General features: G+C 39.8%; 2 protein-coding genes and 1 pseudogene across 3 annotated transcripts in view; all 3 read right to left on the bottom strand.

The window, feature by feature from the left end:
• Nucleotides 1-3,863: 3,863 nt before the first annotated feature.
• LOC132541447 (peptidyl-prolyl cis-trans isomerase A-like) lies at nucleotides 3,864-4,813 on the bottom strand (annotated as a pseudogene).
• A 19,094-nt stretch (nucleotides 4,814-23,907) lies between these two features.
• On the bottom strand, nucleotides 23,908-49,769 carry GGH (gamma-glutamyl hydrolase). Its single transcript, XM_007526851.3, has 9 exons — nucleotides 49,583-49,769; nucleotides 46,452-46,566; nucleotides 40,910-40,960; nucleotides 40,414-40,498; nucleotides 34,252-34,390; nucleotides 31,129-31,235; nucleotides 30,956-31,046; nucleotides 27,625-27,762; nucleotides 23,908-24,336 (listed from the first exon to the last, which is right to left on the bottom strand). Exons 1-9 carry the CDS (start codon nucleotides 49,689-49,691, stop codon nucleotides 24,215-24,217), a joined length of 957 nt encoding a protein of 318 aa, XP_007526913.1. The 5' UTR covers nucleotides 49,692-49,769; the 3' UTR covers nucleotides 23,908-24,214.
• Nucleotides 49,770-66,255: 16,486 nt separating this feature from the next.
• The window catches only part of TTPA (alpha tocopherol transfer protein), a 38,630-nt gene continuing 32,796 nt past the window's right edge, over nucleotides 66,256-72,089 (bottom strand). The window contains exons 3-5 of one of the 2 annotated variants that reach the window (XM_007526860.3): nucleotides 71,171-71,364; nucleotides 68,235-68,345; nucleotides 66,256-66,523 (exon numbers count right to left, since the gene is read on the bottom strand). In XM_007526860.3, the coding sequence (XP_007526922.1) occupies nucleotides 66,350-66,523; nucleotides 68,235-68,345; nucleotides 71,171-71,364 (479 nt within the window). In that variant the 3' untranslated portion in view covers nucleotides 66,256-66,349. The remainder of the gene's footprint in view (nucleotides 66,524-68,234; nucleotides 68,346-71,170; nucleotides 71,365-72,089) is intronic. The other variant, XM_060200954.1, reaches the window with a different exon arrangement.

The following is a 72,089-nucleotide window of genomic DNA, read 5'->3' as shown; positions in this document are numbered from 1 at the left end:
CTTGCTTCATTTACTTGTTCACTGCAAATTATTTTGCACCTTTGCTTTAAGGTATATATTTTCTCCTAACTTCTGGATACATGTTCATATGCCCTATCTCATGGGCCCTGTTCTATATCTAGGTTTTGAGGTTTTGTTAACAAGTGTGCTGCCCATAATGGAATTAAGGAGTCCTATGAGGTAGGAAAGTTCTCACCAGAGTAATGAAGCTGAAGGATTAACATTCCACACCTGACATCTCTGGACACAGTCCAAAGTGTAACATGCTGAGGTGGTACTGGTTGCATTGTTTAGGTTGGGATCAGAAGAAGCAGGATCAATTGGTATGAACTGAGAGAAGCATGCAGGAAAGTGAGCCTCATCTCTAGAGGTTCCAGGCCTGGGAGAAACATGGGCCTTATGGAAAAAGGGGAAGTTTCCTACTGTCTAAGGTTTTAAGAAGGTAATTGATAGTTGTTCTGTAACCAAATTATTTGGCAGTTGGGTTTTCTTTGAAAATCCCTTTGTTAGTTGGGCTTGGGTGGTAGTGCACCTGGCTGAGTGTACATGTTACAGTGTGCAAAGACCCAGGTTCAAGCCACCAAGCTTCACAAGTGGTAAAGCAGGGCTGCAGGTGTGTCTCTGTCTCTATCCCTTTGTCCTCCTTCCCTCTTGATTTCTAGCTGTCTCAATTCAATAAATAAATGAAGATAATAAAAAATTAAAAAGAAAATCCCTTTGTTAGCATTTGCTGTAACATACAAGACCTCACCTTTTATGCTATTTACATATAACTCTATCTTATAAAGTAACACCACCAGTTGTTTTTGTTCTACCTGGTCTAAGCTTTTATATTTAATATTTCAAATGACAAGTCATTATTAGAAATGTATTAACAGGGAGTCGGGAGGTAGTGCATCAGGCTAAGCACATGTGGCACAAAGTGCAAAGACTGGTGTAAGGATCCTGGTTCGAGCCCCTGGATCCTCACCTGCAGGGGAGTCACTTCACAAGCAGTGAATCAGGTCTGTAAGTGTCTCTCTTTCTCTCCCCCTCTCTCCATTTCTATCTGTCCTGTTCAACAATGACAACGACAACAAGAATAACTACAACAATAAAACAAGGGCAACAAAAGGGAATAAATATTTTTAAAAATTAAAAAAAATGTATTAACAAATTGAGCCCACTGTTAAAATTAAATCTGACTACCAATTTGAAGTAAGTGCTTAGATTGAATGAACATATAGTCAGCCTATGATCTGTGCATCAAAAGTTTGAGACATTGAAGCCATTTTCTCCTCTCATATTTAATAGTTATTTGTGAGACTATCATTTAATAGGAGTGTATATTAACACAATTCCCACCACCAAAGGTCTGTAGAACTCCCCTCTCCTACCTCCCACCCCCACACCAGTCAAGCTGAATATCTACCCTCACCCTCCACCCAGAGATTTTTACTTTGGTGCCATACTCCAAACTCAGTCAGATTCTACTTTGAGTTTTTCCTTCTGTTCTTCTTTCTCAACTTCTGTTTATGAGTGGGATCATTCCATACTCATCTTTGTCTTTCTGACTTAATCTCACTTAACATAATTTCTTCTAGTTCCATCCAAGATGGGTCTGAGAAGGTGGGTTCATTGTTCTTAATAGCTGCATAGTACTGTGTAAATATACCACAGCTTTCTCAGGATTCTGGCTATTTTTATTGCCACAAGTGTTCTTCCTGGGGCCTAGTGTCGGCACTATGAATCTACCACTCATGACAGCCATTTGTCTCCCCTCCCTTTTTCTTTCTTTTTTAAATTTTATTTGAGGGGAAAGAAAGAAATTGAGAAGAAAGGGAAAGATAGGGAGACAGAAAGACACATGCAGACCAGCTTCATGGCTCACTGCAGGTGAGGAGAGGGGGCTGAAACCTGGACCCTTGTGCATGGTGACATGTATACTCAACTGCTATGCTACTGGTTATGGATTTGTTGTTGTTATTAAGGGGAAACTCCAATAAGTTTTAGAGTATAGTATATTGGAAAAATTAAATGTCTATGGGAAAAATTCAAAACTAAGTCAGTGCTAATTTGAAGTACTTCTGCCTATATCTTGTTTACAGGAAGTGTTCAAAGAACACACCTTAATTAATTTGGTGATTTTTCTATAGGCTTCTCCAGACCTTCACCCAATTAAGAAAAACTCCTCTGGCCTATAATTTATCTAGTTAAGCTAAAAAGAAAAATCATTTAGTCCACAAGGTGATGTACTTATAAGTATCATGCCCTTAGTAGATACTTAAAATTCTTTACTTCTCTCGAGTTCTTCAGAGCCATTTCATAAAGCTGAGGGAAGAAAAAGTATATTCTAGTAGTATTAGTTTTAAATATATGTTTATACAAATATTAGTGTTTAGATGGAACAAATGTAATACTCTTGTACTGGGAGTTGGAGGTTTCTGGCAGCCTCCAACTATCTACTATTCTACAAGGCTGGATATAAACACCAGTTAAGCACTAAATGAGCTAGTTGTCTTCTGACATCTAGTGTTCCTGAATCATTACTGCAAAATTCCTGTTAAACTCCTCAAGTGGAAGTATTATATTAAATATAAACTTTATTTCTATTTTTTATTTAAAATTTTTTATTATCTTCATTTATTGGATAGAGAAAGCCAGAAATCAATGCTAGGAAATTGTGCAGTCACATCTGCCATGTTGTCCCCTCGGGCTATTGCTAGTTCCCGCAAGAGTTGGGACATTCTCTGAGCGCTTGTTCCACCATGTTGTGCCCTCAGGGCATTGTCTATTTCCCTGCGATATTTGGAGTGCTTTGGTCACTCCTACCCCTTCCCATTCTCACGAGAGTTATTATCCTATCCTGGAGTGCTATGGTTACTCCTCCCCCTTCCCATTACTGTGAAAGCTGCTCCTATAAAAGCCCTTCTTCTTCCGCACCTCACTCTCTTGTTGGTGCTTCCCTTCGGTGTTTAGATGCAGGAAAGGTTACTGTGTGAGGCTGCCATTTTCGCTACCTCCACGTGGCCCAACCTGTTTCTCTAGCACCCAACTCTGAGGTGCCAGTGCAAATAAAGATTTGTGTTCCCTCTTCGCTCTGGACCTCCTCTCTCTCTTCTCTGCAGCGCAAAATGACAAATCAAGAGGGAGGGGGGTGATAGAGAGGGAGAGAGATAGAGAGACAGCTGCAGCCCTGCTTCACCACTCGTAAAGCTTTCCCCTGCAGGTGGGGAGCGGGGGTTCGAACTCACGTCCTTGTGCATTGTAATACATGCGCTCAACCAGGTGCACACCACCCGACCCCATAAACTTTATTTCTTTTGGATGGAAATGCTGAGTGAAATGAAATTACAAGTTAAATAATGGCAAAGTTTGTATTTCTACAATCAAAAGCCTACTATCTCCTTATGAGAGGAGGTGGATGCCTCCTTGCTGTTCTGATAAAACAGAAAAAGAAAAAAAAAACCCTAACAAGAATGTAGGACTCTTCCACCACTGTATAGAAAGGAAAGGTCTCGCTGATGACTTAGTAAGTCCAGATACTGGGTTTACAACATTTGTGTGAGCTACCATTGTTCTTATAGAAGGTACAGGCCCTGCCAAGCATGGACACCCATCCTGACAAGGGACCTAAGATTTTCCTATTTTGTAGCATCAACATGGAAGCACAATCAACATCCCTTCATAAACTGTTTTTTTTTTTACTTTTTAGTTCTTTATTTCATAATCATAAACTTAACTCTGCAATCCAGCTAGACTTGCAAGAGGCCAATGAAGAAATCATGAAAACCGAAGGACTGTAGGAAGAGTGTGGTTATAGAGTGTTTGGAGCAAGGGGTGAAGAAGTACTTTGCTGAGCTATGGAAGGAATGGTTGGGTGGTTAACAGAAAATGCAAATCAAATTTATTAGATTTATCCAGTCAGCAGTGGTGATCTTCTTGCTGGTCTTGTTGTTTGAAGGGCCAAAGGCCTGCATGGCCTGCACAACATTCACGCCCTCGTTCACTTTGCCCATGCCCACATGTGCCGGTCCCTGTGCCAGATGCCGAGCTAGCTTTGCGGGCGGGAGACAGATGACCAGAGACTCATGGCTGAGCTGGGAACGCAGTTCAATCTTTACTGATGAGTAAGAATGCAGTGCAATCAATCTAATCTCTATTCATTAGAAAATCCTGTCCTTTATATCTCCTGAGGTGGAAGTGTCAGGTTGGAAGAGAATTTAAGTAGGATAGGGGGTGGGGAGAAGGAAAAAGCACGCGAACCAGTGGGGATTAAATGGTGGAGAACAGGATGTGACTAGGAGAGGGGGCGGAGTGGAAAAAGAGCGCGAACCAGTGGGGATTAAAACAGTGTGGGTCTCAAACAAAACAATGATTATGTAAATAGACCACTGCATTAAGCGATGCAAACAAACCTAATGTGATGATCAAAACAGAAGGGGTCCTAGAAGCATAATTAGAAGCAGACCAACACACATACTTGCCATCCAACCCCTCGGTCTTAGCAGTGCAGAGGAAGAACTTTTTGTGTTGGGTCCAGCATTGACAAGTTGCCTGGGCTTCGATACTTCAGGATAAAATTCTCATCCTCCAATTTCTCCCTGTAGGTAGACTCGACGCTGGTGCCTTTATGGTGTGTGATGTCATAATCCTGGTACCTAAACCCAGGGAGAACTCTGGGAAAGCTGGATCCTTTAGAAACACACCCTTTCTCTCTGGTGCTCAAAGCATGAAAATTTTCTGTGGTCTTCAGAACTCTGTCTTCAAACAGCTCAAAGGAGAACATTGCCCAGGGGCTCAAGATATTGAAGAACATGGTGGGGTCGACCATGGCTGCCCGATTCCAGCGGCAACTAGGTGGAGGCATCTACAAGGCCCATAAACTGTCTTCTGCCAGGCCATAAGTCAAGTAAACTTATGGGCATGTAGAAATATGCAGCCCAATAAAAATAAATAGAAATGTGTGTGACAAGAATTATCCTTTAAGACCAATATTCCAGTCTCATGGGAACTGTCCTACTTAAGCAAGAGAATAAGGAATTCTGGAGGTAGTAACTTTGACAAGTGTTCTCCAAAATTTTCTTACACTGAAATGAGCTGTAGACTGAAGGAGACATGTTAGAAGGCAATCTTTGTTCCTCTTTTAATTTTTTTTTCCTTCTCCTAATCCACACATATTCATCTTTCGGTCTCTGTTCCTCTCCTGATGACAAGTAAATCTACACACTCACGCAAGTATGGCTAGGGGGACTGGTAGCATCGGCACTCATGGAGCTGATGGAACATACAAGTCCTCAGGTCTAGGCCCAGAATCAGAATCTTTAGTTTAATAAGATCCCCAGGTGGTTACTATACATGTAAAATGTTGAAAAAGCAATGGTAAGTGGCAGAAAATAAATTTCAGCTGGCAAACCAATCCCAGTAATATGATCAAGTACCTGCTGTTGTGAACTGATGCAAAACAAGGGTATCTTTTATGAGCATGGCATAATGTGGCATCCAAACAGCTGATATCTGTTTACTTTATGCAGAAGTTGTCAGTGGTACAAGGCCCACAGACATATGAAGAAATGCTCCATTATTGGCACCCCTGGTTAAGGGCACATAGTAAGTAAGAAGCGCAAGAACCCATGCAAGGATCCTGGTTGGAGCCCCTGGTCCCCCACCTGCAAGTGGGTTGCTACACAAGTGGTGAAGCATGTCTGCAGTGTCTATCTTTCTCTCTCCTATCCTCCCTTCCCCTCTCAGTTTCTCTCGTCCTATCCAAATTATAAAAAAAGAAAAAGAAAAGAAAGGAAAAGAAAAAAATAGCCACAGGAGTAGTGTATTCCTAGGATAGGCACAGAAGCCCAGCAATAACCCTAGAGGAGAAAACAAAAGCTTCATTTCACTTATCATTAGAGAAATGCAAATTCAAACTACACTGAGATGCCATCTCATACCTGTGAGAATGACTGGCATCAACAAACCTGGAAATGACAGGTGTTGGAGAGATTGTAGAGAAGGAACTCTGCTACACTGCTGGTGGGAATGCAAACTGGTTCAGGCCCTTTGGAAGACTGTATGGACAGCCCTTAAACAAATAAAGACAGAATTATGATCCAGCAATAACACTCAGGATCCATTATTATCCAGAAGTAACACTCGGGATTTTATCCAAAGGACACTGAAACATTAATTTGAAGAGGCATATACAACATATAGATTCATAGCTGCATTCTTTATAAAAGCCAAAGAGTGGAGGCAACCTAAATACTCAACAGAGGACTAGTCAAAGAAGTTATGGGATATATATTCCATGGAATACTACTGTGGATGAAAAAAAAAAAGATGGTATTGTGCCCTGTGCAACAAAAATGGACGAAATAGGATGTGATTATGCTTAGTGAAAATAGATGAAAGATAACTAGTTTCACTCATACGTGGAATCTTGAGAACTAATATACATGCACCTACAAAACAAACAAAAAAAGCAAGAAAACTTGTTTCCAAGACTTGTGAAAACTATTGTGTTTCTCTTTGGGAGCTAGGAGGCTGTGGATCCAGAACTTTGTTGGTAGATGGAGTGTAGGACTATATACACTGTAATAGTACAATATTATATATAACCTACTAAAATCACAAATAACAAAAATTATATTTCAAAAAAGAGAGAAGTTGTCACTGGGTCCCTACTTAGGCAGATCACCCTTGGACATTAACCAGTAGATTCTCTTGACTATTTGTTCTACCACTTTAGGGTGTTGTCCTCTCCCAAAGATGTCAAAGCACATCTCCTAGACCCTAGAACTGATGTAAGTCAGAAGTAGCATCCAGGCTAGGTAGCCAACATCTGAACTTGATATGGGTTACAGGAAGTACCTACCTCCAGATTTCTTTTTTTTTTTTTAATTTCTTTGTTAGGGAATTAAAGTATTATATTTGACAGTAAATACAGTAGTTTGAACATGCATAACATTTCACAGTTTTCCATATAACAATAAAACCCCCCACTAGGTCCTCTCCCTTCTTGGATCTGTACTCCCCCACCCACCCACCCCAGAGTCTTTTACTTGGGTGCAGTATGCCAATTCCAGTTCAGGTTCTACTTGTGTTTTCTCTTCTGATCTTGTCTTTCAACTTCTGCCTGAGAGTGAGGTCATCTCATATTAATCCTTCTGTTTCTGACTTATTTCACTTAACATGAATTTTTCAAGGTTCATCCAAGATTGGCTGAAAATGGTGAAGTCACCATTTTTTATAGCTGAGTAGTATTCCATTGTGTATATATACCACAACTTGCTCAACCACTCATCTGTTGTTGGAAACCTGGGTTGCTTCCAGGTTTTAGCTATTACGAATTGTGCTGCTAAGAACATATGTGTACACAGATTTTTTTGGATGGGTGTGTTGAGTTCCTTAGGACATATCCCAGGAGAAGAATTGCAGGATCATAAGGTAGGTCCATTTCTAGCCTTGTGAGAGTTCTCCAGACTGTTCTCCACAGAGGTTAGACCAATTGACATTCCCACATGCAGTGCAGTTTTCCTTTGTCCCCACAGCCTTTCCAGCATTTGTTGCTGTTAACTTTTCTGATGTATGACATTCTCACAGGAGTGAAGTGCTATCTCATTGTTGTCTTTATTTGCATTTTCTGACAATCAAAGACTTGGAGCATTTTTTCATGTGTTTTTCTTCCTTTTAGATCTCTTCTGTGGTGAATATCCTGTCCATATCCTCCCCCATTTTTGGATGGGGTTATTTGTTTTCTTGTGGTTGAGTTTGACAAGCTGTTTATATATTCTGGTTATTAGTCTCTTGTCTGATGTATGGTATGTAAAGATCTTCTCCCATCCTTTGAGGGGTCTCTTGGTTTGGGTAGTGGTTTCTTTTGCTATGCAGAAGCTTTTTAATTTGGTGTAGTCCCATAGGTTTATGCTTGCCTTAGTATTCTTTGTAATTGGATTCATTTCATTGAAGATGTCTTTAAAATTTATGTGGAAAGAGTTCTGCCAATATTTTCCTCTATTTGATACTTTCTGGTCTAACATCCAAGTCCTTGATCTATTTGGAATTTAATTTTGTATTTGATGAAATATAGTGGTTCAGTTTCATTTTTCTGCATTTTTCAACCCATTTTGTCCAAGACCATCTGTTGAAGAGACTCCCAGCTCCCCATTTAATAGTCTGGGCACCTTTGTCAAAGATTAGATGTCCATAGGTGTGCAGGCTTCTTCTTCTAGCGTTTGCCCTTCTTCCGTAGCCAGTCAACAGCATCAGGTTGAGCCTGATGTAAAGTTTCGAGACCTCCTTTGAATCTGGAGAGGTGGCAGTCATTGACTATGTGGGTCATAGTCTGTCTGTAGCTGCAGGGGCAGTTCAGGTCATCTCTGGCTCCCCAGCGATGGAACATAGCGGCGCACTGGCCATGGCCTGTTCGATAGCGATTGAGGAGAGCCCAATCATAACGTGCTAGGTCAAAGCCGGGTTGACACTTGCAGGGGTCTGTGATAAGGTGTTTGTTCTTTACCTCAGCTGACTGCCAGCTCTGTTTCCAAGAGACTGGAACAGAGAAGTTCAGTGTAGGCGTAGGGGACCAGATTGGGTGACGAGACATGTGCAGGCTTATTTACAGGCTCTCAATTCTGTTCCACTGCTCAGTGTGTATATTCATGTTCCAGTACCAAGCAGTTTTGATGGCAATGGCCCTATAATACAAGTTGAGATCTGGGAGTGTGATGCCTCCGGTTCTGTTCTTTCTTCTCTGTTCTTTCTGTTTCTTCTCAAGATTGTTTTGGCAGTTCTAGGTCTTTTCTGGTTCCAGATAAACACTTCTAGCTTTTGTTCTATTCTCCTAAAAATGTGGTTGGGATCTTGATGGGGATAACATTAAATTTGTAGATGGCTCTGGGTAGTATATTCATTTTGATGATGCTAATTCTTCCAAGCCATGAGCGTGGTATATCTTTCCACTTCTTTGTGTCTTTTTAATTTCCTTGAGTAGGGACTCATAATTTTCAGTATACAAGTCTTTCTTTCACTTCTTTGGTTAGGTTTACTCCTAGATATTTTATTGTTTTTGTTGCTATAGTAAAAGGAACTGATTTCTGGATTTCATCTTCTAACTTAGTGTTTGCATAGAGGAATGCCACTGACTTTTGAATGTTAATTTTGTAGCCTGACATCTTACTGTATTGCCTGATAATTTCCAAAAGCTCCTTGCTGTATTCCTTAGGTTTTTCTATGTATACTATCATGCCATCAGCAAATAGGGAGTTTGACTTCTTCTCTTCCAATCTGTATCCCTTTAATTCCCTGCTCTTGCCTGATTGCTATGGCAAGAATTTCCAACACTATGTTGAATAGTAATGGTGATAGTGGGCATCCCTGTCTAGTACCTAATCTGAAAGGAAATGCTTCCAGTTTTTCACCATTGAGTATGATGTTGGCTATAGGTTTGCTATATATAGATTTCACTGACTTGAGGAATTTTCCATCTATTCCCATTTTTTGTACTGTTTTGATCATAAAAGGATGTTGTATTTTATCAAAGGCTTTCTCTGCATCTATTGATATGGCCATGTGGTTTTTGGTCCTGCTTTTGTTGATGTGGTGGATCACGTTGATTGTTTTTTTTTTTAATATTTATTTATTCCCTTTTGTTGCCCTTGTTGTTTTATTGTTGTAGTTATTATTGTTGTTGTCGTCGTTGTTGGATAGGACAGAGAGAAACGGAGAGAGGAGGGGGAAGACAGAGAGGGGGAGAGAAAGACAGACACCTGCAGACCTGCTTCACCGCCTATGAAGCGACTCCCCTGCAGGTGGGGAGCCGGGGTTCGAACCGGGATCCTTGTGCCGGTCCTTGTGCTTTGCGCCACCTGCGCTTAACCCGCTGCGCTACCGCCCAAATCCCACGTTGATTGTTTTATGTATATTAAACCAACCTTTCAGGACTGGGATAGACCCCACTTGGTCATGATGAACAATCTTTTTAATATACTGCTATATCCAGTTGGTTAGAATTTTGTTCCATATTTTAGCATCTAAGTTCATCAGAGATATTGGTCTGTAGTTTTCTTTTTTGGTTGTGTCCTTGCCTGCTTTTGGTTATCAAAGTGGTGTTGGCTTCATAGAAGCTGGAAGGGAGTATTCCAGTGTCTTCAATCTTCTGGAAGACTTTTAAAAGTAGAGGTATTAGTTTTTCTTTGAAGGTTTTGTAGAATTCATTTGTAAAACCATCTGGTCCAGGACTTTTATTCTTGGGAATGTTTTTGCTAACTGTTTCAATTTCATTAGCTGTGATGGGCCTGTTCATGTTATCTACTTCCTCTTTACTTAGTTTTGGAAGTGTGTAGGTATCTAGGAAATCATCCATTTCTTCCAGGTTCTCTAGCTTGGTGGCATATAATTGTTCATAGAAGCCTCGCATGATATGTTGAATTTCTGCGGTGTCTGTTGTGATATCTCCTCTTTCATTTATGGTTTGATTTATTTAGGTCTTCTCCCTTTTTTGTTTTGTGAGTCTGGCTAAAGGTTTGTTTATTTTTTTTATTCTTTCAAAGAACCAACAATTACTTTCATTGATCTTTTGTTGGTTTCCATATTTTCAATATTTATTTCTGCCCTAACTTTAGCAATGTCTGTCTTTCTGGTTGCTTTAGGGTTCCTTTGTTTTTCTTCTTCTAGGTCTTTAAAATGTGCAATCAAGCTGTTTATCTGTGCTTTCTCTTGTTTTGTAATGTGTGTTTGTATGGCTATGAACTTCCATCTCAGTATCTGCCTTAGTTGTGTCCCAAATATTTTGATAGCTTGTGTCTTCATTTTCATTGAACTCTTGAAACATTTTGATTTCTTCCTTTATTTCCTCTTTGAACCAGTAGTTGTTGTGTAGTGTACTGTGGAGCTTCCACATTTTGGGACTATTACTAATCTTTTGTTGATTGTTAAGTCTTAGTTTCATTCCACTGTAGTCTAAGAAGATGCTTGGGATAATTCCACTGCTCTTGAATTTGTTGATGCTGTCTTTGTGGCCTAACATATGGTCTATCCTTGAGAATGACCAATGTGGACTTGAGTAAAATGTGTATTCCAGTTTCTTGGGGTGAATGACTCTGAAAATGTCCAATAGTTCTAGTTTATCTATCTCTTCATTTAGCTCCCTTCTGTCTTTATTGATTTTATGCCTGGATGATCTGTCAAGTTGAGAGAGTGGGGTGTTGAAGTCCCCTACTATGACTGTGTTGCTGTTAATATATTGTTATAGCTCTTTCAGTAGACGTGTCATGTATTTAGATGACTTCTCGTTGGGTACATAGATGTTAATAATTGTTATGTCCTCTTGATTGACTGATTCTGAGCATTAGTGTCCATCCCTATCTTTTTTAATTTTATTGATTTTAAAGTCCATCATGTCAGATATGAGAATAGCTGTTCCTGCCCTTTTTTGTGGGCCATTGGCCTGTATGATAGTTTTCAATCCTTTCACTTTGAGTCTGTGTTTGTCTTGTTGAGTTAGGTGGGATTCCTGCAGAAAACATATGGTTGTGTTGTGTTTTCTGATCCATCTTCCTACTCTGTGCCTTTTAATAGGTGAATTCAGGCCGTTGATATTTACTGATATTATAGATTGAAGATATTTTAATGTCATTCTTTTAGATTTTTAGAGTGTTCTGATATTTGGCCTATTTATGGTGGTCTGACTGTTTATAAGAGAACTTTCAGAACTTCTTTCAGGGAAGGCTTGGTGATAGTTGATTCTTTCAACTGTTGCTTGTCTGAGGTTTTTATGCCTCCATCTAGTCTGAATGACAGTCTAGCAGGATGCAGTAGTCTTGGTTGAAAGCCTTTCTCATTGAGCACTCAATAGATAGCTTGCCATTCTCTTCTGGCCTGTAGTGTTTGTGTGGAGAAGTCTGCTACTAATCTTATGCGTTTTCCTCTGTAGGTGACATTTTGTTTTCTCTTGCAGCCTTCAGGATCCTTTCTCTATCCATATTCCTTTCCATTCTAAATATGATGTGTCTTGGTGTCTTTAAGTCTGGGTTAATTCTGTTTGTGACCCTCTGGGCTTCTTGAACCTTTATGTCTTTGATGTTGTCTAGAGTAGAGAAGTTCTCAGCTATTATGTCTGGAAGAATGTTTTCTCCCCCCCTTTTTCCTCTGGTAAGCCAATAATGTGTATATTTTTTCCTTTGAAGTCATCCCATAGGTCTCTGTTGTTGTTTTCTGTATCTCTTAATCTCTTTTTGAGATCTCTTACTTCTTTTTTTAGTTGTCTCTAATTCCTCCTTGATCTTGCTAATTCAGTTTCCTGCCTCATTTATCCTATTCTCTCTCCCCTCTGTTATTTTCTGTAGCTCAGCTATTTTGTTACCATATTCTAATACTGTTTTAGCTTGTTCAGTTAGTTGTGTTCTTAGTTCAGCTATTTCATCTTTCAGCTTTCTAATAACCTTGAGATAGTGTTTTCTTCCAGGGTCTCATTTGTTGTTTCTGCATTTCTGATGACAATTCTTTCAAACTCTTGAGTCACTCCTGTGATTATTTCCTTAACTAGTGTTTGGATGTTGACCTCATTATTTTGGTGGGCTTTTAACTGGACTCTTGTCCTGGTTTATTTCTCCAATATTTCTTCTTGTTGGTATAACCATTTTATATAGTATGTTATGAGGTCCCTCTCTTGGTACTTTTCAAATTATTGATCACTCTTGCCTGGATTGACTTGTGTCTAAATAAGGTAATGAAAGGGTTCATAGTTGTGGCAACTGACAGTTTTTTCAATAGTATTTTAATCCCTGAGTTGTATCTCTGTGGCTTAAAATCTCTCCCTAGGCAAGTCTCTGTCAACAAGCCACACGTGTTTGCACTCACTGGTAATTTGGTGGGTTCCTGAAGTCATTCTAGTCCTGTCTTGTGTTCCCAGGTGTTCTCCTTTGGTATTCCTAGTTTATCTGGGGGAAGATAGGAGAGAGATACGGTTGCTGCTGCTCCGTAGCCCTGCCTCTGGAAGTTTACCTCCAGATTTCTTAAGTGTCCCCCAGGTGTGATGAGTCACGGTTAGCAAAGGCACATAGGCAGAATAGTACTCAGGCTAACCCAACTTGCAGAGGCTATGACTCTCAATCCTCCCCTCAAAATGTTATTCAACATTTCTGCATTCATGAAGTCAAGATGTCTGAGTAACTCTGAGGTCTATGTTTTTGGGATGATCCCAGGTCCTACACCAGAAGGGCCTCTTGGCAAGCAAAGTATTTATATCATCATACTGCATGATATTGGCCTGTCAGAATGGTATGGGCATGCTGATTTGAAGTGACTTTCAAAATGGACACAAGTCAAGTTCAGGAAACTGAATTACTAGAGATCTTCCACTGGCTCTGGGATTTGAGTCACAAATGTCAGTCTATGGGCTGACTCTTACCTGACCATAATCCTTGAGAACTTGTTTGGAGTTTCTAGCAGGGAAGTGCTGCTGCTTGTCTGTCTTCTATCTCTATTCAGGGCAGGCTATCTTTTTCAAAGGAGCATGGAGCCTTGAGGGTGACCCTCTTCAGGGGAGCATCCAGCCTCAGGAGGGATACACATGGAGTGGTGAAGAAGGCAGAGAACACCCACCTAGCCAGCCGGATCAACAGAATTCCCCCTGGCAGTCAATGGGGGTGACAGATATTACAAGCAGATTGCCCCCAATGCTCCCTGACCATCTTCCAATTATGTGTCATTTCTGGTTTACAGCAAGCAATGAGGTGCCACCACCCATCTACTTCCTTCCAGTCTACTTCCTTCCAGTCACCAGTAGCCTAAATACCTTCTATACACTCTATGCTATGTGTCCAGAAATCCTCTAGTAGTAGCCATTCTCTCCTCCGAGACCTTTCTTGATGTCAAGGGTCATTTTAATAAATAGCCTCTCATATGTTAGACTTTTTAAATTTTAAACCAGACTACAGCTCAGCTCTGGTTTATGGACAGTGGTGAGCGGGATTGAATCTGGGACTTTGGAGCCTCTGGCCTCAGACTCTCTTTGTATAACCATTTTATTATCTAACCCCAGGACTCTCTTATTTTAAGCAGCAATGTTAGATTGCTCTGGGTCAGTACGAAGCCAGACTGGGCAATGGACAGACATTTCTTGCCAGCATTTTCTTGCCGGCATGAGAGTATTTTTCTCACTTGTTCTCAAACTCTATGCACAGTCCATCTGCAGATGGAGGCTTGTGGATCACAGGGGTGTGGTCAACTGTGAAAGTGTATCCATTCTTGGGATAAAGTGATTTCTAGCATAAAAACTCAAAAAAAAAAAAAACATAGTTAATCAAGTGGAAAACTAATGGGAATGGGAAACAAATGATCAATGAAGCACAGTGAAAACCTTTAAGAGCAATTAGAATCCAGTATTCATAAGCAGGGTGACTGATACAACATAGTGAATAATGATGCACTTGGGATTAAGCGTAATTGGGAATTTCAGAGACAAATATATTACCATTCTGTTCTTTACATACAGGCTAGGAAAAGCTTTGCAACTGTGAATAATAATGTGTTGTTACCTTTTTACGGCAGTGAGAATCATGAAATTAGTCAGGAGTGGAAAACTTAGCAATAAAATAAAGTAAATCTGTCATATTTCCATTAAAACATTTTTGACTGACTATATGAATTAATGGCTTTTAATTTCTTTTTTTAAGTGATTTTTTTAATATTTTATTTTATTTATTTATTCCCTTTTGTTGCCCTTGTTGTTTTATTGTTGTAGTTATTATTGTTGTTGTCTTCGTTGTTGGATAGGACAGAGAGAAACGGAGACAGGAGGGGAAGACAGAGAGGGGGAGAGAAAGATAGACACCTGCAGACCTGCTTCACCGCCTGTGAAGCGACTCCCCTGCAGGTGGGGAGCCAGGGTTTGAACCGGGATCCTTATGCCGGTCCTTGTGCTTTGCGCCACCTGCGCTTAACCCGCTGTGCTACAGCCTGACTCCCCGGCTTTTAATTTCTATGTTCTCTCTGAATTTATTGCCTAAAGCTCATGGCTTACCCTGGTATTATCAGATTATTGTTCTTATCTTTCTGCACAGAAATCCTTAATCATCTCTCCCAATATCTTGCCTAATAACCATGTTTCTCATATTTCCATCTTTGTGCATCATCTCTGGAAGACAAGAAGTAATATCTAACTATAAACTTTTTTAAAAATTCTCTTACCCTTCTACTTGCCCTAAAAAAGAAAAAAAAATCCAAAACTTCAGAGTGAATATATGAAAAAAAATGAGGCGTGCAAGAGGCATAGATTAAGAAATAGCCAGACCTTCTACCCTCTGCAACCCACAATGACCCTGGATCCATACTCCCAGAGAGATAGAGAATGGGAAGGCTATCAGGGGAGGGGTGGGATGTGGATATCAGGTTATGGGAATTGTGCAGAATTGTACCCCTCTTATTCTATGGTTTTTTTTAATGTCCCCTATCTTAAATAAATAAAAAAATAAAAATAAATTAAAAAATAAATATATTAACTATGCCCAAATAAATATGTGGCAGTTTTCAAATTACTTTCTATGGAAAAATAACTTCACTCACAAATAGAAATAAGTATTTACTGAGAGCCTACTATGGAAGACATTGTAGAATATAGATAGCTCAAGACACAAACTCTAGTCCTACCTTTGGGTTTCTGTTTATTAAGCAATTTGTCCTGTGTTATATCTCACTGCCTTTTTTTTTTTTAACTTTTTATTTATAAAAATGAGACATTGACAAAACCATAGAATAAGAGGGGTACAACTCCACACAGTTCCCACCATCAAAACTCCATATACCATCCCCTCCCTTGATAGCTTTCCTATTCTTTATCCCTCTGGGAGTATGGACCTAAGGTCATTGTGGGATGCAGAAGGTGGAAGGTCTGGCTTCTGTAATTGCTTCCCCGCTGAACATGGGCATTGACAGGTTGACCCATAATCCCAGCATGTCTTTCTCTTTCCCTAGTGGGGCAGGGCTCAGGGAAAGTGGAGCTGCAGGACACATTGGTGGGGTTATCTGTACAGGGAATTCTAGTTGGCATCATGCTAGCATCTGGAACCTGCTGGCTGAAAAAGAGTTAACATATAAAGCCAAACAAATTGTTGACTAATCATGAACCTAAAGGCTGGAATAGTGCAGATGAAGAGTTGGGGGAGGAGTCCTCCATTTTTGTAGATAGCTAGTAGGTCTATTTTAGTTATATTCCAAAGGGCCCGTGACTATACTAGTTTTTTTTTTTTTCCCCTGAGCCTGAAATCTGATATTCAGGTGGATCCAAGTTATTGTCTGGGGGATGATACCATGGCTGGAAAAAGGACCAGAAAGCTGGATCAGGGAAGAGTAGCTGCCTGTCGTTCTGTATCATTAAGGAGAGAGAGAGGAGGTCCAGGGCAAAGAGGGAACACCAATCTTTATTTGTGCTGGCACCTCAGAGTTGGGTGCGAGAGAAGCAGGTTGGGCCACGTGGAGGTAGCAAAAATGGCCGCCTCACGCAGTAACCTTTCCTGCGTCTAAACACCAAAGGGAAGCGCTGGCAAGAGAGCGAGGTGCGGAAGAAGAAGGGCTTTTATAGGAGTAGCTTTTGTGATAATGGGAAGGGGGAGGAGTAACCATAGCACTCCAGGATAGGATAATAGCTCTCATGAGAATGGGAGGGGGAGGAGTAACCGAAGCACTCCAAATATCACAGGGAAATAGACAATGCCCTGAGGGCACAACATGGTGTAACAGGCACTCCGAGAATGTCCCAACTCTTGCGGGAACTAGCAGTAGCCTGAGGGGACAACATGGCAGATGTGTCTGCATTTGCACAATTTCCCAGCAGCTGCCAAGTATGGGAAAAGTGTATAAATATTGTTGACTGTAAACCCCATTGATTTGATCTGATCTGGGGCCCATATTCAGCTTAGGAGACTATGTGACCTCTGTATCTCCATAGATCTGAGTTCACATTCTTTGGTCATGAGTACAAATGTTCCAAGCTGCCCTAATGCCAGAACCCATCTTCCTCAGGTGGAGCATAGAGCATGTTGTCCAGCTTCCAAAGGGAGGTTGGAACATACTCTACCATTGTTGATCCAAGTTGAGGGCAAGGTCCTATGAGGGCCCACAAAGGGGTTTATTCTGTTGTTCCTGATAGAGATGACTGGTAACATTGGGGAGAGGGATTTATTCAAGGTTTAGGCCCATGATGTCTGTTTGGGAATCTCAGGACTCCTCAGCTAAGGCCCCAGCTGATGGGGTGGCCTGATATCTTACTGCCTTTCAGCCACCAAGTTGCAGGTGCTACTATGATTCCATTCTGATTTCCCTGGGCAGATGACCTCGCTGATGTGTCCTGAAGTCTCACCTCTTCAGAGCCTTACCCCACTCAGGAGAGATAGAAACTGGATATATGGATTGATCTGCCAATATCCATGTCCAGCAGAAAAGCAATTACAGATCTTCCACAGCAAGGACCAATGAATCGGACAGTGTCAGGGATGCCAAGAGATGTCCTCCCCTAAGAGGATGGGGCAGGGGTATTCCTTTTCTTAGACAAGGTACAGGACTTCATTCTGACAATCAGGTGATAAGAGGTACCAATCCCCCAGCACCCATCCTAATACAGTCCTGTGTCTACAATGTAACAACAGGAAACAGGAAATTAAAAGCTGCAAATCTGGTGAGAGTTGCTGCTACCAATGATCACTATAGTTAACTAAGATAAATAAATCCCCTTAGGAATGCCATATTGGAATTCAGTCACCATATTCCATATCACTATGGCAAGACATCTGAGCCAGTCCACTGTACCAAATTCTGTTCCCTATCAGCTCCAGAGTGTATATAGTACTGCACTGGCTGAACTAAGACCACAGACACATATCAGATCTTATACCCCACCTATGATGACATAGGAACTACAGAGTTCCTGCAAATTCAAACTTCTGGTCACTACCTAGTTTCACAGATCCAATTTCTCAAGGAATGTTAAGTAAAAAAAACTTTCTAGCCCTTTTTCCAGCCATGACACCATCTCTGCAGACAATAACCTGGGTCCACCTGCATATCAGATGTCAGGCTAAGGCAAAAACTAATAAAGTCATGGGCCCTTTGGAATATAAGTAAAATAGACCTACTAGCTATTTCCAAAACGGAGACCCCAAATCTTTATCTGCACTATTCCAGCCTTTAGAACATGATTATATGCTGAGGAATTATTCTGATGCAGTCTCTGCCCCCAGGTTTTACCATGCCCCACAAAATCCTAGCAGTGCCCCTTCAACCAATCCTGTCCCCACATGTCACCCCTGGTTGTTGCCCAATAAAAGCTCTCCCACTCCCTCACCCCTCCCTCTCTGGGCTCGCTCTCTCTCGCTCTTGCCCAGTGGTGAGGTAGTGGGGATGGCCATTGTCGGCTGACTCCACGTGGCCTGAGCCCCCCCCATCCAATAATAAATATTTGTGTACCCCACTTGCTCCGGACCTCCTCTCTCTCTTCTCCACAGTGCAGCCCGACAGCTATTTCCAAAACGGAGACCCCAAATCTTTATCTGCACTATTCCAGCCATTAGATTCATGATTAGTTAACAATTTGCTTGGCTTTATATGTTAACTTTTTCAGCCACCAGGTTCCAGATGTTACCACGATGCCAACCAGACTTTCCCGGACAGATGAACCCACCAATATGTCCTGGAGCCCCTTTTCTCCAGAGCCCTGCCCCACTAAGGAAAAGAGAGATACAGACTGGGAGTATGGGTCAACCTGTCAACGCCCATGTTCACATTCAGTGGGGAAGCAATTACAGAAGCCAGACCTCCCACCTTCCGCACCCCATAATGACCTTTGGGTCCATACTCCTAGAGGGTTAAAGAATAGGAAAGCTATTGGGGTGGGGGATGTGATACAGAGCTCTGGTTGTGGGAATTATAAGCCCTTTTATTCTATGGTCTTATCAGTGTTTCCATTTTACAAATAAATAAGTTTACCACTGTCACCGTTACTCTTCAACATAGTATTGGAAGTTCTTGCCATAGCAATCAGGCAAGAGAAAGGAATCAAAGGAATACAGATTGGAAGGGAAGAAGTCAAGCTCTCACTATTTGCAGATGATATGATAGTATACATAGAAAGACCTAAAGAATCCAGCAGAAAATTACTGGAAGTTATTAGGCAATATAGCAAGGTATCAGGCTACAAAATCAATGTACAAAAATCAGTGGCATTTCTTTATGCAAACACTAAATCTGAAGAAGACATCCAGAAATCACTCCCATTTACTGTTTCAGCAAAATCAATCAAATACCTAGGAATAAAGTTGACCAAAGAAGTGAAAGACTTGTATGCTGAAAACTATGAGTCGCTACTCAAGGAAATAGAAACTGATACCAAGAAATGGAAAGATATCCCATGCTCATGGATTGGAAGAATAAATATCATCAAAATGAATATTCTCCCCAGAGCCATATACAAATTTAATGCAATACCCATCAAAGTTCCACCAAGCTTCTTTAAGAGAATAGAACAAACACCACAATCATTTATCTGGAACCTGAAAACACCTAGAATTGCCAAAACCATCTTAAGGAAAAGAAACAGAAATGGAGGCATCACACTCCAAGACCTTAACCTATATTATAAAGCTATCATCATCAAAACAGCATGGTACTGGAACAAAAATAGGCACACAGACCAGTGGAACAGAATTGAAAGCCCAGAAGTAAATCCCAACACCTATGGGCATCTAATCTTTGATAAGGGGGCCCAAAGGATTAAATGGAAAAAGGAGGCTCTCTTCAATAAATGGCGCTGGGAAAACTGCGTTGAAACATGCAGAAGAATGAAATTGAACCACTTTATCTCACCAGAAACAAAAATCAACTCCAAATGGATCAAAGACCTAGATGTCAGACCAGAAACAATCAAATACTTAAGAGGAAAACATTGGTAAAACAGTTTCCCACATACACCTCAAGGACATCTTTGATGAATCAAACCCAATTGCAAGGAAGACTAAAGCAGAAACAAACCAATGGGACTACATCAAATTGAAAAGCTTCTGCACATCCAAAGAAACTATTAAACAGGGAGACCCCTCACAGGATGGGAGAAGATCTTCACATGCCAGACATCAGACAAGAAACTAATCACCAAAATATATAAAGAGCTCAGCAATCTTAGCACCAAAAAAGCAAATGACCCCATCCAAAAATGGGCAGAGGATATGAACAAAACATTCACCACAGAGGAGATCCAAAAGGCTAACAAACATATGAAAAACTGTTCTAGGTCACTAATTGTCAGAGGAATGCAAATTAAGACAACACTAAGATACCACCACTCTCCTGTAAGAATGGCATACATCAAAAAGGACAGCAGCAACAAATGCTGGAGAGGATGTAGGGACAGAGTAACCCTTTTACATTGCTGGTGGGAATGTAAATTGGTCCAGCCTCTGTGGAGAGCAGTCTGGAAAACTCTCAGAAGGCTAGACATGGACCTTCCATATGATCCAGTAATTCCTCTCCTGGGGATATACTCCAAGGACTCCATAACACCCAACCAAAAAGAGGTGTGTACTCCTATGTTCATAGCAGCACAATTCATAATAGCTAAAACCTGGAAGCAACCCAGGTGCCCAACAACAGATGAGTGGCTGAGAAAGCTGTGGTATATATACACAATGGAATACTATGCAGCTATCAAGAACAATGAACCCACCTTCTCTGAGCCATCTTGGACAGAGCTAGAAGGAATTATGTTAAGTGAACTAAGTCAGAAAGATAAAGATGAGTATGGGATGATCCCACTCATCAACAGAAGTTGACTAAGAAGATCTGAAAGGGAAACTAAAAGCAGGACCTGATCAAATTGTAAGTAGAGCACCAAAGTAAAAACCCAGTGGTGAGGGGTAGACATGCAGCTTCCTGGGCCAGTGGGGGGTGGGAGTGGGCGGGAGGGATGGGTCACAGTCTTTTGGTGGTGGGAATGGTGTTTATGTACACTTCTAGCAAAATGCAGACATAGAAATCAGTAGTTAATTAATATGAGAGGGGGAAAATCAATTGTATGTCTCAAAGTTTCTCAAAACACAAACTGAATCTTTTTAATATATAGGCTGTGTATTTGATATGCGGACTCTCTCAAAAGCCTAGACCAAGCAGATTATAAGCATCCAATAGCACAGCTATATACAAGATACTGGATACTGTACAGCAAACCATAACAAAAGGACTTTTCAAAGTTAACCTAATTAACAAATAATGTGATGATAACATTAACTATCAATTGTCTTTTTGAACCCTAAGACAGCAGGAACCTCACATCTCCACTATAGAGCCCCTACTTCCCCCAGTCCTGGAACCCTTGGATAGGGCCCACTTTCCCATATGCATCTCCCATTCCAAACCAAATAATATTGCATCTGCTGATCACAACCTAACCAACGCAAGGATTGCCACCTCAACATGCTTCACCTCAGACTGTGTCCAGAGACTTCACGTGTGGAATGACAACCCTTCAGCTTCATTACTTGGGTGAGACCTTTACTTTTATAGTACACTCTAATTTCATCTCAGGTAGTTCACTTTCTAACAAAGTCCCATAACTTAGATATACACCAGTTTCTGTGAGAGAGAGCTTATGTTCACACATATCCATAAACTACTGCAAAATATATACCTGAAAGCAGAAGTACACTAGAGTTTGCAGTGAGTACCTCCCTAACACTTCCTCTCCACTATTCCAAGCTTGGGATCCATGATTGCTCAACAAATTGTTTGGCTTCATTTGTTAACTCTCTTTTCAATCACCAGGTTCCAGATGCCACCAGGATGCTGGCCAGGCTTCCCTGGATTGAAGACCCCACCAATGTGTCCTGGAGATCAGCTTCCCCAGAGACACACCCTACTAGGGAAAGAGAGAGGCAGACTGGGAGTATGGACCGACCAGTCAACGCCCATGTTCAGCGGGGAAGCAATTACAGAAGCCAGACCTTCCACCTTCTGCAACCCTCAACGACCCTGGGTCCATGCTCCCAGAGGGATAGAGAATGGGAAAGCTATCATGGGAGGGGGGGTGGGTTATGGAGATTGGGTGGTGGGAATTATGTGGAGTTGTACCCCTCCTACCTTATGTTTTTGTTCATTAATCCTTTCTTAAATAAAAAAATTAAAATAAATAAATAAATAAATAAGTTTAATAACAAAATTAAAAAAGAAAAGGAAATTACCCACGCTGTTAAAGGAAGACGGTGACTAGAAGAAAATAGCCAATTCAACCGAGCTGTGTGCATCTCTACGCTATGGTGTTCAGGATGCTCACTGAAATGAGAAGTTCAGTGGAAGAAAACATCAAGAAAGTGAGCAAATTCTAATAAATCTGAGAGATAAAAACAGCAGATGAGCTTTAAAAAAAAAAAAAGAGCTAAACACCTACATAAAGAAGTCAAAAGGCAAAATAAGATTAATAAGCAAAAGGGGAAAAAAAGCAGCAAAGAGGGAGGTAAAAGTAACATAAAAGAATCATTAGGGGGCAGGCAGTGGCGTGCTCGGTTAAGTGCACAAATTACTATGCACAAGCACCCAGCTTCAAGCCCCTGGCCCCCACCTGTAGGGTGATGCTTCATGAGTGGTGAGCAGGACTACAGGTTTCTCTCTGTCTCTCCCTCTCTATCTTTCCCTCCCTCTATATGTCCCTCTGTTCTATCAAAAAAAGTTAAGTTTAAGAAAAAGTTGAGGGGCCAGGTGGAGGTGCACCTGGTTAAGTGCAGAGTATTAAGCTCGGGCCTGCAGAAGCATATGAGCTTCAGCCTCTGGCTCCCCACCGGCAGCAGGTGACAGAGACAAGTCTTTCTCTCTCCCTCTTGAACTTCCCCTCCTCCCTCCCTCTCTCCCTCCCTCCCTCCCTTTCTCTCTATCCTATCCAATAAAATGGGAAAAATGGCCACCAGGAGCAGTGTGGATTCATAGTGCCAGCACTGAGCCCCAGCGATAACCCTGGAGGCAACAACAACAACAACAAAGATGATTGACAACATCAAGAGGAACATTATTTGTATAATTTGCACCATAGGGATGCCAGAAGGCACAGGAGTCTTACTTGAAGAAGCAATAACTGAGAATCCCCCAATTTTAAAAGAATTAGACCATAAAGTCCAGAAAGCTCTAAGTGTTCCAAATAAATATATAAATAAATCCAAAACTAAGTTCAACAAGATACATAAAATAGTGAAAATCAAGGATAAAGATTATAAAAAAAAAAAAGTAAAGCAGTAAGAGACAATCAGATATCTCTCAGAGAAGAAGCCCAAAAGACAATCAGCTAATTTCTCAACAAAAACTCTAAAGTACAGAAAGGACTAATGAGATATACTTAAAAGTTTCAAATGGAAAAGACTTCCACCTGCGAATAATCCATGCAGCTGGTTATCACTCAGGTTTGAAGGAGCGATAAAGTTTGTCAGTCGAGCATCAGTTAATGGGATATGTCACAACTAAAACAGTCCTACAATTACTAAAGAGACTTACACAGAAGGAAAATACTGCGTAATCGCACACATATAGGTTAAATAAACAAACAAAACAAGGAAAAGAAAAACTCAAAGGAAGACATGTCTTTGGACATGAACTGCAGAACTAAGGTCACTAAGATAGAAGTGGAAGGGGAGACTAAAAGGTCTGCAAAGGCACAGGGGGTCCAGTGGGCTGTCAAAGTCAAGGGTTTTTGCTGCACTGGTTATGGGTGTGGTGTGTGATCTACGGTGTTGTCATGGCTCATTCTGGCATAGGAAAACATAAAAATACATCATGACTTTTTCAAAAACCTGACATTTTGAAGGTGTGACACTGTACTTCTAAAAGACTACAGTCTTGTAAATCAAGAGTATTTCAAAAACAAAAAGCTATTTTTAAAATGAATAAAATTTTCAACAAGAATGGAGTGAGTAGGTAACAAGAGGGTGGTGTTTATTTTATAATCAACCAATTAGAAAAGTAACAAAATTTTTTGTATTTTCAATAAATTCATTTTTAATCTCAGGTAAAAGAAAGCTTTTCCATGAAATATACAATGTTATTATTTATCATACATAATCAAATGGGACATAGTCAAATATACTGAATTACAAATCAGAGCCAGGAACATCATAAAAATGGAATCTCTGTGACTTTCTATTATTGCCAGGAGTGGCAAATCATTATAACTTTAATTACAGAATTATTCAAACTTCCTCTGTCAACACATTGAAGGCTTTCACTCAAAAATATAACACTGTTGAAATGAAGAGATATTGCCAGTATAAACTGGATTAAAGTGATAAATCAGTGCTTTATCCTCTTCAGTCTCAGATTGAAAATGATGACTGTTTCTTCGAGCTGCAAAATAAATGAATAAATAAATAAATAAAAATGAAATGTTAACTGTTAAAATGACGGAATGCTAGGCAGATGACCTTGCCAACATGTCTCAGTGTCTCACCTCTCCAAAGTCCTACCCTACTGGGGAAAATAGAAACAGGCTGGGGTGTGAACTGACCAGCCAACTTCCTTGTCCATCAGAGAAGCAATTACAGAAGCCAGACCTCCTTCCTTTTTGCACTCTAAAAAGAATTTTGGTTTATATTCCCAGAAGGAGGGAAATGTGAAGGGAGATGAACCTCACATCCACTGGGATCTGGAACTTTTGTGACCAAGAACCTTTATTTTTGCCCCATCACTGAGAGGGAAGAGAATATCAAGAACCCCTGAAGAAGTCAGACCCTGTTTTCTCTCTCTGAGAGAGAAGGACACCAAGAAGTTGTACTAGATTTCAGTATGCCTTAGAAAGGAAGAGACGATCAGGCCTTAGCAGTGAGTAAAAATGGGCATCAGTTTCCACTTGGAATCAGCCATCTTTGCTTAAATGGGCCACACTGGCTACTCTGGTGTGTGCCTTTTCATTTTCCCGATTAAAAGTTAAATATATTGGGGAGAGGGGGACTCTATGAAGAATACTTAGCTATAGCTGGGGCCAAGGGAGCCTTTAACAATGGAATAAAAATCACTAGTTTGAGTTTTATAAAGAAAAAAAGAAAGAAGTCATGGTACATATTCTCAATGGAGGGTTACTCAGCAGTTAAAAAAATCTGTGTCTTTTGGGACCAAAAGGATGGAACTAGAAGTGCTTATCCTTAGTGAAGAACAACAGTCATACGTGGACTATAGAGAGTTGAAACACATGAGCTTGAAAAAAGAAAAAAATATGTATATATAGTCAACCCCTATCTATGACTTTGGGAAAACTACAATAGTTTCCATTGGAGAGGGATCTGGCTACAGAATTTTGGTGCTAGGAGTGGTGTGGAGTTATATACCTATTATCTCATAATCTTACAAATCAGTATTACATTCACTATTAGTGAATATTAACTGTATATTTAAAAATAAAAACTAAAATGACAGGATGAAATTCTCAAAAGGCTATTTTATAATAATGTTTTCATACAATCAACATTTTAATTAAGTAAGAAAATATCACCCAAAAAAGTAGATACAAAGTGGCCTCCAAATAAAACAGCACTTGATTTAGAGTCATTCACTAATAGAGTCACTGTCTATATTTGTCCTGAGCCAGATCTGATACGGTGCTCTCGCTCAGCCTTTAGTCCAGTCACTAAAGTGGTTACTGCATGCAAGGGTGGATGATGGGCCTGGGGGTGGCAATATAACCAGGGCGAGTTCGGCACGCTGACAATAGTCTAGTACACAGAATTGAACACTGGAATGTTTTTGGTGTCTGTCTCCGTTGAAATGCTTTAAAAGCAACGAAGATGGAGGAACTGGCAAAACAGAGGCCAATGGAGAAGGGAAACATTTCAAATGTAGACAAAGAAGTTGGCACGATGAAAGATTGGCTTTTAGTGAAGGTTCAACTTTATCCCAAAGTCAAAATAAATGGAGGTTTTTTTTTCTAACAGAATTTTACAAAGAGAAATATTAGAAAAGGAAAACCAAGTAAGTAGACTTGCCATGTGATGTTGACAGGAGCGGAACCTACTGATCTCCTCAGACTTGCACACACAGACCATAACACTGTTTCTTTGAACAAATAATTCACCTGAAAGAACTCTTTTCCTGACAAGGTTTTGCACCTTTATGATTACACCACCCCTGGTGGATTCTTCTTTTGTTACAACTTTATTTATTTATTTATTTATTTATTTATTTATTTATTTATTTTGGATCAAGAAATTGAAAGGGAAGAGAGAGAAGGAGAGAAAGAGATATAGCACTGCTTCACGACTCAAGAAGTTTTCCCCCTGCAGGTGGAATCGGGGGCTTGAACCTGGGTCCTTGCAAACTATCATGTACGTGCTGAAAAGAGCCTCACCACCACCTGGCAGCACCCCCCCCACCCCTTTTTCATTTTGTTTTAGTTTTTGCTTTTCAATTTCAGACAGAATCCAAAGAGAGAGTGAGGGAGAAAGGGAAAGCTATAAAGAAGGGGAGGTGGGGAGAGAAATAGCACAGCACCATCCTAGCGCTCATGAAGCCTCCCCTGGAACAGGTGCTCTTGTGTGCTGTGGGAGACTCAAACTTGGATCCCCACACATGGCAAATCAATATCTTCGGACCACCACACTTTGATTCCATTGTTATTTGTTTTGCTTTGAATCAGTCTATTTGCCATATTTTCCTAGTGAGTTTCAACAACTGCAACACTGTTATTGACTACAGTCCCCAACACTTCAGCGTTACCCTGAGCCAGAATGAACTCAGGAAGTTTGGGCAAGAGGACGATTAAAATGTACAATAAGTGAAGACATAAGAGATTCCTCACTGAGATGTCAAGTAACCAAGCCTCAGCAGACTGACGCTCTGCTACTCCTCGCAAGTTGTGTAACTCTTACAGCATCCCACCCAATCCGGTTGTACCCACAAACATGCATGTTTGTGTTCTCACGAGGAAAAAGCACGTCGAACTCATTCGTTTTCTCTGTGTCAGTGCTTACCGACAGGCAGTTTGAAAAACAGACTGATAAGCATAGACTCAAATATATAAATTGTTTTTTAACAGCATGTAAATATCAAAGAATTGTATCACTATTGTACTGAATTACTGTATCACTATTATAAAAAAAATAAGGGTGGGAGTCGGGCTGTAGCGCAGCGGGTTAAGCGCAGGTGGCGCAAAGCACAAGGACCGGCATAAGGATCCCGGTTCGAACCCCGGCTCCCCACCTGCAGGGGAGTCGCTTCACAGGCGGTGAAGCAGGTCTGCAGGTGTCTATCTTTCTCTCCTCCTCTCTGTCTTCCCCTCCTCTCTCCATTTCTCTCTGTCCTATCCAACAACGACAACAACAATAATAGCTACAACAATAAAACAACAAGGGCAACAAAAGGGAATAAATAAAAAAAAAAGGGTAATGTGGAAATCTAAAACAATGAGAAAGAAGAAAAAAATCTGATTTTCTTTATGCTGTTGTTCACAAATTCAGCCCACTTTAGATTGTAGGATACTGTTGATCAAAATTAAGGGTCTGGTTTTATTTGAACCCCTAATACTTCAATTTCCGGAACCTAAAGACCATTATTCATTGAGTCAGAGAGTATGTAAAAATTCAGATGACAAAAATTCCCTTGGAAATTCCACCAGAGCAATAAAATTAGATACCCATACATTACCTTCAGTAACAAAGAACTGTGCTAAATAAAATGCAGCCTTCACAGCACTAGGCGCGTGGGAAATGCCTTTAAACTTCCCCCATTCATAAGGTGCTTTCTCTGGGTGCCACTGGACGCCATATACTGGGTACTTGTATCCTGTATAAAGAAGCCAACCTAGTGAGGATTAAGTGTTTCCTATGAGTGATCTAAGACGCTGATTATAATCATGCTTTGTGTTTTACGGAAAACTATTATTTTATAATTCACCATTTCTAAGCAAAATGTTATGCATTCATTCTCTCAAACAGAAAAGAATTTCAGCTTCCAATCAACATGAAAATTATGATGAAATTACTCATTGGCTCAACCTTTCATTATCTGTAATATGACCCACTGTCAGTCACAGTAACTAGAATATGATTTGTGACACAAGGTTCTTCCCTGATAGGTCACATTCCCTTGCTTGACTCCATGTTTTCATACTCTACCATAGTGGCTTATGAACTATGTCGGTATGTACAACCTTTTTAGGTAATCCAGCTTCTCTAAACTTTTAAGTATCTGTGTCTCTTTCTGTGAAATGGGTCGTGAATCCTTGGTGTGAATTTTTTTTAAGAGTTTTAAAGGTTTATGTTTGGTACAGAAGATTTTGGGTGAAATTCTTAAAAGCTCTTGATATATACCTACACCTAGGATTTACTTCTTAAAAATAATCTATAATGAAGAGAAAGATATTAAATAATAGTGGTCGCAGACACCTTAAACATATCTTCACCTTTGGTGAAGGTCCCCAGTCCCCTATGCAAGTAGGGACCTAGGTAGCATCTGTGTTCAACTGGGTGCACTCTTCTGGACCTCTTGTTTTAAGTTGTTATTCCATATTCCACAAAATTGTAGTTACATTCATTTAATGTTTATGATCGTTTCATCTACTTTCAATCAAAGATTTCTCTCTTATGGCTGGGAAGTGGCACAGTGGATAAAGTGTCAGACCCTTTTATCCACATTCTCTCTCTTTCTCTCTGTCTCCTCTATCATGTTAATAAATTCATCTTTAAAACAAACAAAAAAAAAATGAAGAGGGAGTCGGGCTGTAGCGCAGCGGGTTAAGCGCAGGTGACGCAAAGCACAAGGACCGGCATAAGGATCCCGGTTCGAAGCCCGGCTCCCCACCTGCAGGGGAGTCGCTTCACAGGTGGTGAAGCAGGTCTGCAGGTGTCTATCTTTCTCTCCTCCTCTCTGTCTTCCCCTCCTCTCTCCATTTCTCTCTGTCCTATCCGACAACAACAATAATAACTACAACAATAAAACAACAAGGGCAACAAAAGGGAATAAATAAATAAATATAAAAAAAATGAAGACTAAGGATAATTATATTACCCTTTCTATTTTAATATATGTTTGTTAAATTCTACAATACATATACTGTATGTATAAAATGTTCAATATATGTATATATAATGTTCAATATATATAGTAATTTTCAATATATATACACATATGTATAATAATGTTATATATTGACCAGAGCACCATTCTGTTCTGGTTGTAGGTGATTCCAGGGATCAAAAAAAAATTCCATTTTTCAAAAATGCATATATGAATACTATATTATTCATAAGTGAAAATATTTGGTAATTCAAAAAGTGATTAGAAGAGTTTTCTTCACATAGTAGAATCAGATTGGTATTTCAGAGGAATCAAGACAGGCTGAATAGAAGGATTATTTGTGTAGCAGTTAGGAGGCGACAGTGGCAATCTGGGTAGAAAGTGGTTAGTGCCAAAGCAGGACACAGGTGAGCTGGAAACTGAAGAGGTAGCACAATCAAGAAGGACTTGGGAAGTGAAGTGAACACAGCCATTTCAAATGTGGATAGTGAAGGACGTCAATGGCCACTCCCAGGTCTCTGACTTGGGATGATTTCCTGAGTGGCAATGCTATATCAATCCCGGGGAAAGCAAACAGGCCAAAAGGCAAAGTTCAAGTGAAGATTGTAAGTAGAGATGACAACTACATTTCAGACTATGTTGACCAAACTTTCCAAATTCCCTGGATACTGTCTCTAAACCCTTGAATATTTAGTCTTCCCCAAGAGCTGAACCTGCGATATAGCTAATCTGTGAAGATCATGAACCACATCCCCTTTATTCCACTCCAGACCCTGCATCATTCAGGCAACACTAACTAGCTAATTTAGTCGACTGCCTAGTGGGCTTCAAAGGAATTATTCACAGTATTTTTCTATCATAGGCATTGTTGATTTTTTTTTATTATGAGTTTCTCATTTTTATTAAAACATAAAGAAATCTCCTAATGTCTGGGGGTAAATGTAGGATCCTTCAGAAAAAAAAAATTATATTTGCTTCTCCCATTCATGTTTGGGTAGAGAAACAAAAACTTTTTGAACTGAGATTTATCCAGCTTCCCAGTTATAATGGAGTCCACACTAGTCCAGTCTGATTGCTCAGGCTAATGTAACACCCTCATGCCCTTACTGCTAATGTTCAGCATGGACAATTCTCCCTGAAATTCTGCAAGCAGAAAACCAGATGTGTTTTACTTCACTTTTACTTTGAGAATATAGCTATCCAGGTCCTCTTTGGGTGATATATATATATATATATATATATATCAATATATATATATATATATATATATATATATATATATATATATATAGTGGCCCCTACATTTCATCTCAAATTCTCCTGACCCAATAAAAATGCAAGCTTCAATGTTCCACTTAAACCTTGGGGTTTTTTGTTTCTTTGTTTGTTTGTTTTGTTCTAACTGGCCATATTTTCTTCTCATTTAATCAGGATGTTTAGGAAGTTGTTTTTTTTTTCCTGTATGTTAACCTTCATCTTCACTGCTGTCTAGAAGAAGACTGCCAAGTTACATAATCTGCAATATTGCTCGAAAAGAAATTCCAGGGGCCAGACAGTGGAGCACCTGCTTTGCACGTGGTGAAGCAGTGCTGCAGGTCTCCCTTTCTCTCCCCGCCACCCGCTCTCTCTCTCCTCTACTCTCACCCTTTCTTCTCAATTCCTAGCTGTCTTTATTCAATAAATAAATAAATATAATTGAAAAAAGAAAAAAATTCCACCCATACTTTCACTTTAGTCTTTATTTTTCCCCTTTCTTAGATCTTCATTTTAGATGATGACCCAGGTAAGACAGAACTGATTTAGAACATGGACAAAATTATCTCTCTCTAAAAATGTCTTCACTTTCATCTCTAGGCATAATACTAATATGATTTCATTAATTTAAAAAAGAAAACTTTAAAATCAAATAAATATGAATATAGCAAATGAAATAAAGTATATATGTGTATTCTAAATATACCTTCCATTGTTGAGATAAATTCTGTTTCACCATCTGTATTTGTTGTTAATACAGTGAAAAACTTCTTTAGCTTTGTATTCGCTGTAAAATTCTAGAGTGCAAAAAAAAAAAAAAAAGATAATTACTTCCATAATTCAATCAAATGTATAAATTTCACTGTGTAAATGTGGTACCTTCAGAGACAGGCTCCACCTGTGGAAATTTGCAGTCAAATGCTCCACTGCCAATGATAACAGCAATTCAGCAGGAAAATTCTCAAACATTCTGCTCTGTAATGCATCTGAAACAATTAAAGCACAGGAGAAATAACTTGGACTGAGGAGAAAAAAAATCCATTGAAGACCCTGGTCTACATTCAAGTTACTGTGAAGATATGATCAAAATGAGTATCTGATGAGCAAAAGGTCATTTCCACAGAAATCTTCTAGCTAAGTATAAAATGACCTTAGAATACAAATTAAATACATTCTGTATTCAAGTACATTTTTTCTAGAATTCTAAATAACTTTTTTTTCTGATATGAAGGCTAGCTAAAGAGTTAGGAAAACATCTTGAGTTATCAAGACAGCTCTGAAAACTAGGTGTTATTTTGCACATGTATGTTTGTTTTTCGAAGATTACAGAACATTTAACGTATTTTCAGATTATTCTAACAGTTTAAAAGACTAACAGTGGCTAAAAGAACCCTAGTCAAATCGAGAAACTTTTTTCCCATCAACAGATTGAGAAAAGCAGTATATCTCACTGAAATTTCTCGAGTCCAGAGTCCATGGAGACTCTGTGTTAAATACAAAAAAAAAAAGATCAAAAAGCCTGAGAGTGGTCAAGGTCCTAATATCAGGTGTCCCTCACGTGGCTCCTCCTCATTCAGAATGCCAGTGGCTTCCACAAGACTCTGTACCTGGACAACTCATACTTTATTTCAGTGGATTTTGTTCCTTTTTTGTATAAGCTATTTTTTAACTACCACATACAATAAAAAAAGACTGACCTACTTCCTTCTGGGTTCTTGCACAGACTGAGATAATGTGAGAGTTCTTAAAGGTATTCACTATTCTATAAGTCCTATGCATAATAGTAGTTATTTTACAACCAAAATCCATGTGACAATAGGAATAGTAGTAGTCAATTCAAAGACTGTAGAAACCAAGTAACTTACAAGAATCATAATCTATTTACACATAGGATAATCATAATTCCTTCTAGCTCCATCCAGGATGGGTCAGAGAAGGTGGGTTCATTGTTCTTAATAGCTGCGTAGTAGTCCATTATGTATGTATACCACAGTTTCCTCAGTCATTCATCTGCTGTTGGGCACCTGGGTTGCTTCTAGGTTTTAGCTATTATGAATTGTGCTGCTATGAACATAGGTGTACACATATCTTTTTGGCTGGGTGTTATGGAGTCCTTGGGGTATATATGAAGGAATTACGTTATGTGAGCTAAGTCAGAAAGATAAAGATGAGTAAAGGATGATCCCACTCATCAACAGAAGCTGAGAAAGAAGAACAGAAAGGGCAACTAAAAGCAGGATCTGACTGAATCTGGAGTAGGGCACCAAAGTAAAAACCCTGGGGTGAGGGTGAGGGTGAGGGTGGATGTTCAGCTTCCCAGGGTGGTGGGGGAGACACAGTCTTTTGGTGGTGGGAATGGTGTTTATGTACACTACTATTAATTTGTAGTCATATAAATAAAAAAGAATAATCATAACTGATTTACTTATAGAAGATTTTTTTTTTTGGCCTGTTTCTCACAGGGAGCTTCTAAAAACCTAAAAATTTCCAGAGCATTTTGAATGTCTTTAAAATGCTATAGGTAAGACTTGGAAAACAGCATGACAGTAGTTGTGAAGAATTTGCACGTGAGAGATTCCAGATTTGGCCCCTCATATACCATAGTTAAGTTATGTTCTGGTCTCTCTCATTCTCTCTTTCCAAAGTTTTGTTTACTTTTTAAAATTTGTCTTATGTTTTATTTATTCATTAACTATTGAACTGAGAAACTGAGAGGAAAGTGGGAGATAGAGAGAGAAAGAGAGACACCTGTAATATTGCTTCACCATTTGTGAAGATTTCTTCCTGCAAGTCGTATATGGGGATTGAACCTGGGCTCTTGTGCACTCTTGTAACATGTGCACTCCACTGGGTGTGCCATCACTTGATCGCTCCTTTTTTTTTTCTTTTTTTAACTTTAAAAAAATAAAATGTCAATAAGGTGATTTAAGGTGGTAAATCTCTAGAGAGCTAAATAAATAGATAAATATTACAATATTTATTCTAGATAAGTATTACAATATTTGGAAAACACTACCTAGTTTAAGCTTCACAAACAGTCCTTCTAAGGAGACCCCTTTACAAATCAAGACACTAAAGCTGAGAGAGTTTAGATGATTATTCAAGATAAAAGTGACAAAGTTGAGATTCAAAGCCGGGCCTATTTTTAATGTTCTTTTTTTTTTTTAACTGTTTTATTTATTTTATTTTTGAGAGAGATGCAGAGAGAGAAAGACACAGAGATAAACACCAGAGCACTGCACAGCTCTGGCTTATTGTGGTGTAGGGGATTGAACCTGGGACTTCGGAGCCCCAGGCACAAGAGTCTTTGTTATCCATTACTATCTACCCTCGCCCTATTTTATGTTCTTAATCAAGTACAGACTGTTAAAATTCCTTAAATCATCTTCATAACTGAACACAAAGGGGTCATTCGTATCTTCAGACTGCTTCAACAACTGAAAATGTTAATAAATATTATGCACATTTTTGCTTAGACATTAACTACTGACTAATCCTTTTCAATTAATAGTTTTGTTATTTTTTACAAGACAATGTTGTCAAATGGTTACAATTTTTCTTTCTAGGATAGGTGTGGGCACATCACTCCAACAACACAGGTCCTGCTCCACGATCTGGCATTGGGTCCCATTACACACTCAGTCTCCTTCCCCACCCTTCCTTAGGCTTAAGCAATAGAACACCCAGTATTTTACCTTTATTTCCTTGCTTCTAGGGGCCAGGCAGTGGTGCACCTGGTAAAGCACATACATCATAGTGTACAAGGACCTGGGTTCAAGCCCCTGGTCCCCACCTGCAGGGGAAAAGCTTCACGAGTGGTGAAGCAGGGCTGCATGAGTCTCTCTGTCTTTCTCCCTCTCTACCTTCCCCTTCTCTCTCAGTTTCTTTCTGTCTCTATCCAATAATAAATAATAAAATAGAATAAATACTACTCTTTCCTCACTTCTTATGTTGTATCCATCCAGTTAATTTTTTAAGGGGGATTAAAAGGAGAATTCTTACCTGCAGTGAAGTTCAAAGGCATCTTGATTCCAACAGTCTTTGTGTGAGTTAATAAAAACTCTCCACTAACCAGATATGAAAGCTCTTCAAATCCAAGGCATGTGCCCCACACAGGAAAATAGTCTCCTTCATCGAAACTCTTTGCAGAGTGAAAGAGAAACCTAAGTTTATTCAAACTTTTTAAAACTAAAAAGCACGTGCTTGGTTTGTCATATAAGAAAAGCATTTGCCTTACATGTGAATTTCTGAAGCATTTTCCGGAAGTCACAAGTAAACCATCATTCTGTATTTCCAGACTAACCTTACACCTAATAATTCACTTTTAATTGGCCAGATTATCCAACCTCAGTTGAGACTATTAAACTATACAAGTATTCAACTATACAAGTATAAAGTGTTGAACTATACAAGTAGCAATTGGGAGATATATAAAAAAAATCAAAGATAATGTTCTATAAACAAATGTTTTACAAGATTCACATTCGTGTGGTAAGGGAGAGGGACACCAGAACTCTGCCATAGTTAGATACGGTATCAGGAACTTATCCCCAGGCTTCTAATATATAAGGAACATGCTCTCATCAAGAGAGTTATCTATCTGGTCAAAAGAGATGATTACACAAATTCTGTAGCTCTAGGAAATTATCTAAGTTTGAATATATTCTTAAGTCCTTCCTGCACTGTCTCAGAATTTATAAAAACAGCTACACTGTACCACCACTGGCTAACCTAAGTCAGGTAATAGCAATAATTTGGGAGAAAAGGAATAATCAGTAAATAAAAGCCCAAACAGGGGCCAGGTGGTGGCATACCTGGTTAGGCGCACATGTTACAATGCATAAGGACCTGGGTTCAAGCCCCTGGGCCCCACCTGCAGAGGGAAAACTTTGCGAGTAGTGAAACAGTGTTGCAGATGTCTCTCTGCCTCTCACTCTCTCTATCACCTCCCTTCCCTCTTGATTTCTGACTCTCTACCCAATAAATAAAGATAATAATTTTTTTTAAAAAAATTAAATGAAAAAAATAAAAGCTCTCCACCCCAGAGGGTCAAAGAATAGGAAAGCTATCAAGAGAGGGGATGGGAAACGGAGTTCTGGTGGTGGAAACTGTGAAGTTGTACCCTTCTTATCCTATGTTTTTGTCAATGTTTCCTTTTTAGATAATATTCTTTTCATTTATTTATTTATTTATTTATTCATTCCCTTTGTTGCCCTTATTGTTTTATTGTTGTAGTTATTATTGTTGTTATTGATGTCATCATTGTTGGATAGGACAGAGAGAAATGGAGAGAGGAGGGGAAGACAGAGAGGGGGAGAGAAAGATAGACACCTACAGACCTGCTTCACCACTTGTGAAGCGACTCCCCTGCAGGTGGGGAGCCCGGGGCTCGAACCAGTATCCTCACGCCACTCAGGTCTTTGCGCTTTGCGCCATGTGCATTTAACCCACTGTGCTACTGCCTGGCTCCCGAGTGTTTCCTTTTCATAAATAAAAAAATAAATAAAAACTAAAGCCCAAACAAATGTAAAATAAACCTCCACTGAGCAAATCAATAAAGCACAAATAGACTCTTTTTTTTTCCCAAAGGAGTCATAATAGCTAGCATAACTGAAGATAAAATATTCCAATGTCCACATTTTTTGAGTGACTAGGATACTATATCTCTATGATATGGTAGTTATTAATAAAAAAAGTTTGATAAATGTTCTAAAGGCAGATATTTTCTTTCATAAGCTGTAAAATTTAATCTAGAAGTCCTTATTAGTATAGTAGTACAAGTATTCATTTAAAATGAGGAAACTGCTAGGATTTTTTTTTTCATTGTTCCTTACTGAGAATACGTATACATTAATTCCTAGACTTTCTATTCCAAGTTAGAAGTCCCCACTTATGAAAACCAATCTATATATAATAGCTCATCAATAAGAACAAAGATAAAAAAGTATCCACATAATCATATCACTGGATGCTAAAAAAAATTTTTTTTTAAAGACAGCCATTTGTGTTGAAAAACTCAACTAATAAATTTAGAAAAAAAAAATCCCACAGCATAATAAAGGCTATACATGACAAGGCCATGGCTAGCATAATACTCAACTGAGGGAAACAATTAAAGTTTTTCACCTAAGATCTGGAACTAGACAAAGATTTCCACTCTCACCACTGCATCAACATGGAACTCTTGTCCAGTAAAATCAGACAAGGAAAGAGATTTAAAAAACTGGAAGTAAAGAAGCTAAACTATTATTGTTTTATATTTTTTTGCTTTGTTTTGTTTTAAACTATTATTATTTGCAAATAAACATAATGCAATATAGCAAAAAACCCTAAAGACCCAGGAAAAAAAAAAAAAACTACTATGGACATGACTGACATAAATTCAGTCAAGTGGCAGGATACCAAATCAATACACGCAAATCTGTTGCATTTCCATACAGAAGTAATGAGTCAAAGGAAAGGAAAACAAAGGAAGCAATTCCATGTACAATTATACCAATGGTGGGGAAAAAAATTTCAGGTCTAGATGGACTGTGGCTCACCTGGTTAAGCACACACATTACAGTGCACAAAAACCTGGGTTCAAGCCCCCATTCCCCACCTGCAGAGGGAAAGCTTCATTTACAGTGGAGCAGGGCTGCAGATGTATTTTGTCTCTCTCCCTCTCTATCTCTCCCCCTCCTCCATTTCCCTCTGTCTCCATCAAAGGAACAAATAAAATACTCAAAAATAAACCTTTGAGAAGAAAAAGAAAAGAAAAATGCCCTGGAGTAAATCTAACAAAGGAGGTAAAAGTTCTCTACAATAAAAATCACAGGATACTGTTAAAGGAACTGGAGAATAGCCCATCTTTCAGAACGCGAGCAAGTATTGTTAACATGACTATCTTACCCAAAGCAAGTCCTAGATGGCAAGCAATGTGCATCAAGATCTCAGTGGCAGACAGAGAGAGCACAGTGATTATGCAAAAGACCTTTATTCCTGAGGCTACCCCAGGTTCAATCTTCACCATAAATCAGAGCCGAACAGTGTTCTGGCAATAAAAAAAAAAATGGGGGAGGTGAGGGAGGCAGGGAAAGAGGGTAAAAGGGGTAGGAGGTGAGGGGGGCGAGGGGGGCGAGAGGGGGAGAGGGGAAGGGAAGAAAGAAAGAAAATCCCAATGACATTGTTCAAAGAAATCGAAGAAACAACTCTAGTATTTATGTGACACCAGAAAAGGCCATGTCTAGTCAAAGCAATGCTGAGAGAAAATAAAACAAATGGACGTGGGGCCAGAGGGTGCTTACGTCACAGTGCACAAGGACACAGGTTCAGGCCCCTGGTCCCCACCTGCAGGGGAAAAGCTACCCAAGGGGTGAAGCAGGACTGCAGATGTTTCTCTTTCTCTCTCCCTCTCTATCTCCCCCTCCTCTCTCAATTTTTCTCTGTCTCTATTCAATAAAAAAGAAAAAAAAAGAAAAAGAAAAGAAATGGATGTGTCATGTTCCATGATCTCAAACTATACTACTAAGTAATAGGACTTAACATACTTCATTAATGGAATAAAAACAGGCATCCAGACCTATGGGAGAGAGTAAAGAGAGGCCAGGAGTGAGTTCCTACATACAACGACATCAAACATACAACAAAGGAACCAAAAGTGCATGATGGGGCAAGAAACCCTCTTTTAAAAATGGTGTTGAGGAAACTTGACAGCCACATGTAGAGAAATAAAACGAGACACACCTAATACAACATAAAAACGAACTCAAAATAGACTGAAGACTTAGATATTAGGCCTGAAGTTATAAAACGTTTAGAAGAAAACACGAGAGAAATATGCAAGGACTTGAACATGAGAGAGGGAATTGGAGACTTTAACCCCGCTGGAAAGGAAAGCTTAAGCAAAAAAGAAACAAAAGGAATTGCATCAAATCAAAATATTTTTACGCCCTCAAAGAAACTGCTACAAAAATAAAAAGGCAATCTAGCAATTGTGGGATGATATTTGCACATAACATGACAGATAAGTGATCAAGTGACCGGTACCAAGAATATATAAAGAAATCATGAAATGAGAAGGACAGTGAAAAAGGAACTCTGATACACTTTTGGTGGGTATGCAAACTGGCCAGCTGTCATGTAAAATGGTATGCAGAGCCCTTAAAAAATATAAAAAGGGGGGGAGAATATTTTGCAAAAAACTGCAAAATTTTACACATGTACCTACACTGTATCTAATATAAACCATTAACCCCCCAGTAAAAAAAAAAGAAAAGAAAATGTCCGATGGTCTATCAATGCTCCTTACAGCCAGAAGTAGCCAAAGACACAAAAACACTAATCTGGGAGGACATATGGAGCCCTATGCTGACAGCTTCATGATTAAAAATAGTCAAACTATGGAATAAGTCTAAATATCCATCAATAGATGAATGAAGACAGAAGTTATGGGATATCTATATTTACTGGATTAATACTTGCTCACTAAAAGAGAAAAGGAAGTGATTATGCGAAAATAAGTAAAATAAGTAAAGGTGAAAATGGTTTCTAGAAAACTAAGACAAATAAGCTGACAGAAAATACTTATAGGGAGTCGGGCGGTAGCGTAGTGGGTTAAGCCAAGGTGGCGACAAGCGCAAGGACTGGCGTAAGGATCCTGGTTTGAGCCCCTGGAGGGAGGAGGAGGCAGGGGAGTTGTTTCACAAGTGGTGAAGCAGGTCTGCAGGTGTCATTCTCTCCCCCTCTCTGTTTCCCCCTCCTCTCTTCACTTCTCTCTGTCCTATCCAACTACAATGACATCAATAACAACAGTAATAACTACAACAATAAAACAAGGGCAACAAAAGGGAAAATTAAATAAATATTTTTGAAAAAGAAAATACTAATAAGGGGGTCAGGCAGTAAGGCAGCAGGTTAAGTGCACATAGTGTAAAGCGCAAAGACTGGTGTAAGGATCCCAGTTTGAGCCCCCAGCTCCCCAACAGCAGGGAGGTCACTTCACAAACAGTGAAGCGGGTCTGCAGGTGTCTGTCTCTTTCTTTCACCCTGTCTGTCTTCCCCTCCTTTCTCGATCTCTCTCTGTCCTATCCAACATTAACAGTGATAACAAAAATAACAATGACAACGAAAAAAAGATGGCCGCCAGGGGCACTGGTTTGTAGTGCACTCACCAAGCCCCAGCGATAACCCTGGAGGCAAAAAAAGAAAAAGAAAAATATTAATAACAACCAAACTCATTCTGTGAAAACTATGTGTTTGGGTGTGTGTGTAAGAGAGAGAGAGAGAGAGAGAGAGAGACTGAGAGAAAAAGATAAAAACCATGCTCTTTAAATCTTATAGTATTGTCAACCAATATTAAATCCATAAAGGGATGAGTAGCATATTAAAAATATTAAATACATAATAAAGAAGCTTATTAAGTAACCATGAAGCACTGGTTCGCACTAATGAGTAGTAGTAGAGAAAGTCAGTCAGTCTCAGGGCTGGCTGGTGGTGCACCTCGTTGAGCACACATATTACAGTGTACAAGGACCGGGGTTCGAGCCCCCAGTCCTCACCTGCAGGGAGGGAAGTTTTGTGAGTGGTGAAGCAGTGCTGCAGAGGTGCCTTTCTGTCTCTCTCCCTCTCTATCAGCCCCTTCCCTCTTGATTTCTGGCTGTCTCTGTCCAGTAGATAAATAGAAGAGCTTTAAAGGCTCCATGGAGCCCAGAACTAAAGGAAACACAGAGTGAATGGATGAGAGCTATCACTGATTAAAGAAGAGCAGTTGCCTCAAAATTTAAAGGGCTGATGAGGTTCAGGTAATTGTGAAAGGGTGTGATGCCACATGTCTAGGAAAGAATTATGCTTATGTAAAACTAGACTCAAAAAACTATCTAAGGAGGCTGGGCAGTAGTGTACGGGTAGGTTAAGCACACATAGCACAAAATGTAAGGACCTGCACAAGGATCCGGGTTCAAGCCCCCAGCTCCCCACCTGCAGGGGAATCACTTCACAAGGGATGAAGCAGGTCTGCAGGTGTCTGTCTTTCTCTCTCTCTCTCTCTATCTTCCCCTCCCCTTTCTATTTCTCCTAGAAAAAAAATGGCCTCCAGGAACAGTGGATTCATAGTGCAGGCACCAAACTCCAGCAATAACCCTGGAGGCAAAAAAAAAAAAGTAATCAACAATAACATATATTTACCTCTTTGGCGAATCTGTAAAATATTTTGGCTACATGAGAATAACCCGACTTCCTGAGGTTAACACTTCCTCCAGGGAAAAGGATCCTGAAACAATACCATATAGAGTGAATTTCAAACTCTCCCCCCTACACTCAGAAAGTAAGAAAAACAAACAAACAAAAAAAACCGCTTTTTTGGGAAACAACTGTTTTCATTATTATGAAAAACACAAGATCACTGGGGAAAAGTAAATAAAGCAGTATATCATGCTTCAAAACATTTAATACATGCATGAAAAGAGCAAATGATTTATGTCTACAATGTATTATTTATGCCTAATCTATCTTTCCTAGCTGTAGACGTTTGCATTTTTTCAACAAAATATTCACAATAAAATAACTGAGAAAACTGTTACACTAATGTAAGAATTACATAAAGCATGTTAGTTATATATTTTTTTCAGAAGAAAACTACATTGATCTCAAATGTTACGCTGAAATAGTTCTTTCCACTTACCCATTAATAGACTGAAAAAGCTTCTCATACTCTTTATCTGTAAGATCGAGCCTGAAAATAATTGAAAGAGTTTCAAAATTCAGAAAAAAAAATAAGCATCTATATGAAGTCACCACCTTAGTTTTTAAAAGCCACATGAAAAAAATCATTTTTTCAAAGATTTATTTTATCTATTATCAAGAGAGAATGAGAACCAAATATAATGTGCTACTGTAAAATAAGATTTCTTATACCTGTTATCTTATCATTTTGTAAATCAATATTAAATCTCATATATATATATACACACACATACACACATATATTTCCTGTTTCATTCCACTTATTTGATACTTTGCATCCATGTGGATCATTCGTATGTATTGCAATTGAATCTCATCTTCATCTTCTTCAACTATTCCATCTGGTGCTGATTTTATTACTCAACCAGTATGAGAAGAAACCAGAGAAAGGTATTTTCTGTCTCCTCACTAGCAAACTGTTCTGGACTGCATTCTAAATCCAAATGATGTGCATGAGCCCAACGCAGTTCCCTCTTTGTAGAAGACTCCTACAAGCAGTGGGTAATATGGTAATGGTGCCTACCCACCATCTTAACTGGAGGTTAAAGGGGCATGTGACCCTGACTTGGGAAATGGTAAGGTTAAAAAAACATGAATCCACATCTTCCCAGCATTCCACATGCTCAATGCCTCCTCAGTGTACCAACCAAAAAGTTAGTAGTCAGCCAATTAGGCACTTAGAATATTTCCCATGGATATTTCAGGTAAGATGGGTAAGTAACAGCAGGAGCCAGACTGAATTCAAATCACTGGGTTTTATTTCACTGACTCCTACTAGCTAGACTCACAGGTGAGTTTCAGTACTTCATCAGTTCTAAATCAATAGCTCCCACCTTGACTGTGACTCATTGTTTGGACCCAGCTTGTCACTATTAAGAAATTTAATTTGGGGGGGGGGGGGGGCGGGCGGTGGCACAGTGGGTTAAGCGCACGTGGCACAAAGCGCAGGGACCAGGGTAAGGATCCCGGTTCGAGCCCCCGGCTCCCCACCTGCAGGGGAGTCGCTTCACGGGCAGTGAAGCAGGTCTGCAGGTGTCTGTCTTTCTCTCCCCTCTCTCTCTGTCTTCCCCTCCTCTCTCCATTTCTCTCTGTCCTATCCAACAATAAAGCAACGTCAACAACGGCAATAATAACCGCAACAAGGCTGCAACAACTAGGGCAACAAAAAGGGGGAAAAATGGCCTCCAAGAGTGGTGGATTCATGGTGCAGGCACCGAGCCCAGCAATAACCCTGGAGGAAAAAAAAAAAAGAAAGAAATTTAATTTTGGAGCAGGAGGAGAAAACCGTCAAGAAGGCATAGTCTCCGAGCCTGCAGGTACAATAAGCCAAGTCAAGTTCTTTGACCACAGATTCCATTTTCATCGTCAGACTTTCTTTTTCTTAAACAAAAGACCATCTCAATGGGGCATGAGAAATCATTCACTCTCTCCCTAACTATGAGAAAACAGCTCAAGCCTCGTGATTAATGACATAGCTTCAACAGCGTGAAAAAGAATGACAGACATTATTGCCCATGAAGACTTACTTCCTTTAAAAATCTTTACGCTTTATACCTGTGAGAATGTCATACATCAGAAAAGGACAGAAATGACAAATGTTGGAGATGGTGTGGAGAAAAAGGGACACTTCTTCATGGCTAATGGGAGTGCAAAATGGTCCAACCACTGTGGAAAGCAATTTGGAGACAGTAGGACTGGGACAGTAGGACTGGAGGTACCCTATGACCCAGCAATTCCTCTCCTGGGGATTTACCCAAAGGAAACAAAAACACCTCTCAGAAGAGATCTCTGTATCCCTATATTCATATCAGCACAGCTTATAATCACCAGAAACTGGAAGCAACTCAGATGTCAAATGTCAGATGAGTGGCTAAGAATCATTGTGACAGATATATGTGATAGAATACTACTCAGCTGTTAAAAAGTCTCCTTGGTATCCTCTTGGATGAAACTTGAGGATATCTCATATTGAGTGAGATAAGCCAAAAAGAGGGCAAATATTAAATGATCTCACTTATTAGTGAGAATTAATAAAGTAGGGATGAGGAGGGAGAGCACAAAGTGAAATACAGACTAGACAGGGTGTATTGCACCAAAGCAAAGGACTCTGGGAAAGGAAGGCTAGGAAGAAAACTCTAGGCACCTGTTACATAAGAAAATCTCATGCCTATGCTAATGACTGCATTATAGAACATTAACCCCTCAATAAAAAATATTTACAAGATAAATGAAAGGGAGATAGAAATTCAAACTTTTATGAAGTCTTCTAGTTTTTAAATGTTTAAGAACATTTAAAAATGTTAATGAATCACATCTTTAAATCAAAGTAGCCCAAGTGCTAACACAAGTGTGATCATTTTAATCTCACTTTATAATATGTAATCATTCACTGGATACCATGGGAATTAAGCTGTCATGTGTCACACTGTTTTCATATCAGCATATGACTCTAGCTGCAAGCAATATACTTTTCAAATGAACTTTGGAGAACCAAGCTGAAAAATAACAGATTTCCTGACAGTAACATTATCACTATCTCTGTCATAAATACCAGTATTCCTTTAAGTTACATGGTTTAAAAGCCCTCCCAGTTTCAAAACGGCCTATTACATAATATCTGTCTGTCTCATCTATTCTTCCCCATGTCATTTCATCAACACCAAGACTTGCTAATTGACAGTCTTTTGATCTTACACACCTATCAATTCCTCAATCACTGCAACAGGCCCACAGCTCATCCCTTCCTATCGAGCCAGCAGATTCTGTTTTACCTGCCTGTTTCCCTCCCACATCCAATGCATGTTGTCAGCACTGATGTCCTAAGAGACTATTTTACAGAAATTTCTTCCATAATCAAAACTTGAAAGTGCTTTCCTGAAAAACCTCAGGAGTCACTTCCTCAGTTGTAAAACTTTTATGCTGTCCAACCTCCCTTCGGAGAATGGAACAGTCTCTACCATTGTTGATCCACACTCAGGGCAAGGTCCTATGGGGGCCTGCAAAGGGGTCCATTATGTTTTTCCTGATGGAGCTAAGCAGTTGACTGTGGAGAGAGGGATCTGTTAGAGGTCTAGGCTTATCATGTCTGTGTGGGAATCCCAGGACTCCCTGACTAGGGCCTCAGGTGATGGGGTGGCCTGACAGTGACTAAAGAGTCATCATTAAAGTATGCCAGTCTCTTGCCTTTATTCAGCTTTTGTAGTCCTTACTTTGATAAGGTTAGTTTTGGAGTGATTGAGGGACGTGTAATAACAGGAGGTAGGTGGGGAGGGTATCTAGGTCTAAGTAGATACTATTTGACTAGGTAATTTATGGTGTCTTTTAGGTCTTTATACTTGCTTGCTATATTTACTGACTCACTGAAAACTACTGTGCACTTCTGCTTTAAGGTTTTATATATATATATATATAATATTTTCCCCTAATTTACTTGAGGAAGATGGGTCCTGAAATTAGTGCAGGCTGGCATGTTCTTAGTGTGAACACAGAATGTGAGCTCAGACCTACAGGGATGCAGAGGTTACATAGGCTCCAAATCAAATCAAATCAAATAGGGCTTACAATATTTATACACTTTTCCCATATTTGGGAGCTAACTACTTTCTCCCCTGATCCAGTTTTCTAGCCCTTTTTCCAATCATGACATAATCTCCCCAGACAATAACTTGGATCCATCTACATATCAGATGTCAGGTAAAGGCAAAAACTAATAAAGTCATGGACCCTTTGGAATATACCTGAAATAGACCTACTAGCTATTTCCATCTTCATCTGCAATATTCCAGCCTTTAGGTTCATGACTAGTCAACAATTTATTTAGCTTTATATGTTAACTCTCTTTTCAGCCACCAGATTCCAGATGGTACCATGATGGCAACCAGAATTCCATGGGCAGATGACCCCACCAATATGTCCTAGAGCTCCACTTCCCCAGAGCCCTGCCCCACTAGGGAATGAGAGAGACAGGCTGGGAGTATGGATCGACCTGCCAACACCCATGTTCAGTGGGGAAGCAATTACAGAAGCCAGACCTTCCACCTTCTGCACCCCACAATGATCCTGGGTCCGTACTCCCAGAGGGATAAAGAATAGGAAAGCTATCAGGGGAGGGAACTGGATACAGGAGTTCTGGTGGTGGGAATCATGTGGAATTGTACGCCCTTACCCTATAGCCTTGTCAATATTTCCATTTTACAAATAACAATTTAAAAAAGAATTTTCATGCCACATGGGCTCCGTAAGATCTCACTTGATAGAGGCTGGGAAGTGATGTACCTGGTTGAGCACATACATTATAGTGTGAAGGACCCAGGTTCAAGCCTCTGGTCTCCACCTGCAGGGGCAAAGCTTCACAATTTACAAAACAGTGCTGCAGGTTTCTCTCTCTCTCTCTCCATCTCCCTCTCTCCCTCTCTCTCTCTTTCTGTCTCTCTTTCTCTCTGTTACTCTATCTTACCTTGTCTTTCAACTTCTCTGTGTCCAAAATAAATAATGAAAATATTTTTTTAAAAAAAATTTCCCTTTACAAGATAATCTATGAAAAAAGATAAAAGATCGATGTCAAAAATCAAATGTTCACCTTGATGAAGGTGAACAGTTAAATGGAAAGAATCAAGCAAGAAGACAATTCATAAGAATCTTAGCATAAAACTATTCTCCGGTCTAATTCTTAAAAGTGTAACATTAGCATTGAAGTGCCAGTGTTCTGTTTAACCAATAATTTTCTTTGCTATAGTCTTTCAGGCAGAATTATTTACAAGAACACACTGCTCAGAACAAATCATTTTGTCCTCAGGGGGTGATATCATTTACAACAGATTAGATAACGAGATTATTCTAAAATTCACTGGTGTTGAATGATAACCTTCAGATCTGATAAAAAATTTCAAGTCTTTCAAGCTCTGAGACTGAAGTACTGCCGCCTACCACATGAAGAGAACACTTCAACCTTTCAAAACCAAAATATGGAATGGATAATTTTATCCTCACTAGGTTATCATATGCAAACAATTAACCTGGTTAATTTTCAAAACTTCCACATATACTGAAAGCAACATTTGTGTATTAGTCATTTACAAACTTTTGCCATGGAGTACAAAGCTATTTTTAAGACCATCTTCTAAAAACCTCTTCCTTTTCATACTATCTTATCTTAAAATGAAGGAATAAGGTTGGTTAAGTCATACATTCATCCACACCACTACTTTGATGGCATCTCTAGAGCATCTTTTATAGAGCAAAAGAAACTGTATCAAATGTGTGTGATGTACCTCTTATTATAGGTACACATCTCTTCCTACATTACATAACTTAGTGAGATTAAGTATGTGGCAAAAAGCCAGGTGAACTATTTCCACATTGAAATGACTCAATCACAAGAAAGGAAGCAATAACTTAAGAGATACAAGATAATTTTAAATACAAAACAATAACTTCATTTATACAATACCAAAAAAAAAAAAAAAAACACTGATTCTTACCTTACTGGCACGACCCTCGCACCTGCAGACTCCAAGTACTTCACATAGGATGCAGCGATATAGTATTTCCCCATGTTTCTCATGAGTTTATTATGGCACTTTTGCATTAATACTCCTACATTGCCAAAGAAGCAAAACAAAAAAGTTAGTTTCTAGGAATATCCTTTTATTCCTGCTCAGAAATAAGCCACATTAAAACTGCCACTTCAGGCTGGAAGTATGGATCAACCTGTCAACGCCCATGTTCAGCGGGGAAGCAATTACAGAAGCCAGACCTTCTACCTTCTGCACCCCATAGTGACCTTGGGTCCATACTCCCAGAGGGATAAAGACTAGGGAAGTTTATCAAGGGAAGGGACTGAATATGAAGTTATGGTGGGGGAATTGTGTGGACTTGTACCCCTCTTATCCTATGGTTTTATCAGTGTTTCCTTTTCATAAGATAAATAAATAAACTGCCACTTGTCTATGCATTCAATTCAGAGTTAAGATATGTGGCTTCTCCTGCTAGCATAACTATAGTTTTTTTAGAAAGGAGTAGTGAAGGCTGATCTAAGTCTCTCTCATCTCGTCAGGGAGTTCAAAGAAGCTCCCAAACATTATATTTAATAGCACTAGCAACCTGAACCCAACAGCAGACTCAGATCAACTACAGAGTATGAACCTGAACTCTAGAAGAATTTTCATTTTCCCCACTCACTCAAAAGCATAGTGTTTCCTTGATAGCACAGAAAAAATAAATAAATAACTTCTATTCACATCTCTACAATAACACCTTGAAGCCACACTTTCTTACTGCAAACAAGTAAAAAAATCTCACCTTCTCCCAAATACAAGTAACAACTTCTGGAAAGGTATTTCTTTCTTAAACAAACCCCACAAACTCCATTTCCTTGCAATCAACTAGTCATATCAGCATTCAATCTGGGGGCCAGGGGCCAGGTGGTGATGTGCCTGGATAAGCACACACATTACAGTGCATAAGACACAGGTTCAAGCCCCTGATCCCCATCTGTAGTGGGGAAGCTTCATGAGTGGTGAAGCAATGCTGCCAGTGTCTCTCTATCTCTCTCCCTCTCTATCTCCCCCTCAATTTCTCTCTGTCTCTATTCAATAATAAATAAAAAGACTAAAAAACTGTTTAAAAAAAGTATTCACTCATGGAGAATATATTATTGAACCATGCTATATTTCAAATACTGAACTAGGTGCTAGGGACACAAAAGTAAACCCCCCATATCCTGTAAGACTTTAATTCTAATATGTGGGAGGGAGATAAGAGAGTTCAAACAATAAACAAGAGAAAGTTATAAAACATACAGAAAAAAAATAATTCTCCTCCTCTGTGGACCGGCAATTCCCAATGTAATATTACAAAAAAAATTTCCAAGTTAATTCTCCTTAGAGATTCTAACAACCATTTCAAATAACTTTGAAATAAAATACTCCAAATTCCAAATGCTGACACACACTGGAAGCTAGGCACAAGCCAATCTATAAGAAAAAAAAAAAAAGGGGGGGCCGGGTGGTGGCGCACGTGGTTGAGTGCACATCTTACAGTGCACAAGGAGCCGGGTTCGAGCCCCTGGTCCCCACCTGCAGGGGGAAAGCTTCATAAGTGGTGCAGCAGGGCTGCAAGTTTCACTCTGTCCCCTTCAATCTCTGTCTACCCTTCTTCTCAATTTCTGGCTGTCTCTATCCAATAAATAAAGATTTAAAAAAATGTTTAAAAAAAAAGAAAAAAAATGTCCAGTGAAGTAAGGAAGTGACAAACAACTACTAGGTTTTGCTCAGAAATGGTGAATAGAGAATTGAAACACATTGCATCAACTTGTAAAAAAAAAAAAAAAAAAAAAAAAAGGAACCAAACTTCTTTTTCTAAGACTTTGTGAGAAATATGGTGCTTATTCCTGGAGATATTAGGGGAAAGGGGACACAGAACTCTGGTGTGGACATATACCCCTGTCATCTCATAAACCAGAGTTAAATCACTAATAAACTTTCAGTTGCCATGTACTTGCTCTTCAGATACTGCACGCAAGGCTTATTTCTGTGGAAGAGCAAAATAATCCTAGGAGTTGACATAACACTAAGACTAAAATAAAACCGATCTTAATTGTCTGCATGGAAATTACTATTAGCAAGTTTGCATTCCAAGCTGCTGTCTCCTGAATACTCTCCCCCTGCCCCTGCCTCAAACGTCTGTCCCAGCAAAGCCGGCTGACCCGACCCCCTTTAAAGGCCCAACTCTGCTGAAAACGAAGTCACAACACTTTTCTCTCTTGAAGCCCCGGGAATGGACTGCAGAACCTCACACACCGGCCAGTGCTGCCCTCTTGCTGCTGCCAATGACAAAAGTTCCAGCGACCCCTTAAATGTGCTCACTTAACTCATCAATCCCATCTTTGTATGGATAAGAAAATGCAATTATACCTTCTAACTATGCCCTCCATCGGGGGGTGGTGAATACACAGAATGCTGGGACCTGACTGAATTCGCTGACCCGGGGAGCAATTCGCAGCATTCTTCACGCCCACCCGCCCACCCTTCAACTTGGAGGAGCAGCGTTAAGGATCTGCAGCAATCGCACAGGCATTAGCTGTAATTCTGCACGACCCAAATCTGCGGCTCTGGTGCTAGACCAGCAGGCGCACAGCTCAGCCCGGCACTCAGCGCTTCCCGAGCGGGGGCCGGTCGAGCACCCTGGGGTGGGGTGGGGTGGGGTGGGGGTGGGAGCTCCCGGCCAGATCCCCCCACCCCGCCCCGGACCAGCCTTTATTGTTTTTGTTTTTGTTTTTTTTTTTGCCTCCAGGGTTGTCGCTGCGGCTTGGTGTCTGCACTACGAATCCACTGCTCCTGGAGGCTTCCCCCCCCCCCTTTTGTTGCCCTTGTTATTACTGTTGTTGTTGGATAGGACAGAGAGAAACGGAAAGAAGAGGTGAAGACAGAGCGGGGGAGAGAAAGATAGACACCTGCAGACCTGCTTCACCGCTTGCGATGGCGACGATCCCCCCCCTTACAGGTGAGGAGCCGGGGGCTCGAACCCCGATCCTTGAGCTGGTCCTTTGCGCTTGGCGCCATGCACGGTTAACCCGCTGGGCTACCGCCCGGCCCGGAACCAACCTTCTTACCGATAATAGGTTTCTTGGAAGACAGGCTGCGGGAAGTGGTCAGTTGGAAGTTCGCCAGCCCGCAAAGGAGCAGGCCCAGCACGCACAGGAGGCGCCCCAAGCTCGCCATCTCCTCCCGCCGCCGTTCAAAGGCACTGCGGGCTGACAGCCGGCGTCTGGGCTTGGCCGCTGGGTGGCGTCGCGAAGGCCGGCGCTCCCGCGGGGCCCTATGGGAAATGTAGTCCAGATGCGCGCGCGCCGCCGCAGTCTGCTCGGGCCGGGCCGCTCAGAACACGACGTCGCCACGCCCGCCCCATGGCTGCGACCGCCCTCGCTCAAGGTGAGGAGTCCCGAAACTGCGGCGTGCTGGGAGAAGAGTGCTGTCCGACGCCTGGGAATGTTCCCTTGGAACTATCATCGAGTTTTGACCGGAGGTCACCCGGTACAGTCAGCCGAGAAGCTCAGCTTAGACTCTCGGAAAGGGAGCCTCCGCTGCGGCATGATGGAATCTGGTAACCAGGGAGCCAGGGAAGCCTGCGGGAGCTTCTAGAAGTCTCCTCTGGGCTTCTGTCGCCCCTGCCTCAAAGTCACGATTTAGGAATGTTGACCTCACTCTAGCGTTCTCCTGAAGGCTGGGCTGTGTGGCCTGGCAGGTCATTTCCACATGCTGCCATTTGTTTTCTTAGTGGAGGTTTGCGGAAGAAACGATGCACGGAAGATGCTGGAAGAAGGAAGGTGAACAGGGTGACAGGTGCCTCCCCCGGCGGCAGACAGATCCAGGTGAGGTCCTGCTTGCTCCTGCAAAGGGGCAGGTCCAGGCCAAGGGCACGCACTGTAGCTACTTAGCTTCATGGTTAGCACCCATCAATCACAGATTCATCTGCCTTACAGATTAGCAGAAATAATAGCGTTGGTCCCTAGCTCATCCAAAGAATTTTGAGGCTTCTGATTAATTTTGGAATGGGGTTGTAGATGTAATCCGATGAGAAAGTCATGTAGAAGAAACCTTTTGCTTTGTGTGAAAATTAAAACTAGGCATATAAGTCAGGAACTAGCAGGACCTTCCCAGTTATGCAGGCAGAAGTAAACTGAGAGTACCTATGTATGAAGGGTATTTAAATATCTCCTTAGCGTTAAGAATGGAAGATGCAGTGAAGAAATGAACCATATCTTTCCACAAGTGGTGTTTTTTTTTTTGTTTGTTTGTGTGTTTTTTTTTTTTTTTGTCCTTTCTGGGGTTTCACTGCCCCAAGCTGAATTTTTCAGAGAGAGAGAGAGAGATGGGAGAGGGGAAGGAGACACCGGAGCTTCCTGCGCTACTATGGAGTCTAGGCTCTAACTTGGTCACTTGCATGGCAAAGCACGCATGCCACCTCTAGATGAGCTGCTCTACCTGCAAAATGCCTACAGTTTTAATGAGAAGTAGTGGCAGGAACATGGAATAGGATTTGAGCATAATTTGGAACATTTTAATACTATGAAAAAACAAATGATCTCCTTTGACTTAAAAAAATAACACTGTAGTAGGAGTGAAGTGTGGTGACACATAATAGTTGTGGTTAAAGATACTGTGAAAGAATTTAAGTTCGCAGTGGTGTGAACACTACTGAACAAAGAGTCATTGTTAATACTAATCTGTGGTATTAGTGCAATTGATTGGATGCATTGGATCGACCTTCCCGTGGTGCATCCCGTGAGTACCCATTCATTGGGGAAACTGACGATCCTTCCTAGCCGACTGAATCCATATGGATCCCAGTCACTTTCAAAGCCAGCAACAAGCAGCTCCTGACAGCTTTCAACCTGACCTGTTGACTGGCTACGGAAGAAGGGCAAACGCTAGAAGAAGAAGAAGAAGAAGAAGAAGAAGAAGAAGAAGAAGAAGAAGAAGAAGAAGAAGAAGAAGAAGTGCAATTGATAAGAAAAAAACGATTACCTAACACTATACACAAAAATTAACTCTGGGTGAGTAAACATATTTATGAAAAAGGCACATTATACATATGGCAAGATAATATAGAGACATGTATACCTAACTATCAAAATGATTTCATAAAAAATACAAAAATAGAGATGTTAATGGAGAAATCGGTAGGTTCTAGTTATCATTTGAAAATATCCAACTTTCAGCAAATTAAAGGTAAAGCACAAACTGACAAACTTGCAAAATACAGAATTTTAAATATTCATTTATAGGGGCTGGGTGGTGGCACACCCAGTCATGTGCACACGTTACCATTTCTAAGGACCAGGGTTCAAGACCCTAGTCCCCACTTGCTGCAGTGCTGCAAGTGTGTCTCTGTCTCCCTCTCTATCACATAAAAAAAAAAATTATAAAATAAGTAATTGTGAAAATATGTATTTATAGGATATAGAGAGAACTGAAATTACTAAGAAGTGATGTAATACAAGGTGCATGGACCCACATTCAAACCCTGAAGGGAGGAAGCTTTGCAAGCGGTGAAGCAGGTCTGCTCATATTTCTCTTTCTCCCTCTCTATTTCCCCCTTCCATCTCCATTTCTGGCTGTCTCTATCTAACAAATAAATAAAGATAATAATAATAATAATAATAATAATAATAGTGATGATAACTGCCTGAGAAGCATAGAAGCGGCAAGAGCACCAGACTTTGAAGTAGTGAGGTTCTCAGTTCAATCCTTAACATCACGTGAACCACAGTAATGCTTTTGTCCTCTCTCATTAATAAATAATAAATCTGAAAGAGGAGAAGGAAAAAGGGAGAGGGAGAGGGGACCTGGCAAGACAATTCACCTGGTATTACAACTACTTTGTCATACACACAACCCAGGTTCAAGCCTGGTCCCCACCACACCTAAAGTTTCTGTGTCACGGTGTCTCTCCCTCTCTCCTGCCTGGGTCTTTCTGTATATCTGAAAAAGTTATCTTGGAGCAGTCAGGTCTTGGTGACTACTGAAAATAATAAAAACAAAATTAAAAAGTGACAACTCAGTAGAAAAATGATTTTAAAAAATGCAAATAGGAAAGACAAAGCATAGCTAGTTATCAAGAAGATGCAAATTAAGAAAATGTATGAATTCCATCATATTAATGAATGTAAACTTGTATTCTTAATAAACTTGAAGCATCACTGTGCAGGCAACCTCAAGAAGTTGAAAAGGGCAAGGAAATAGATGTTTGTTTGTTTTCCGGTAACCTCCAGGAAAATAACACTATCAGCATTTTAGTTTTAGGCTTCTTACATCCAGAACTTTGAAACCTAAGTTATGTTATTGTAAGTACTTAGTAAAAACATATATATAATAATGTCAAGGATAATGTTTTTTAAAACAAGGAAAGGGGGAGTTGGGCGGTAGCACAGTGGGTTAAGCTCACATGGCGCAAAGTGCAGGACTGGGGTAATGATCCTGGTTTGAGCCCAGGCTCCCCACCTGCAGGGGCGTCGCTTCACAGGCGGTGAAGCAGGTCTGCAGGTGTCTGTCTTTCTCTCCCCCTCTCTGTCTTCCCCTCCTCTCTGCATTTCTCTCTGTCCTATCTAACAACGATGACATCAGTAACAACAACAGTATTAACTATAACAATAAAAAGACAACAAGGGCAACAAAAGGGAAAATAAATAAACAAAATTAAAAAAATTAAAACGAGGAAAGGAAGATAGTAACGATTTGGTATTGACCTCCACATTTTCAGGAAACACAACTCTGGTAGACTTTGGAGATCCAGCAATAGGCATCGAGGCAAACACAGAGGAAGGTAAGTTGTTGAGGAATGTTATTGAGCTACAACTGCCTAGAGAGCAGGTGCTTATCTAGTATGGTAGGAGGAACCAAGAGTCTCTGCATCCACGAATTATGAAGTCTCTTTGTAGAGCAACCTAAAAAGATGAGAATGTTCTTTGCCATAGGATCCTCCTTTCTTACACAAAGAAGTTGAGTCAGTAGTATGACCACAGAGAAATATGCTGACCAGGGACTTTTTCCTGTGTACAATGGTAGGCCTCCCAATGCTCCTATGAGTAAGTTATTTGAAATAAGTTTACAACCTGTGTGGGAAAAATTATAACTCATTTAAAATAAAGTCTTTAGAATTGATAGCATAAAACTGTTTATAGACAGAAACTAGAATCTGAAAAATTATTACCTGTGAAGTTGCCCAAAGAGATAAAATGCAGATTTCCTCAGAAGTGCTAAAGAGTATTGAATTTGGGGAGGGGAGGTGGGAGGCAGTAGCGCAGCAGGTTAAGCGCACTTAACCACTTTACACTTGGGTGTAAAGCCCAAGTACCAGCACAAAGATAATGGATTGAACCCCCAGCTCCCCACCTGCAGGGAGGTCACTTCACAAATGGTGAAGCAGGTATGCAGGTGTCTATCTTTCCATCCCCCTCTTTGTCTTCCCGTCTTCTCTCGATTTCTCTGTCCTGTCCAATAACAGCAATGACAAAAATGATAATAACAACAACAATGATAAACAACAAGGGCAACAAAGGGAAAAAATAGCCTCCAGAAGCAATAGATTCATGGTGCAGGCACCAAGCCCCAGTAATAACCCTGGAGGCAAAAAAAAAAAAAAGTAAAAAGATTATTGAATTTGGATACTTGTTTTTTGTTAAACTTAATTTATTATATTATTTTATTATCTTTATTTATGTATTGGATAGAGACCACTAGAAATGGAGAGGAAGGGGAAGGAAGATTTCCCCTGCAGATGGGAACCTGGGGCTTGAACTTAGGTCCTTGCTCAACTAGGTGCACCACCACCCGTCCCTGATACCTGTTTACCTTAAATAAAATACAAGGAAATGTTCCTATTATTGGGGGGAGGACAACTAACCTAAACTGTGAGGATTGTAAAGATGTGAAGAATTATTTAAAGGAAAAGTGCCTGAGCTGAAAGAAAAAGTGACTAAGAGCACACTTTTAAAAAGGATTTTAAAGATTTCATAATCAGTCCAGCAACAATCTTTGGAGATTCTGAATGCAGGTTAAAAAAAAAAGGAGTGCGTGGGTGGTGGTGAAATGTTCCATAAAGTGCACACCACCACGCACAAGGACTCTAGAACATTAAATGGAGAAAGAAAAATCCTGCAACAAACAAATGTTTTTGGGAAAGTGGAGAGGACATATACAGAAGAATGAAATAGTCAGCATGCACAAAACTAAAAGAATTAGATGTTATACCAGAATTCATGAAACAAACAAACAAAACAAAAACAAACAAAACACTAGCAGAACAGTACATGATGTCTGCTTTGGAAATGTCTTTGAAGATTCAAGTCCAACAGCACAGAAAATAACAGGAAAAATAAACCACTGGGTCAACATCAAACTGAAAAACAGATATCAAGTGGGATGGGAAAATATAATATGGCATATATCAGACAAAGGGCTAGTAACCAGAGTTCTCACAGAACTCAACAGGAAGAAAAAACACTGAAAATGGAGTGGGTGAGGTGGAACTTGGATTCCCCAACTTTCTCTTAGTACTCTCCCCATTCCTTTCTAAGTCCCCAAATCTGATGCAATAAGCAGACTATATAGTCCTTTGAAGATCCACCCTGTATTGCCCTTTGCTTCTTAGATCCCATATGTGAGTGAGATCATCTAGTGTCCATCCTTCTTCTCCTGATTTATTTCATTTCAAATCCCCTAAAGTGTAACTACCCCTTTCCTGTATGGAGACAGGAAAGGCTAGGATGTTCAGGCCATGGACTGGAAGTGACTTAAAGATCACTTTAACTAGATAAAGCAAAACAAGCAAAAAAAAAAAAATCTAACATTTCCACTGGAACATTTGAAAAAATTCACAAGTCATAGATGGTGCAGGCATACATGGTAAAGGGAACAAAAGAAACTTTCAAGACAAAAACCAACTCGAACCAGGAGCAAGCAGCTGGCAGTGAGCAGGTGTTGTTATTTTGGAAGCCACAAAAAGAAAAAAAAAATGTACACACTGACAGGCTTCACCCCCAAATGCAGCGAAAACCTGGTCAGAAACTAAAAGTGGGTGGCCTGTTCAGACTGCATCAGGGGACTGCCAGAGGCCAGAGTACAGTCTGAAGTAAGGCAGCAAGACCATATTCCATATAAACCTACCCTAGATATTACAGAAGACTTTCCCTTCCCTCCCCACCACGACATATAAACAACATAGCCACCGTGCCACCTGTGGAATGAACAGCAAAATCCATGCTGCTTCTTCTAGCGTTTGCCCTTCTTCGGTAGCCAGTCAACAGCGTCAGGTTGAGAACAGAAAAGCACAACTGTTCAAATTCACAAGGATTGGGGGGGGGGGGGGGAATGTCTTGAGTTTGAGTTCAGAAAACCTATTACGAAGGCAATTCAAGACTCTAACCATAACATACAGACACAAATTCAAGACTGCAGAAATCACCAAAGCACTGTAAAATACACAAAGAAAACTCAACAGTTACTGGCTATGAAGGACCATTTCGATAGAGTTAAGGCTTATGTAAGAGGCTTAGTAAGTGGAATAAATCAGCTTGAGAGACTATCAGGTCTAAAAGATAAAACCGCCACACTCTCTTGAGTACAAAGCTGTTGGAAAAGAATGGTTCATAAAACATGAAGCAATTCTCTGTGAAGTAGCAGACTCCAGGATTTTTTTTAAAAAAAGAAGAAGAAGAAGAGGGAGTCGGACGGTAGCACAGTGGGTTAAGCGCACGTGGCGCAAAGTGCAAGGACCAGCATAAGGATCCTGGTTCAAGCCCCCGGCTCCCCACCTGCAGGGGAGTCACTTCACAGGCGGTGAAGCAGGTCTGTAGGTGTCTGTCTTTCTCTCCCCCTCTCTGTCTTCCCTCCTCTCTCCATTTCTCTCTATCCTATCCAACAATGATGACATCAATAATAACTACAACAATAAAAAAAACAACAAGGGCAACAAAATGGAATAAATAAATAAATAAATATTTAAAAAATTTAAAAAAGAAGAAGAAGAATGTGAGAGTTAGTGGGATACCTGAGGAAAAAAAGAAGAGAGGAATAGAAAACATTCAAAGAAATCATGGAAAATTTTTCATACCTGGAAAACACTCAAAACATAGACATCCAGGAAGCTGAATAAATACCCAGGCTCCTGAACCTAAAATTTCACACACAAAAACACATCATAGTAAAACTATCCAAAATCAGGGACAAGGGAAAAATATTGCAGGCTGCTAGGGAAAGGAAGAGTCTAACACATAGGTAGATTTATCAGGGTTTTATCAGATCTCTTCACAAACCCTCAGGTCAAGAAGAGAGTGGAATAACATATTCACAGTATTAAAAGATAATTGCCAGGGAGTCAGGCGGTAGCACAGCGGGTTAAGCGCACATGGTGCAAAGCACAAGGACTGCCATAAGGATCCCGGTTCCAGCCCCCAGCTCCCCACCTGCAGGGGAGTTGCTTCACAAGTGGTGAAGCAGGTCTGCAGGTGTCTATCTTTATCTCCCCCTCTGTCTCAGATCCTCTCTCGATTTCTCTCTGTCTTATCCAACGATAGCAACAAAAACAACAGTAATAATAACCACAACAATGATACAACAACAAGGGCAACAGAAGGGAAAAAATGGTCTCCAGGAGCAGTGGATTCATGTTGCAGGCACTGAGCCCCGGCAATAACCCTGGTGGCAAAAAAAAAAAAAAAAGATAACTGCCAGGCATGAATACTGTATCCTGTCAAATTATCTTTCAAGTATGAAGGAGAAATTAATATCTTACCAAACATACAGAAACAAGGAATTCACCACCACTAACCTTGCCTTGCAAGAAGTACTGAAAAGATTGTAACATGAAAAGAAGTAGAGGAATTCCAACTCTAAATGAGGTGATCAGAGGTGGAATAGAACAGGGAACACAGCAACAGAAGCAAATAGATAAGAAAATGGAAGGCAAAATGGACACGCAATACAATCAGTGTTGATGAGCCAAGGCCACCTTTCAAAGACCTAGATAGAAGACCAGAAACTCTATAGTCCCAGCCTTTGCCTCAGCTTGTATGGAACCTGAAGGGGAAGAAAAAAAATGATGAGTGTCATGAATCAGGTAAAGAGGGGTTAAGACTGGATGACCTCACATGTAGGTAGAACTCAGGAGACAGGGTCAGAAAGAAACAATAGAAATTTGCACAGGGGGCGGTGTGCTGTGCCAAACCAAAGGGCTCTAGGGAAGGAATAGAAAGGGGTGCTTATGAGGTAGGTTTAGGGTCTTGGGTTGAGGGTGAGAGTGTTTTTCAGACACCTGTACTGTGGAGCTGGGAAATTTTACCCATGTGTAGACAACTGTGTGTTGTAAACCGTTAACCCTCCAATTAAAAAAAAAAAAAAAAAAAAGGAAAATGTCATATATAATTTAGGGAAAAAAGCAGAAAGATTTGAGATTTTTTTAATGTAGGCATGGGAAGATAATCCTTATCTAGGAGTGAATAGATTGTCTCCTTAGTCATGGTGTAGAAAGAAGAAAAGTTAGGAATCTGCTTCTGGCAATTGTCAACTAAATACAGAAACCCCCCAGAGCTGTCTTGTAGCTTTACAGAGAGGAAAACTGACATTGCTGTTAATGCTTTCAGGCATAAAAATTTTCCTTCGGGGAATATAATGTCCTAGGCACCTGAGAGCTTTTAGTCATGCTTTGTGTTTAGAAAGACTATTTTCTTGTGAGTAAGAGCTTAGAGTAAAGAAAAGGTATTAACAGCCATCACTAATCAGAGAAGGACAACACCACTCTGAAATGAGGGAAACTCAAGTTCCTGAAGTTGATCTGAGTCTTGAGGTGATGAAACTGAGCAATAGGGAAAGAAAATATAATACAGTGTGGCCTCTGCCTAACCATTCCTGACCCCAGACTCCCCACCCCCATATCATCCCAACTTCGTGGTGCTCTGTGAAACAGTAGGTTTTATTACACACATTGAACTCTGCCAGAGAGTTACTGTTGACTGGAGATTCCCATGAGAGCCAGATTGCAACAGGGGTTTATTTATGGTTAATTGTTAATTAACAAGAGCTAATGATTCTCCCAGACAGCTCCCTAAGGGCCATCTGTATGTGTGTAGGTATGTGAGCAGGTGTGATATGAACAGATGTGAATCATGAAAGATACATTAACAGAGATAAAATTCAAGACTAGCCAAAATAATAACAATAATAATAAAATGAAAGCCAAGTAGATAAAAATCCTAAAATCCAGAATAGTAGATTGAAGTTTGAGACAAAAAATAAAATCTAGTATATTGTAAGAATACTGACATTTAGGTGAAATAGAGAAAAAAATAAATAAAATGAGGTGGTCAAGTCAGAGAATTTGTAAATGACTGCTAAGGTCAACCTGACTTTTCTGTTCAGCATAAGGACGGCTTCATCACACCACACGGACCCTATCATTGTTCGCTCAGCTCACTAGGCCTAGCCTTGTGGCAAAAATATCCGTTAGTCAGGCCTGTGTTTTCTGAGTATTGACCCTGTGTTCAATGCTGGTTAGATAATGATTAGACAAAAATTTAAAAAGACAGTGTCTTCCTAGGCATCTATCCACTGGACACTCCAACACTAAACTCATAGCTGCATTATTAGAATGCATAACTGCATTCTTTAGCAGTAGCTAAAGAATGGAAGCAGCCTAAATACCCATCAAGAGATGAATGGCTAAAAATGAGTCCTATAATCCATGTACTACTCTGTAATCAAAAAAAGATGATACTGTGTCCTTTGGGACAAAATGGATGGAACTGGAGGTGATGATGCTTAATGAAATAAGTAAAGAGATAAAAGAAACCTATGTGATGATTTCACTCATATGTGAAATATAGAGATCTGATTTACATGAACTCGCCAAAACAAAACAACAACAACAACAAAATCAGAACCAAGCAAACTATTGAGAACTATGGTTAGTTATCTTAGAAGCACTATGTCATCATAGGAGAACTGTGGTTAGTTATCTTCGGGAGGCAGAGGATGGGGATACAGATCTTTGGTGGTGGGTGTGGTGTGGAATTAAACATGTAATTGTACAGTCTTGTAACGTACTATTAATAACAAATAAAAAAATTTTTAAGACAGTATTTACATTTTAGGGTACTTTTCTTTCCAACAGAGAGACAGACAAGTAAAACAAAGTATATTCAGTACTATAAAGATTTTCTTAGAAATCCACAGAAAACATAGAAAAAAAATTCTCAGTGGGGAGGACTGAAGAAGGCATCACAAAGGTAACCAGCGAGCAGGGCATTGCAAGTGGGTAGTCAGAGAGAGCAAGACAGCGCACGAAGCAAAAGTCAGAGAATAAAATTGAACTTTCTTCCCTTCCCTCTTATCCTCTACCTCTTGTTCCTCCTTCAGAGAGATTTTGTGTAAGAGAAGTGATTTTTTTTTTTCCAAAGTGATGAAAAAGACAGTGTAGGTGTGGTTCGGAGTGTTGCAATATGAAGATGGAAACAAATTGGACCTGTGTGTGAAGGACCTCAGGTAGCAATTTACAATTTACTCTGCACATAGTGCTACTGTCGCCGAGACCAGGGAATAAAACTTTGCAGAAAAATGACTCAGGCAGCTATTGAAACAGTATAAGAAATGGGTCATTCAATGAGGATAGTATGAGCAGGTTAAATGTGAAACATTTCATCTTAGAAATGGGTCTGCAGGGAGTCGGGCAGTAGCGCAGAGGGTTAAGCGCACGTGGCACAAAGAGCAAGGACCAGCTTAAGGATCCCAGTTCCAGCCCCAGCTCCCCACCTGCAGGGGAGTTGCTTCACAGGTGGTGAAGCAGGTCTGCAGGTGTCTGTCTTTCTCTCCCTCTCTCTATCTTCCCCTCCTCCATTTCTCTCTGTCCTATCCAACAATGACGACATCAACAAAAATAACTACAACAATAAACCAACAAGGGCAACAAAAGGGAATGAATAAATAAATATTTTTTAAAAAGAAAAGGGTCTGCATCAGACATATCTAGATAGAACTGACAGAATCTGCTGACCACTGATCCTCAGGACCTGTAGAATTGAGTCCATTATGAGCAAGAGGGGGCTGGGCAGTGGTTCACCTGGTTAAGCGCACAGAGTACTGAGCTGCAAGGTCCCAGGTTTGAGCCCCCAGTCCCCACATGCAGGGGGGCCACTTCATGAATGGCAAAACAGGTCTCTCTCCCTCTCTATCTCCCCCTCCTCCCTCAATTTCTCTTTGTACTATCCAATAATATGTGTGTGGGGGGGTGAAATAGCTACCAGGAGCTGTGGATTCATAGTGCTCTAGCAATATCCCTGGAGGAAAAAAAAGGAAGGAAGGAAGGAAGGAAGGAAGGAAGGAAGGAAGGAAGGAAGGAAGGAAAGAGAGAGAGAGAGAGAGAGAGAGAGAGAGAGAAAGAAAGAAAGAAAGAAAGAAAGAAAGAAAGAAAGAAAGAAAGGAAGAAAGAAAGAGAGCTAAGGAAATAGCTTATTTGGTATACTGTATACCTTCGCATGCATAGGAACCCTGGTTTTTTCCCATTGTCATTGACACTACCTGGCCCAAGAATGTTTATTTTTCTGCCACTCATGCTATTTATTTTCTTGGATGACCCTTCCTCTCTTCAGTTCTCTTTGCTCTTTTTTTAGGACGTAAATTGTTCTTAAAAACTTACCTCCTCTAAGAACACATCCTCAGTTATTCAAAGTGGAAATTATCTTTCCTGTTAAACTTTTCTTTTTGTTAAAGAACTCTATTGAAACCATTCTAACCAGGACTTTTACACTACATTGCTCCGTAACTACCTGTTTAAAAAATATGTTTCTGGGAGTCGGGCAGTGGCGCAGCAGTTAAGCGCACTTGGCACAAAGTGCAAGGACCCGCATAAGGATCCTGGTTTGAGCCCCCTGCTCCCCACCTGCAGGGGGTTCACTTCACAAGCAGTGAAACAGGCCTGCAGGTATCTATCTTTCTTTCCCCCTCTCTGTCTTCCCCTCTTCTCTCCACTTCTCTCTGTTCTATCCCAACAACAGTGACATCAGTAGCAACAACAATAATAACTACAACAATAAAAAAAACAAGGGCAACAAAAGTGAAAATAAATAAATATAAAAATGTTTCCATCATTTAAATTGCAACTGGTTAATTTTTCTATTCACTATTTTACTTAATACAATGTTAATAAAAATACAAATTTAGGGCAGTGGGGGTAGACAACATAATGGTTATGCAAAGTGACCCTCATGCTTGAGGCTTCAAAGTTCCAGGTTCAATCCCCCACACCACCATAAGCTAGAGCTGAGCAGTGCTCTGGTAAAAAAAAGAAAAGAAAAGAAAAGAAAAAAGTAAAAATTACATATATTTAAAATCAGATTAATATAATTGGCTCGGAGAAGAGAGCAGCCTGCAGAGTTCTAGGTCTGGGGCAGAGCTAGAGGGTGTATATTCTTGCAAGTCAGAAGACTTGTGGTCGTGTCCTGTTGTTATTCCTTCCTACTACCATATTTGATTATCTTTGTAATTCCTCCACAACATCTAAGGAATAACAGCAGATTTCAGCACATAGGGCCAATAAGGAATGCTTCTGACAATAACATCTCACTAGATTAATTTTACATTTGTAAGTTTGATCTATTTTGTGATTTACAGGCTTACTCATAATGCCAGTCTAATGTTTCATTGAGGAATTTCATATTATTTCTGTAAGGAAGGAAAAATACATAAGTTGACAAAATCCTTATTTAATCTAGTTATAGTTTCAAAAATCAACTGGTCTGACTAAACTGTGTCTCTTTTCACTTAGAAATTCTAACTTCTTAAGGATGCAAAGCTTAGCTTTGTAAAATGTGTTTGTGAATCTCATAAACGCTAAGATGTGTGAGGAAGGTGGTGTTGAACTAAGTATTCAAATAAACAGGCCTACAATAAAAAACATAAAAAAATTGATGTCTGTAATTCACAATCAGATTGATAAATTTATCTTAAACTTTTTGGTAAGGAAAAAAAAGTGTTTTGAAAAAGATTGCCTAGTATTTATATTTTAAAATTAAAAAGAAGCGGGATCCGGGCGGTAGTGCAGCAGTTAAGCGCACATGGCGCGAAGCACAAGGACCTGCAGAAGGATCCCGGTTCAAGCCCCTGGCCTTCCCACCTGCAAGCAGTGAGGCAGGTCTGCAGGTGCCTTTCTCTCCCCCTCTCTGTCTCCCCCTCCTCTCTCCATTTCTCTCTGTCCTATCCAACAACAACGGCAACAATAACTACAACAATGTAAACAAGGGCAACAAAAGGGAATTTAAAAGTTCTTTAAAAAATTAAAAAGAAGCAAGTATAATGTATGTGAAATAATTTTATTTTCATTTAAACAGTTTTAAAACAAACTAATGATTGTAATACAGTAATACAGTGAGTGCATATTCAAGCTAATCTTTTAAAAGGCACGACTGAAAGGTGCAATTATAGGAAAGTAGTAGTAATACAGACAATTTGATAGTTATATTGCCACTCTATGAAACTGCTCATTTTATATCATTATTTTAATGCTTTTCAGTGACCAGTTACATTTTATAAAAATCTCAGTGTACTACTGTGGCTTGTGCTTTTAACTTATTTTCAGTCTGTTAAGTGTTAGTGACATCAAGAAATCACATTTAAAAGTTATTTTAAAACATTATCCTTTATTTGTGCATTAAATTAATAATCTCTACAGGATCACAAGAAAATGTTTTAAGTACCACAATGGAAAGGAACTATAACCTCCTCCTAGGAATTAAATTTAAGTATACCAGAGCTTTTCAGTATTGTTTATCCTTTTAAAATGATTTGCTCTGTTGTTTCTTTTTATTAGGTTGTGTTAAATTGTATGGTTTTTCTACAGAAGACTTTTGCAATATTAAAAAAAAAGCATAGCCTTTTTGCAAGTATAAAGTTAACATTTCACTACTAAATCAACTATTCAATACATTATCAAACATTTACAATTACTCTCAATCATAGAATACATACAGTCATTAAGTATCGGTTCAACTGATTAGAATAATTTTCTAATAAAGAAAAACACCATATATCCTTTCAAAAAGACACCATTGATGGTTAATGTTGAAATCCAACTAAGTTGATTAATTAGTTAATTTATGTATTTATTTTTGCCTCCAGGCTTATCACTGGGGTTCAGTGCCTCCACTATGAATCCACTACTCCTGGCAGTCATTTTTTCCATCTTATAGGATAGGACAGAGAGAAATTGAGAGAGGAGGAGGAGAAAGAGAGGGAGAGAGAAAGATAGACACTGCAGACCTGTTTCACCTCTTGTAAAGTATGCAGCGGGGGCTCAAACCCAGGTCCTTGCCCTTAGTACTATAGGCGTGTAACCTGGTGCACCACTGCCCAGCCCCCTCTGAAAGCATCTTTAACAGTTTTTTCTTTCTGTATTCTTTCATTGTGAATTTAAAGTCAAATTTAGAAATTATACAACACTAAGCATTAAATTATGTTTTATTGACGGAAAGTTTTATTGACTGTTAGAACTGAGATTATATTTTCCTCAACAGATAAAACATTCTTTGCCTCTCTCTTTCCCTAGTGGGGTGGGGCTCTGGGGAAGCGGAACTCCAGGACACATTGGTGGGGTTGTCTGTCCAGGGAAGTCTAGTCTGCATCATGCTAGCCCATGTTCAGGGAGGAAGCAATTACAGAAGCCAGACCTTCCACCTTCTGCACCCCACAATGATCTTGGGTCCATGCTCCCGGAGGGTTAGGGGATGGGAAGGCTATCAGGGGAGGGGATGGGATACGGAGTTCTGGTGGTGGGAATTGTGTGAAGTTGTACCCCTCTTATCCTGTGGTTTTGTCAGTATTTCCTTTTTTTTTTCTTTCTTTTTTTTTTTTCCTCCTCCAGCGTTATTGCTGGGCTCGGTGCCTGCACCATGAATCCACCGCTCCTGGAGGCCTTTTTTTTTTTTTTCCCTTTTGTTGCCCTTGTTGTAGCTTCGTTGTGGTTATTATTATTGCCCTTGTTGACGCAATTCGTTGTTGGATAGGACAGAGAGAAATGGAGAGAGGAGGGGAAGACAAAGAAGGGGAGAGAAAGATAGACACCTGCAGACCTGCTTCACCGCCTGTGAAGCGACTCCCCTGCAGGTGGGGAGCCGGGGGCTCGAACCAGGATCCTTAGGCCAGTCCCTGCGCTTTGCCACATGCACTTAACCCACTGCGCCACCGCCCGACCCCCAGTATTTCCTTTTTATAAATAAAATTTAAAAAAGGAAAAAAAATTTTTGACATGAACTACAAATAAAAACAGTACATTTTAGCTACTGATTTTTTTTTTTTTAATTAGAAAGAGCAAGGCACTTTTTCTGTCAGTTTGTGATGTTCTATTTGTTTTGCCATTTTTGTTTTTATGCAGTACTGGGGATGAAGCCCAGGGTGTTTAACATGTGCAAGTCACTAAGTCCCCTACCCCAGCCCTTAACTACTGATTTTTTAAAATGTAAATATGCATTGTTACATTTCTCTAGCACATTCTCAAATTATTTGACGCATAATCTGAAAGTGTCATTCTTGATTTGTGTGAAGATGCAGTAAGAAATCATCAAACTAAGCCTGGACTATCTCTAAATATATTTATTTGCTTTGCTGCCAGAGTTTTCCCTGGGACTTTATGCCTGCGTGATTCACCTTCCCTTGTGGACTCTCTGTCTCTATTTTTTTTTTCAGTTAGAGGGAGAAAGAGACAAAGAAAGGAGACAAACCACAAAACTGCTCCACTGCTCATGAAGTTTTTCCTATGCCTGGTGTCCTCTTATGGTGACCCGAGACTAGAACCTGGATCCTCATGTATGGTAAAGGGCGAGTTTATCTTCTGACCCCTCCCAATTATTTTTTATTATCACTGTATCATCATGAATAATTGTACAGAGACTTACGGATGCTATAATCCAGTAGTTAATGGCATGAAGACTCTTAAGTTACAAATTTCTGTATGGAAATTTGGTTAAATAATTTCCCTGAGATGAGCCATCTTCCTGGCCCTTTTGTAAAACTACACTCCAAGTTTAATCTGAATTATAATCTCATCTGACATTCATCCAAAATGAATCTTAATAGATTTTAATCATTAGTTGATTTGTGCAAATATTTCCTTTCAGTTGACTATAAACACATTACTGAACCAATACAGTCAAGGACTTGTTTAAAAAAAAAAAAAAAAGGGGGTCAGGCGGTGGCGCAGTGGGTTAAGCGCATGTGGCGCAAAGCGCAGGAACCAGCGTAAGGATCCCGGTTCGAGCCCCCGGCTCCCCACCTGCAGGGGAGTCGCTTCATAGGTGGTGAAGCAGGTCTGCAGGTGTCTGTCTTTCTCTCCCCCACTGTGTCTTCCCCTCCTCTCTCCATTTCTCTCTGTCCTATCCAACGAATTGCGTCAACAAGGGCAATAATAATAACCACAACGAAGCTACAACAAGGGCAACAAAAGGGGGAAAAAAATGGCCTCCAGGAGCGGTGGATTCATGGTGCAGGCACCGAGCCCAGCAATAACCCTGGAGGAGGAAAAAAAAAAAAAACTTACAGAGACATACAAAGGTATTTGTGAATAATAACTTGAGAGGCAATTTTAAAGTGCAAAGATCAGGAATATCTCATATGCTCTTAAGGTGCTTTTTAATATTTAGTTACTTCAAAGGCAAAGAAAATGTACTTTTAAAAGAAGTTTCCAAAACACATTGCTTATATCAGACAATTTTACATTTCTAACGATCAATCAGACAAATATGAATCTATCTAAAAGGTCATTTTTCTTTAATTCAAGTAACCAGGAAGAAATCACTATTGCATTTTTTATGAGAATGTCATTCATTTTAAATAACCTGTCACTGAATGACTTGTGAAATAGTGCTGAGATAATTTTCAGACTTCATTATAAAATTTGTCCACTCTTGACAAATGTCCTCTATGGAGAACTCTTCACCACCATATTCCAGAGGAAGAATGTCTGGGAAGTGCTGAAGTAAGCTTTGCTTGTAATTGCTCCCATGCATGTGAATCTGAAATAACCAAAATATTTGAGGTGTGCTCTCTTCCCCTCAAGACATTAAAACCTTTCCAGTGCAAAGTAAAACTAACCAAGATATCGGTTTCAAAATAGAAAAGTATATGTAGTTACTGTATCATTTCTTCCTCTGCTTCTGAATCTAAGAATTCTAACTTACGTTTAGACTGTGCTGTTTATAAATCTAATAATCTAGCATATGTCTGGCGGTCCAGGTGGTGGCACACCCAATTGAACGCACACTTTAATATGTGCCAGGGCCCGGGTTTGAGCCCTCACCTCCCAGCTATAAAGGGAAGCTTCACAAGGAGTGTCTCTCTTTCCCTCTCTCTCTCCACCTCTTCTCTCAGTTTTTCTCTGTTCTAACTAAATAAAGGAAAGAATGGAAAAAACAGCTGCCAGAAGCAGTGAATTCACAGTGCTGGCACCAATCCCCAGTGATAACCCTGGTGGCAATAGAATAAATAAAAATAAATAAATAACATATATCTGGACACAGAATTAGGAATACATTAAATGATGTTAAGTGGTAGGTTTAATGAAGTCTTCCCTAGTATAAAACTAAGAGCCAATTGATTACAGTGGTTGAGAACACTGAATTCTCAAATATCCTAAGCTATATAAAATTATCATTCTATCATGAGGGTTATGCAAAATTGTAATGCAAAGAGACTCTCATGCCTGAGGCTCCAAAGTCCCAGGTTCAGTCCCCCACTCTACCATAAGCCAGAGCCGAGCAGTGCTCTGGTAAACACAAAACAAAGAAATAAATCATACCATCAAAGTGTATCTTATTAAAAATAGCCTTTTGGAGGCCAACCCTCCCCCCCCCCCAGAAAAAAAACCTCCACACATTTAATTGACTCTTGTAAGAATGCTAAAATGAGGAATGCTCATTTTATGCAGTGATTAAGTCCAGTCTTCTGCACTAGCGAATTCTTTTGTCTATGTGTTTTTGTTTATGTGTAAATGCATCTGTAGAATAAATTCTCAGAAGTGAAAAGGCTATAACTTTGGTAACTGTTACCACACTGCTCTCTACGGGGAATATTCCATTCTGCATTCCAACTAAAAAACAGTCTTCCAGACATAATTTTTCAAAATTAAGAAATTTTAATTTATAAAAATAGTTGGCTATAACAGTGCTTTATCACTTCTGGAAAAATCAAGTGTTTTTAATTTTATACTTAAGAATGATGCTTTTAGTGGTGGGGTAGTGGTGTGCCATTGTAGAGCGCTCATGTTACCATGTACCTGGGTTCATGACATGTGTGCGTACACACACACACACACACACACACACACACACACGCACGCACGCACGCGCGCGCACACACACACGCACACACACGCGCACACACACACACCTGTAGAGGTAAAGCTTCACCAGCTGTGGAGCAATGCTACTGTTGGTCTTTCTTTTTCTCTCCTCAACCTCCCTCTATTTTACTTTTTCTCTATAAGAAAAAAAAAAAGGCACTAGGAGATGCGGAACAGTGCCCTTTATCATACAGGCAGCAAGACCCAGCAATAACTTTAGTGGCAAAAAAAAAAGTTATCTTGTTAGATGGGTGTTCAAAATAGTAGACCAATAGTACGTGTGTGTTGGGTGGAGAGGATAGTAGAAAATAAAAGGCTTCTTAAGTAAGCACTGGAATGAATGCTTGGTGTAGAGGAATTGTGAATGAATACATCTTTTAACTTACCCGGTCCTTAATTTTTTCAGTCAGGAATGGTTTGATCATGGAAAAGACAGCATGGAAAATTATAGGCTCATTTATCAAATGGATACCACGGACTTTTAATGGGAAGGAGTCCTTTTGAAAACAAATAAAGGTACTATTGGTAACAAAGCATAAATAGGTTATACATTCCTGTTGACAAGTTCCTTTTTTGAGTACTTGCAAAACTTAGGATAGTACCTAAGTATAATTTTAAAAATGCTTTTTTCCATAACACAATAGGCAACTTTATAGTCGCTGTCACTATATTAACAAAAGATCTATAATATTAGGGCTGTCCCTGGAAGCCAGAGGGTGGAGCATCTGTTTAAGCACTTATGTTACCCTGCACAAGGACCCAGGCTCAAGCCAGTGTTCCTCACCTGCAGTCATAAAGCTTCTCGAGTGGTCAAGCAGTTCTGCAGGTGTGTCTCTCTTCCTCTCTATCTCCCCTTCCTCTCTTGATTTATCTTAGTCCTATCAAATAATAAAAGATTTTAAATAAAAAAACACTTCACCTCATCTGCAGCTTTTATTAGTAAGACATAGAACATCTGCCCCCCTCCAATCACAGAATTTTCTTTTTAGGAAAAAAAAAACCATAATTGGGATATTTAACTTAGCCTTTCATCCAAATCTTTCCTTTTGAGAAAAAAAGCTCAAACTTTCAATAAAAGGTGAAAGAACAATGCAGTAAATCCATATCTTCAAATGTGGGATAGTGGTATAAACCTATAGCAAATTAAGGCAAGCTTGTTTAGAAAGTTTAAAAATTAAGAGTTGAAAGAAAAGCTTTTCTCAGTTGTGTCTTCAGCCAAACAAATGTTAATATAAAAACTTCCTGGCAACTTTATTTCATGCAAAAATCCTTTTTTGTATGCATATGTATTATTAATTTGATGCATTCAGGCTCTTATAATCTTACTATAAGCAATTGTTACTGTGTTCTCTAGAGAATTTACATTTTATTTCATCCTGTTGATTGTAGTACAATTTTGGTAGATATCAGTTGTTGTTACAGTAGAGGCTAGGTGGTGGCACTCTTGGCTGAGTGCACATGTAGCAATGTGCCAGGAATCAGGCTCAAGCCCCTGCAAGGTCCTCACCAGCAGGGGGGAAGTTTCACAAGTAGTGAAACAGTGCTGCAGGTGTCTTTCTGTCTCTCTCCCCTTTTCCTTCCCCTTCCCTCTCAATTTCTTTCTGTCTCTATCCAATGCATACATAAATAAATGTATTATATATTTTAAAGAGTTATAAACTCTAAAAAAAAATTGTTAAAATAATCCATCAAATGGATGTGCTATAATCTAAACCCCCCCCCTTCTAGATTGATATGGTCTTTCTAATTTTGTTCTGTTTAAGAGTAGCTTTATTAGGGACTGTGTGATGGTACATATGTTAGTTTGCACAAGTTTTAATGAGCAAGAACCTGGGTTCAAGCCCCCCCTCTCAGTTTGTATATACAAGAGGAAAGCTTTACAAGCGGTAGGGCAGTACTTGAGGTATCTCTGTCTGTGTGTTATCGCCTCCTCCTCTTTCTTCTCTCTCTCTCTCCCTCTAACAAAAAAAAAGGGAAAGAAAAGGTAAGAGAAAGAAAAAGTAACCATCAGGGAACAGTAGTGGAGTTGTACAGACACAAAATCCCAGCAAAAATCCTGATTAAAAAAAGAAAAAAGTGATGCTTTTAGAAGGATGTATTCTTGGTTTCATTCATTTGAAAAATACAGAAAAGCAAATGAAAGAAAAAAAAAAAAAACATAAAAAAACCCTTAAACCCTGACAACAGAATGTTGATTACCAGAGGCAGAGGAAAAGTGACTTAAACAGGTTGGAAAGGGCTGATTGGTCCACGGTGGGTTGTGACATTTGGTAGCCTGGTGTGACATACATTGTTACTGAAGTGAGAAACTGTATGTCTGAAACTTATGCAGTGTAGTTAATGAATGATACCTCAATTTAAAAGGGGTGATGACGAAGTAACTGTCTTCTATTTAGAAGGCAATCATTTACATTGCTCAGATGCAGATGCTGGCTTCTGTGTTGAGACAACGTGTGCACAGGCATGATTATGCTCAATAGGCTAGGCTATGTTATATGGTAAACGATACAGTTTATTATGTGACATGTATGGTATGCTATAATGGAACAATTATTTTTTAATTGAAGGTATAATTATATACCATAGGCTTGGTATAGTCATTAAATGGTGATTCATTTGAAACAGCAACGTAACTGACACTTAGTAAGTCACTATTATCATAGACAAAGTCTTTCCTATACATAAAATTATTCTTCACATTTCCCAAAGTGAAATTACTAAATGGAATATGATGACTATTTAAAAAATCTTTTGGTATCTAAAAAAAAAAAATGCATCATACAAATTTCTATCTACCAAAGCAGGAACATTTTATTATACTATGTTACTTTTGTTGGCTTATTTCATTTTTATTCTTTTTTAAAGGTTTTTAAATATTTATTTATTTTCCCTTTTGTTGCCCTTGTCGTTTTTCATTGTTGTTGTAGTTATTAGTGTTGTTGTTATTGATGTGATTGTTAGAATAGGACAAAGAGAAATAGAGAGGAGGGGAAGACAGAGGAGGAGAGAAAGATAGATACCTGCAGACCTGCTTCACCGCCTGTGAAGCGACTCCCCTGCAGGTGGGGAGCCGGGGCTCGAAAGGGGATCCTTACACTAGTCATTGTGCTTTGCACCCCGTGCGCTTAACCCATTGCACTACCGTCCAACTCCCTCATTTTTATTCTTATGAGAGAGACTAGAGCACCTGAAAGATATGCTACCAAGGATAGACTCTCTGGGCAACAGCACTATTTCTGAGTCATTGTTTGAAAAACTGATGTAGACATCCTTACTAACAGAAGCAGAAGGTCGCCTCCTTGTTGTTTCATTGTCCACTTACTGTAAGAACTGCCGCGATCTTCTTGGCTACAGACGGGGTAATTTGCAGAGCGTGAGAAAACTGCCAGCCTTCCAAGTCAAATATAGCCTTGATACCATTCCTCTGTGTCTCTACTTCCCGTACAATAAGCTCGGACGTGATTAGACTTACACGAAATACATCATAAGCTGTGAAAACTTTTGAATCCCATTGTGCTAAAAATAAAAAAAAAATACATGTGTTATCATGTCTCGGCATTGTATAAAGGGTTTAAAATACAAAGAGAACCCAATTATTTTTAGATTTAATAGATCGACAGAAATTGTTTGAAAGCATAATCATGAATTGAATACTTTTATCAAATCGGTGATTCAGGAACTGATGCCTGCTCCTTTCTTTTCCTTCTTCAAAGCCTTAGCAAAGCTCAATTATTTTTTAAGAAAATGGAGGTTGGGGAAGTGATAGAGGAGAAGGGCAGAGGGGCTGCACACAGGATTTGATTTTTGATTGCTAGTTGAAACTATAGCCTAAAATATGCAAAAAGGAACTGTGGTTTAAAAAAAAAAAAAAGGTCCATACTCCCAGAGGGATAAAGAATAGGAAAGCTATGGGGGGTGGGGTGGGATATAGAGATCTAGTGGTGGGAATTGTGTGGAGTTGTACCTCTCCTATCCTACGGTTTTGTTAATGTCTCCCTTTTAAAATATATAAATTAAAAAAGGAGGGGGGATGCCTCTGTCTATGATTCAAGCTCAGAGATATTAAAATAATATAATCAGGGTGCCGGTTGGTAACGCAGAGTGTTAAGCGCACATGGAAGTAACACGAAGGACCAGCGTAAGGATCCGGGTTCCAGCCCCCGCCTCCCCACCTGCAGGGGGGTCACTTCACAGGCGATGAAGCAGGTCTGCAGGTGTCTGTCTTTCTCTCCCCCTTTCTC

The sequence above is a fragment of the Erinaceus europaeus genome, chromosome 1 (genome assembly GCF_950295315.1).
Source record: "Erinaceus europaeus chromosome 1, mEriEur2.1, whole genome shotgun sequence".
Lineage (NCBI taxonomy): Eukaryota > Metazoa > Chordata > Mammalia > Eulipotyphla > Erinaceidae > Erinaceus > Erinaceus europaeus.
The sequence above is the reverse complement of the archived record's forward strand: the minus strand, read 5'-3'. Positions and strand labels throughout refer to the sequence as shown.

Coding starts and splice junctions, on each gene's coding strand:
- GGH (XM_007526851.3), bottom strand. CDS start 49,691: ATGGCGAGCTTGGGGCGCCTCCTGTGCGTGCTGGGCCTGCTCCTTTGC. Junction 40,961..46,451: donor GCGAGGGTCGTGCCAGTAAG/GTAAGAATCAGT, acceptor AATTATTTTCAG/GCTCGATCTTACAGATAAAG. Junction 34,391..40,413: donor TTTACAGATTCGCCAAAGAG/GTAAATATATGT, acceptor CACTCTGCAAAG/AGTTTCGATGAAGGAGACTA.